The 72089-nt window shown below is 38.4% G+C and overlaps 1 protein-coding gene and 1 pseudogene across 1 annotated transcript; both read right to left on the bottom strand.

Moving 5' to 3' along the window:
* Positions 1-24913: 24913 nt before the first annotated feature.
* On the bottom strand, positions 24914-26091 carry LOC145106062 (DEAD-box ATP-dependent RNA helicase 7-like). Its single transcript, XM_079043112.1, has 5 exons — positions 26013-26091; positions 25836-25921; positions 25289-25518; positions 25113-25209; positions 24914-25036 (listed from the first exon to the last, which is right to left on the bottom strand). The coding sequence occupies exons 1-5, from the start codon at positions 26089-26091 to the stop codon at positions 24914-24916; spliced, it is 615 nt and encodes a 204-aa protein (XP_078899238.1).
* Positions 26092-26751: 660 nt separating this feature from the next.
* On the bottom strand, positions 26752-57315 carry LOC145106061 (putative E3 ubiquitin-protein ligase BAH1-like; annotated as a pseudogene).
* Positions 57316-72089: the final 14774 nt, after the last annotated feature.

Genomic DNA, 72089 nt, shown 5'->3' with positions numbered 1-72089 from the left:
TACAGTTGAGGATTCCTTGTTTAGAGACTACTAATTAGGAATTAGGAGTTCCTAGTACTACCTATTGCATACTTATAATTGGATATTATTTGTATTTAATTGATATTCACATCTCTCATAGATATCTTCCCTATTTGATGTCTTATGTAGGTTTGCTGGAGAGCGATAAAAGACACGAAATTATGGACGACAACTCCCCCACCCGAGGAGCAGCTAGTACCTGACACTGCTGACCCTGAGGACACTTCCTCCTCAGCGGTCCCATCGATGCTCACACCCATGGTTTCCGAGGAGGAGGACGAGGCTGAAAGAGCTATTGGTTCAGACCCCTATGAACCGACTGAGGAGGACTACAATCCAATGGAGACTTAGCACGTCAACTCAGACTATGAGCCAGAGGAGAAGGAGGATACTGCTACTTATGTGGAGATTTCACTACCACAAGCACCTCCGCAGAGATCCTATTGATCATGTATTACTGGACTTCGAGTCAAGACCACCCCAAGGAACACTACACAGATCCCCCTAGAAAAAGGTCTGCATCTCCACCAGCATCCCCACCACCAGTAAAGAAGTCATGCAAGGACTATCCATTGATGCCACATATCAGGATGTGGCCGCAGGAGGCAGACATCGAGATTCGTTTCGAGGTAGGAGAGTATTCTACAACACCAAACCCCATCCTAGAGACCCAAGTTAAGTAGGATATATCGTTCTTGGTACCTCAAACTGCTCAAGACTCCGACTACATATGAGCCTTGGACTCTGAGCTCTTTATGTTGCGGATGTCACTGAGTCAACTGACTGATCTGGTAGATTATCTGGAGGAGGAACAAGAAATTGCTGAGATGTAGGACATACTAGTATAAGAACAGTTATAGGAAGTTCGTGATGAGGTGCAGTTTTAGCAGCAGGTGATAGAGGAGGTTGTGAGTCACACTGATAGGTTAGAGAAGCAGGTTGAGAGGGCTGAGGCGATGATCTCTTTTTCAGACACTTGGGTCGATTTTGTGTATAGACAGTTGGTGCAGCTAATTGCACTGTTGATTGTATGTTTTGGGTTGTAGGTTTACCTAGCCTGATGCGCTAGGATGGACACACATATTTTTAGGCTAGTGTACTCGGAAAAGCTAGAAAGTTATAATGTACGTGCTCTTTTGTAAACTATTAAGCTTTTCCTACACCAACCATATCTTTTGGTGGTTTACTTGTAAAAACAATATGATGCATGTAAAATACTAAGGTCGTATGAAATATGTATTTCTGTGCTATTACTCTATTCCTTGACTAACACTAACAATAACTCAGTATGTTATAACCACTCCCTTAAAGGCAACACACATACAAAAGAAAAAAACTAACTCTCGTATCGATACTAACTTTAGGATCATGAAATGGAACCACTAAGAATCGCCCGATCTAACCCTGGACCTCGTCTAGACTAAGATGCTCATTCTTCTCAAAGCAACCCCCCTGCAGATTCATCAGCCATAGAGGCCTTGGTAGCACATCGAATTGTTGATGCTATGGAACCTTTCGAAGTAAACCGTAACCCAGGATCTGGACTAGGAGTAGGAGGTGAAAGATCACAAGGGGAAAACCGAGGTCTTCCAACGGCTTGTACGTATAAGGAATTTTTGAACTACAAGCCTAGGATGTTTTATGGAAATGAGGGAGTTACAGGACTCACACGGTGGATTGAAAAAATTGAATCTGTTTTTGAGATCAGTCTTTGCGCTGAGGAGAGTAAAGTAAAGTTTGATGCTTGTACCTTTATGGACGCGACATTGTCTTAGTGGAATGGCCACACCAAGACTCTGGGAATCGCCAATGCAAAGTATCTGTCTTGGGGAGAGCTCAGTCAAATGATGATCGATGAGTATTGCCCACTAGAAGAAATGCAGAAGTTGGAGCAAGAATTGTGGAACCTCACCATGACTGACACATATATCATATCCTACACCAACCGATTTAACGACTTGGAAACCCTCTGTCCCATTTTTGTGATCCCTGAGCACAAAATGATTGAAAGGTACATTTGGGAATTATTTCAACCCATATAGGGATTGGTCACAGCCTCTCAACAGACCACATAACAGTGCCAATAGGTTTGCTTTCAGCTTAACCCGTTAGGAGATCATGCGTGACACTTTGGTTCAGAGAGTGGACATCTCGAAATATTGAGACAAGAAGCAAAAGTCTGGAAATGGATTGAAGGGAAAATCCAAGAAATCCCGATCAAGAGACATGAGACTGTCAAGGTATATGCTGTGACTCTAGCTCCATCCCTGGTAGCAGCCCCCACACCTTAAGGAAAGTATGTAAGTAAACACCCGAAGTGCAACCTATGCCAATTATATCACTCTGTAAACTGCATGATTTGCAGTGTGTGCAATAGAAGGGGCATATTCTCAAGTATTGTAGACAGCTATCAGCAATGCGTGTAGCAGCAACAAACCCAAGGATTGCTACCATGATTGAGAATCAAGGTTGCTATGAATATGGGATAACCGAAAACATTAAGAGAGATTGTCTAAGGTTACGAAATGGTGGAGGGAATGCCAGAGGAAGGGCATTCATGGTTGGCGCCAGGGATGTCATGCAAGACCGAACTGTTGTGATGGGTATGTTTCCTGTTAATGGTTTATTCACAACAATACTTTTTGATTATGGTGCTGAGAAAAGATTTATCACACCTACATTTAAACAACTTTTAAGCAATAAGTTTAAAAAATTAGATGAACCTTACATAGTAGAAATGGCTAACAGATAATCCGATATTACACATAAAATTTTAGAAAACTGCCTTCTAACCTTAAACGACCACACATTTCCTGTTAACCTCATTCCTATGAACATCGAGAGTTTTGATGTCATTATTGACATAGATTGGTTAGCACCGCACCGATCCGAAAATCTATGCTACGAGAAAGCGGTACAACTATCCTTACCTAACGGAGAATCTCTAGTTATCTACGGGGATAGGCCCAACAGAAGCTTTCAGATTATTTCCTGCATAAAAGCGAAAACGTACCTTCACAAGAAGTACTATGCTTTCTTAGCTCACATCGTGGAAAAAAGGAGCGAGAGGAAAGAAATCAAACATATACCCCAAGTATGTGATTTCCCTGATCTATTTCCTAAAGATTTACCAGGATTACCGCCAATTCGTGAAGTAGAGTTCCAAATTGACCTAATTCCAAGGGCATCTGTAGTAGCAAAATCTCCCTATAGATTAGCCCCCTCGGAAATTCAATAACTATCCGGACAACTCCAATAACTTATCAATAAGGGTTTCATAAGACCAAGTTTCTCACCTTGGGGATCCCCGATGCCATTTGTCAAGAAAAAGGACGGAAAGTTCAGGATGTAGATCGACTATAGGGAACTAAACAAGCTAACGATCAAGAATAGATATCCGCTTCCAAGGATTGACGATGTATTTGAACAGTTGCAAGGATCCATCTTCTACTCAAAGATTGATTTATGGTCAAGATACCATCAACTTCAGGTACAAGAGGAAGACATTCCAAAGACAACGTTCAGAACTCGCTATGGCTACTACGAGTTTCTAGTTATACCTTCGAACTAACCAACGCCCCAGCAATCTTCATGGACCTGATGAACCATGTTTGTAAATCCTACCTAGACAAATTTATGATCATATTTATCGAAGGCATATTGATATACTCACGAACATAAGAAGAACACAACCAACACCTATGAGTCATCCTAGAGTTGCTAAGAAAAGAGAAATTGTACACCAAATTCTTAGAGTATGTGTTTTGGATCAGAGAAGTACATTTATGTCACACCCCCAAACCAGACGGCGGAAACGTCCGGGGGTGGATGACTTTATTTGTAGTATCACAAAACATGCATTATAGTAATCAAAGTACAAACAACCATTGCATTAATATGTATAAGTTTTTACATGTGTTCAATCACTGTATATTGACACCAAAATAGTATAGCAAAAGACAGAAGAGATGACTCAAACAGCTTTGTCTTCTCAAAAGCTCGGGGAGTACTTGTCTACTGATTCCCTGAGAATACATGTAATTTGAAAAGAGAGTATTTAAAATAAAGTTGAGTGAGTGAATAAGTATTTATTTTTGAAAGTATGTTTTCTTTTCTTTGAATATGTAAACTGTTCCAGAAAATCCTATATTTTCTGCTGTATATGAAAAGTAGTTTCAATCTCGTAAAACTATTCTATTTGTAAACCAGTGTTCTGTATTTGTATTCCTTTGTAAAACCTGTAAAAGTGAGTGTGCCTGGTTCCACGAGATGTTATTGTAAACTGTAATGTAATACTGTAAATTGTATCATTGTAAACTAGTACTTTGAAAATGTACTCATGTTTAGTTAATTATGATGGGTTTCGAGCAATACATCATTCCTATGGTGTACATGCAAACCCTAATAGCTTTTGGATCTAGTTTGTCTAATGAACATGCAATTGAATATCCAAAGCTATAAACCCTAGATCTATCATATAAGAATTGAAATAAGGGTTTAGTAATTACCTTTGATTGTTATATAGTAATAACAATCAATTCCTTGCTTTGATTGGCTTCAGAAAGCTTAGTGCCTCAAGTGTTGCACCTCTAATGGAGTCACAAACACCACCAAGCAATTGGATGAAGGAGAGAAGAGAGGGGAGGCACCAAAAACGGCTGGAAACCCTAAAGGAACACTTGTCCACGTTTTTGGGGCATAGGGGTCCTTTATATACATGTAGGCTATTAGGGTTTGCAACTAGGAAACCCTAATCTGACTGCTTAGGCCCTAAGCAACCCATGGACTCCTTTAACATATCCCTTGGACGAATTCCTTATGGGCTTCCCATAGAATTCGTCCAACCTATATATTATTAGGTGATCCATAGCCCAATTGTAATTATCTTATAATTACAACTCCAGTCCCCTAAGTTTAATTAATCTCTTTTAGTCACAAAACTAATTCTTTATTAATTCTTGACTAATATTAATTAAACAATATGATTTCTCCTTTAATATATTATTCTCATAATATATTAATAAATCATAATTAAACCTTTCTCTCCTTAGTTCATCCTACATATTGCTATGGTGAAGGCAACCCAAAAGGACCATGCTCATAATCAGGTCAAGTACATACCAAAATAGTTATGGACTTAGACACTAATCCAACAGTCTCCCACTTGGATAAGTCTAATAACTATTTTGCATAACTTCAGAACCTGATCAGCAATCGTAGCTTTCAAAAACCGCTGTCAACTCTGATCTTATCAGATACGCGTGTCCTTTAGATAAGGGATCATATATTCCTCCATTCTACACGATATCGTATAGACATGAGACATGGATTTAAATCATTCTTTCTGTCTATGTATTGTTTCCGGACATCTGATTTATGACGACTGACAACAGACTACAATTGAACACATCAACTTAGTCCCGACTTGGCCAAGCACTTAGGGTGTCAGCACTAAATCATCGAGGGGCCCACATATATTGCTTTTATCCCACTTTGGGTAAAAGGAATGGATAAACTTCGACTTAAATGCTTGCTTGCACCTACTAATCGAATCACACACAACAATAAGTTTTATAACACCAAGTTACTGGTGCGTTTACTTATCATCAATGTGCAACCGACCAGCAAATAACAACTCACACGTCTCGGTTTCAAGAATATACAATGTTATCGTCTCACTGATCACCCGTGATAAATCCATGAAGTGATCCAAGTGAGCGTGGGTTTAATCCAATACTTTAATCTTATCAAAGCACTCATGAACTCTGTAGCAAACTAGTGCTATGTCTAAACACTTTAGACAATCTGCAGACAGATTCATGACAGTCTTCCTTCATACCTACTTCCAACGTATGACCGACTGTGGAGGTTTGAATAACCCAGTTATTCTGGAAGTCAAAACATGCAAAGTGAAACGCAATAATAATATTAATCCTATATGGCCCCAAAACTTTTGAGCGTAAATAAAAACACTTTTATTTAAACACCATATTGATTACTCATTATTCATTGCTTACTGTTTCAGAAAATCAACTTATTACTCAAATTATAACCACAATTGTCCCATGCTCCAAGCATGCACACTTTGGTTTCCTATGGTTCATACTTTGTGAAATAGATCAATTGAAAACTTTTCCAATGAAACTCATTTCACAATCCCCAATCCTTATTATTAGTATAAGAATACCAAATTCTTGCCACTTTTAGAATATGTCAGATTCTAACATTTTATGTAATGATTCTTTCGTAATGTCATAGCACAAAAGTCACCAAGACCCGGCTAATGAAATTACAAGGTATTCCATCGAAAATTGTTACAAGACAATTCCATAGACGTGAAGTTTCACATTCAAAGTACATTCCTTTGAACATCCTTCTCGCATAAAAGTTTCTAATCTAGACATATTTCTTAATATCCAACTCCCATTAATGGAAACATTTCCATATTTGCCATATGACAACTCATTCTTAATAGAATCTTATCTATTCATAATAATGTCAATATAGTCCATCCAATACTATACTTCCAACTACTCACAAGCGACAAATCCTCAGTGAACCTCAGATCGTCCTTTGATAGTTGTTTAATTATTTTAGTCAAAACCGTTTCTAGTCCCTTTTTTTCTCTTAATGCCCTAGGCATTTTGAAAATTTTAGAATGGTCAAATATTATAGCATATGCAATCGATCCTATACCCGAAGCGTATTGGACACGATGCATAATGTCTCATATAAAGACGTGATACTTTATCATCCTTCTGCCATAATATTTTATGTGCCATGTTCCCACTATTCGAACTATGAAGAGGGATGCCGTAATCATAAACGAATATTGAGAATGCACTATGTATCCTTGACTAAATTTATTAACATTTCTCGATCTAAGCTTTAGAATTTTGAAAGGAAGTATAATATTCTCTCCCTTAATTATAGCAAAACAACTTTTCAACCCTTGCAACTTTGCAAAGTGAATCTTTGTTTTCTATAATTAATATTGCTAACTTACAATACTAACCATAATAATCATGCTCCCACTAACATGATGATTATTTTCTTACCAGCATAACACTTATGCTCCCACTAGCTTTGACATGTATTCAGAAAGCAATTGAACTTCCAGAAAACAATGCTTATTGAATTCCTTAAGTTCATATTTCTAATACCTAATGCTTTGATAAGCCTTTATCTAAGATTTTTTAAGCTCATACATCTTTGCCTTAGATAGCTCACATGTGTGTCTAAACAATTCAGAATTTATGTTACTAAGTCCCAAATGTTCAGACCAATTGCCAAATCTCACAATTCGAACTATGAAAAGGGATGCCGTAATCATAATCGAATTTGAGAATACAATTTTCACAATTGCTATCTTCTTAAAATCTCTCTTAGTGAAAGCATTTCCTCACAATCATTTTCATGAAGGAAGGGAACCTTATGTCACTTAGACTTTATGGTGTATGTGTTCCTATCCATGTGAATTCGTCAAAACGAAAGTTTGCGACAAATCCAAAAATATATGGACTGAATTTGCTCAATCTTGATTTCTTGCCTCATGGTAACACGAGTGCCCACCATGTCTTCCAAGTGGTTTTGCAACTCATCCTTACTTATCAATGTACTTTCCATTGATCAAGGTGCTTTGTCTTTATGCATTCAAATGAGAACTCATAGAACTCACATACATATTTAGCTTAATTGGAATGGCACAGAAACAAAATAATGTCAACACGATAGGTTATAAACCTCAAGTCGTGCGCTAGTGATAATTAACTAGGTTTACTCTTGATTTGTTCTTGAAACTTTTCAAGACCATTAAGACTCCCACTGACTCCTTGACATATAAGATTCTCTTGTCAAGAAACATTTCTTGACAAACAAATATTCAAGAGTTAGTGTAGCCTTTTTTTCAAGTTTAACACTTCACACAATTGGTCTTGGTTGGTCTTTGTCTTATCCAAGACATCACAACTTACCAATTTCAAATGTGCAAGAATAAGAAAACTTTTCCAAATTCCACATTTGACGAGTGTTATAAACCTACTTAAGACTTGTCACTCAAGTCATAATCTTGGAGTATGACTCTTAAGACTTGATATTGGAACGAAGTATGATTGACTTATTGATTTAACTATTTCCATAATTCTCGATTCCTCTTCTTAGACATGCAAATGCACTAAGACTCACTTAGAGGACCAATTGAGAAATAGTTCTTAATCATTAAGACTTATCATAAAACACAATAAAAGGTACTCTCCCTTCTTCTTAGAATAGAGAAACTTTTATCTTTCTGCCTACTTGATTCTTCTTATTCGTTCTGCTATTGATTGAAACTCTTTCGATCAACTCAGAATTATACTTAATCTTATAAGTATAACCATATTTACTAAACTTTAGTAAATCATGACGAATATCTTTATCACTCTTGTGGTGGACTTGATCAACGCACAACCTAGTGTACTCGATCTCCTAGTCCTTCTCTTGACACTTTGCCAAAGAATTAGTCTAATTTCCAAATATGAAGTTTCTCATTCATCACGCAACCAAGTTGTATGATTCCAAGTTTCTGTCTAATTGAAACTTGGGCGATGAGAATCTTCCCTTATTTGGAAAATTCTCGACATTTCCACAAATAACATAATTAAGAATCAAATCCATTATTGCTAATAATAGAAACAATTAAACATCAATTTTTCATACACACCATTGCAAGGATAAATAAGTAAGACAAAATCAAAATTTATTTTATTGCGGAAAAATTTGTCCTTACAATGTAATTCAACTGAAAAACTATGCTATTACATATTTCTTATCAATCTATCCTAACTCTAGAGTAGCAGCTCAAAAATCTGATCTTCGAATCCATGCGATCGAAATCCATTTCTTCATGATCGGATTCAACACGCTTCTTCCTTAAGCTTCCTCTCTTTTCTTCGATCCTGCAAAAACATCAAAATGTAATCTTATCACATCATGTGTCAAGAATAAAAAAATAGGAACTTACAGAGTTAGTTAGTGGATTTTACCTGAAGTAGAGCCATACGTCTTGACTCTCCCATCTCTTAGATCTCTCAGGTAAACAGGGCAGCTTCGTCTCCAATGCCCCTTCTCTTGGCAGTAGAAGAAAATGGACTCTTTTGGAATGGCACAAGGAACTATCTCAGAATTTACCTTTTCTGGATTTCCAATGTCACCATTTTCAATGTCCATCGAAGTTTGGGAGTTTGATTCACCAGACAAATTTGCTTGATTAGCATGCCAAATCATTGCTGATTCAGCAGCTATAAGCAAATAGGTCAAATCAATGAGGGTCACGTCATGGATCATCATATAGTACTCTCTAACGAACTCACTATATGATTCAGGAAGCGACTGAAGAACCCAGTCAACAGCCAACTCACCTGAAATCTCGACACCCAACATCCTTAACCTGTCAATGTGTGACTTTATCTCCAAGACGTGTGCACGCACAGGTTGCCCATTTTCGTGTTTACTTGCTAATAGGGCTTGAGTGAGCTTGAAATTTTCAAGCCTTTGAACGTGTGGGTTAGGGAGAATAATTGGAGGAGGTGGAGGAAGTGAAGCATGACTCTCATTTCCTTGATCGTATCGTGGAACGTCATCTTCATTTGGAAAGCTTGTTCCAAGGGACTTGGGAAGACCATTGTAAGATTTAGACATCTACAAAACGGGAGAAAATACAAGTTAGTTGATAAGAATCCTTGATGTAACACCCAAATGAAACATCAAGTCTAAAATCCAACACAACATTCTACAACCTAGAAGAGGGATGCCGTAATCTAGTTGCAGAATATTTGAAGGTAGGTAAATGACGATTTACCAATTTCCACCATGAAAAACGAAAAAGAAGTTTAAGTTTTAAATGAATTGAAACTCCTAGATCTTTTGAGATTCATTGAACTTTTCAATGGCATGTTTAATCTCGATTATGCCCTTCAAATTTGCGACCGGGATGCCGAGGATCACAAACAAGGTGTGAATAACCATACGAATCTACGTGATGCACTCAATGATACTATCACCTAATCAATGTGCCGGTTAACCACACACGCTCCATTGATATATGATAAACATCGAGCCACCCTTCACAACCAATGTCAACCCCAAATTAGTGTGCCGATTAACCACGCACCCTCCACTAACGTTTGGCAAGGGTGTGAAGTGTAATTCCATGGATTAGCATACAAATTCACATTTTGCCTAAAGTAACTATGATTTGGGAATTTGTGAAAGCATTTAGTTACTTTGTACTTCATTATACTTATAATGGAAGGTTTCGTCCTATCCTACCCGTTCGGCTAACGACCCTCCATCAGTCAAGAGTGCGCTGGGTAAGAGTGGATACCCATTCAATCGCCATTTTATAGCCAATTTCCTTAAACACCCCTTATAGACCAGTTTCGTGAATGAGGCCTACTAACGGTAAGACTGACTGTTTACTCATACACACATATATATATAATATTGGACTTTTAATGTTATATATAGTATAGGGTGTATTTTACACTTTTTAAAATACTAGGTGGTCTAATTTAATAAATTATACTTTTAATTTTAATTAAATGTAAACCAAAACTTTATGTGTTTATAAAATCTACTTTAATTATACACCTTAATTAATAAATAAAACCATAAGGGTGTAATTTGAACTTTTTCAAAATACGAGGGTTTTTAGAATTTAACATTTCAAAATTAAACTTTTAATCAACTTTTAAATTCCAAAACTTGAGGGCAAGTTTTGAAACATTTCAAAACATTAGGGTTTAACTATTTAAATTTCAAAAACAAAACTTTTAAGTTCAAATTTAAACTATAAAACTTAAAGGGAGTAATTTGAAACTATTCAAACTTTGTCAAGAACATTCTAGATCAATAAATGAAATAAGGCAATTATATAGTTTTGACCTAGTCTAATTTCTTGCAAGATAATACACCAAATAATTCAAATAATTAAATTTAATCATATAAGGAAGTAATTATTCAATTAATATGAAATTATCTTTTATTTTGGCAAAGATAATCACCCAATATCATAAAAATCCGATTTCTATCAATAAAAAACGTTTTGGTAATTATCCCATAGCAAAAATAGGCAAGAAACCCGAAAAATCCTCCATCTGACTCTCTGACTCGTCGAGTCAGGCTTGGACTCGTCGAGTTCACTATGGACTCGGCGAGTCACCCAGTTGACTCGACGAGTCAAGTAGAAAACCTCAAAAAAATCGATTTTCAGCCAAAATTCGATCAAATAAGCATCAAATTCACTAACAAACAGCCCTAGTCTCTGATACCACTGATGGGTTTCGAGCAATACATCATTCCTATGGTGTACATGCAAACCCTAATAGCTTTTGGATCTAGTTTGTCTAATGAACATGCAATTGAATATCCAAAGCTATAAACCCTAGATCTATCATATAAGAATTGAAATAAGGGTTTAGTAATTACCTTTGATTGTTATATAGTAATAACAATCAATTCCTTGCTTTGATTGGCTTCAGAAAGCTTAGTGCCTCAAGTGTTGCACCTCTAATGGAGTCACAAACACCACCAAGCAATTGGATGAAGGAGAGAAGAGAGGGGAGGCACCAAAAACGGCTGGAAACCCTAAAGGAACACTTGTCCACGTTTTTGGGGCATAGGGGTCCTTTATATACATGTAGGCTATTAGGGTTTGCAACTAGGAAACCCTAATCTGACTGCTTAGGCCCTAAGCAACCCATGGACTCCTTTAACATATCCCTTGGACGAATTCCTTATGGGCTTCCCATAGAATTCGTCCAACCTATATATTATTAGGTGATCCATAGCCCAATTGTAATTATCTTATAATTACAACTCCAGTCCCCTAAGTTTAATTAATCTCTTTTAGTCACAAAACTAATTCTTTATTAATTCTTGACTAATATTAATTAAACAATATGATTTCTCCTTTAATATATTATTCTCATAATATATTAATAAATCATAATTAAACCTTTCTCTCCTTAGTTCATCCTACATATTGCTATGGTGAAGGCAACCCAAAAGGACCATGCTCATAATCAGGTCAAGTACATACCAAAATAGTTATGGACTTAGACACTAATCCAACAGTCTCCCACTTGGATAAGTCTAATAACTATTTTGCATAACTTCAGAACCTGATCAACAATCGTAGCTTTCAAAAACCGCTGTCAACTCTGATCTTATCAGATACGCGTGTCCTTTAGATAAGGGATCATATATTCCTCCATTCTACACGATATCGTATAGACATGAGACATGGATTTAAATCATTCTTTCTGTCTATGTATTGTTTCCGGACATCTGATTTATGACGACTGACAACAGACTACAATTGAACACATCAACTTAGTCCCGACTTGGCCAAGCCCTTAGGGTGTCAGCACTAAATCATCGAGGGGCCCACATATATTGCTTTTATCCCACTTTGGGTAAAAGGAATGGATAAACTTCGACTTAAATGCTTGCTTGCACCTACTAATCGAATCACACACAACAATAAGTTTTATAACACCAAGTTACTGGTGCGTTTACTTATCATCAATGTGCAACCGACCAGCAAATAACAACTCACACGTCTCGGTTTCAAGAATATACAATGTTATCGTCTCACTGATCACCCGTGATAAATCCATGAAGTGATCCAAGTGAGCGTGCGGGGGTATGAACTCACCTTTAAAGGGTGATTCGATTGATGAATTGATATAGGATGTTTATTTCCACAAGTGAAATCCCATAGCAAAACAAGTCCTATATAGCAATTTATATAGCATATATGCAACCAATTAGCTAATATATTAGATTAATTTGTAAGTATAACTTACAAATAGGAGTGTTAGTAGCTAAATTGGAAGCTGAAATGAGTTCACGGCCAGGAGGGGTGTTCACGGCCCAAGAACATGAAGGGTTCATGGCCCTGTGTTCTTGATGAATGAAGAACACCTGATTATTCTAAGCAAATTCCTAAGAAGATTCAAAGGTTTTCATATGGGTGTTCTTCGCGAAAACTAGTGAAATTAATGGATTTCGGCCTAGTATAAGAAGATTGAAGGATGTTCTTGAAGTGATAACAAGATCAAGAAATGATACCTGTTAGATCTTATGATGAACTAGTGATTATCACTTGAATATGATGAGAAAGGATGAATTTAGCATATCCTTGAGGAGAGAGGTTGTTCTTGGCTGATGATACTTGAGAGAGAAGGGGAGAGTTCACGGCTGGAAGATGAGAAATGAGGAGAAAAATGTATATATATATATATATATATATATATATATATATATATATATATATATATATATATATATATGCGAGGGTTCACGGTCCGAAGGGTTCACAGCTGTGAATCTCGTTTGCGGTGCGAAGGCGGTTGTGGCCGAGAAAGCGTTCACGGTCTGAGGGTTTGCAACCCTCGTTCAGGGCCGAAGCCTGTGCTTGTTCTCGGTTGTGAGGCTACTATCCGAAGGGAAAAGAAAGAAAAAGGATGATGCGAATGTTCTTGGATCCAACTTATTCCCTTCTTAACACCTAAAATTCTTAGAGTTTTTAATAAGTAAAGGTTATTGCACTAACCTTAATAAAAATACAATTAATAAAGAGGACTTTAATTGACCCAAATTTGACTTTGATTGTCTAGGGTTGACTTTACAAGTAGGAAATAATGGGTTGTTACAATTTATTGGACATGTGGTCAGCAACAAGGACCAAAATAAAGGCAATCAAGAATTGGGAAGCACCTACGACGACGATTGAGGTGCGCCAATTCCTAGGATTGGCAGGCTACTATCAGATATTTATCGAAAACTTCTCCAAAATAGCAAAAACCCTTACAACACTAACGTAGAAGGACAAAGAGTTCAAATGGGAAGAAAGAAAGAGTTTGCGTTGCAAAATTGAAACAAATGTTGTGCAGAGCGCCAATTCTTTTACTCCTGAAAGGAACCAAATACTTTTTCGTCTATTGCGACGCCTCATACCAGGGCATGGGATGTGTACTTATACAGAGAGACAAGGTTATCGCATATGCTTCACGCTAACTTAAGGTGTACGATAATAATTACACCACCTATGATTTAGAATCGGGAGCTGTAATTTTCGCCTTAAAAATCTGGCGACATTACTTATATTGCAAAAAGTGTACCATATACACCGACCACAAGAGTCTTCAACATATCTTCAATCAAAAAGAGTTCAATATGAGGAAACGAAGATGGATAGAACCACTGAATGACTACGAGTTAAAAATCAGATATCATCCAGGTAAGGAAAATGTGGTAACTGATTCTCTGAGTAGAAAAGAATGAGTTAAGCCTGGCAGGGTGAAAGCACTCACCTTGAAAGCTCGGTCAAACCTTACTGCCCAAATCCGATAAGCGTAACGAAAGGCCCTTAAGGAAGAGACCAAGGTAGAAGAATGCCTGCGAGGAATGGAGAAGCAATTCGAGTCCAAGGATGATGGAACCCTACATTTCATGGATCGAATCTGGGTGCCAAAGTTCGGCGATATCAGGAGTTTGGTTTTTGATGAAGCTCACAAAACAAGGTATGCAGTCCACCCGATATCTGACAAGATGTACCTTGACTTAAAGAGGAGGTATTGGTGGCCGAACATGAAAGCAGAAATCGCCACCTACGTGAGCAAGTGCTGGACTTGTGCTAAGGTCAAGGCATAATACAAAAAAACCCCAGGTCTAATACAAAAACTAGAAATACCTGAGTGGAAATGGGAACAAATTTCATGGACTTCATCACCAAACTACCCAAGAAACCCAACGTATATGACACAATTTGGGTAGTGATCGACCGTTTGACTAAGTCTGCACATTTTGTGCCAATCAAAGAGATGGATAAAATGAAGAAGCTAGCCAGAACTTACATTAAGGATATAATTCGACTACACGACATACCGACATCCATTATCTTGGATAGAGATAGCCGATTTACATCTCAATTCTTGCAAACAATGTAGCGAGCATTGGGAACACAACTTGATATGAGCGTAGCCTACCATTCGTAAACTGATAGTCAAAGTGAAAGGACTATACAAACACTGGAGGATATGCTCAGAGCATGCGTGATAGAATTTGGAGATGCTTGGGATACTCACCTACCTTTAGTCGAGTTCTCTTATAATAACAACTATCACACCAGCATAAAGGTTGTGTGTGACAAATGAGAAATTCCCGTCATCGATCGTCATTAGAGATTAGCATCGAAAAATGATGATAATCGAGCTTTTCATATTTCAGGAAAAATCTGATCAGTTAGGTTAAAAAACGAGTGACCAAAATGTTACACCACTTTTTATAATGGTTAGTGTATTTGGAAAGTACATGACAAAGTGATCCCAAGGATATAAACTTTGTAAAAATCTAACTCCGATTGGAGAAGTTATGATTTTACAAAAATAAAAATCAACCCTGTTAATAATACTATTAACATCAATATTAATGTCAATATTTGGCTAACGTCACTAAAAGGAAAATCGTAGTACTCCGAGAGATAAGAACTTTAAAAGGAAAAAGGTCAAAAACGGAGTTCATATGAAGAAGATACGATTTACAAAAATATATATAAAATACAGGTTAAAAATAAAAGTTAAAATTTGGCAATGCAACCTTAAGGAAAGTTGTAGTACTAGTAGAGAGCTACACAAATATATAAAGAGGTAAGAAACAAGATTCATATAAGGAAGATATAATTTTTTATAAAAGATTTAGAGGTGCGCCCCATGCTCGACGCGCACGTCTGACACCCAGATTCGTCGAGCTTAGAGAGATGTGGACCATCAGAAATGTGACACATGGCAAACTCCGGATGGAGCCACGAGTCGAGTGCACGTCACACGTGAAAATGTGCCACAGGCACAAACAATATAAATACAGTTGCTCACTTTCTGATATCCTCACCCCAAAACTCTCTCTATATCTCGCAAGCTATTTCAGAAGTCCTCCCAATGGCACGAGCCTTCGGGTGCAGTAGCATGGATGGTTTAGACTAAGCTACTAGAGTAAGTTTACGACCCCATTTTACTATTTTAAAAGTTTTATGGGGGGGGGGGGGGAATACATGCTTATCAAACTGTTTTATCAATATATATATATATATATATATATATATATATATATATATATATATATATATATATATATATATATATATATATATGAATCCTTATATAAAGCACGAAATCTTAGGATAATGTAGCTATAGATACTATACCTACTTGTAAGCTATGATATTATGGCTAAGAGTTATGATATCCGATAGTCTAGGAAGAGATATTACCTAGATGTTATAATGACACATTTTCTAGGATAACACAGTACCTACCTGAAAGTAATGCTGGTCAAATATAAGGATATGCTCTGTACCTAATCGTTACTCTGCCCAAATATTCGGTTTTCAAATTAATCATAATTAGGGTATATATGTATGTATGTATGTATGTATGTATGTATGTATGAATATATATATATATATATATATATATATATATATATATATATATATATATACATATACATACATACATACATACATACATACATACATACATACATATATATATATATATATATATATATATATATATATATATATATATATATATACATACTAGATAATTATGAGATCTAAAAGGTATAATTATCAAATATAAAAGTAAAAAGGTTTATATTGTGATAGTTATAGGAAATTCCAAAGAAAGAAAGATAAAAGATAAAATACCTAAGGTTAATGCATTGGTGAGCTCTTATTATTCATCCTTAGCCTGATTAAATTCGACTACCCCGAACATATAATCGTTAATCTTGCAAGAGCCAGAAAGATATGTATAGAATTATACAGGGTTTGACACCCACCTACGATTCCTAGTTAGAAAGATATGTATAGAATTATAAAAGTAAAAAGGTTTATATTGTGATAGTTATCGTCGATTTTTAGGGCTCATGGTAATACATTACAACCGCCTTAGAGATCTAACTACCAAGAGGGACGCCTTAGAGTGGTAGATAAAATATGTTAGGATTAACAAAATATCCTAAAAGATAATAAGATAGGATCGGTACATATCCTGTAAAGATAGTAAATTAAGATTAGTAAAGTCTCCTAAAAAGATAATAAGTTACGATTAGATAATAAGATAGGATTGGTAAATATCGTACAAATATAGTAAATTAGGATTGGGAAAGTATCCTAAAAAGATAGTAAGTGAGGATTGATAAAAATCCAAAAAGATAATAAGATATTGGTAAATATCCTACAAAGATAGTAAGTTAGGATTGGTAAAACATCCTGTAGAGATCATAAAATAGGATTGGTAGGACATCCTAAAAACATAAGAGACAATAAAGCATAGGAAACCAGGAATTTAAGTAAAATGATCATAATCATAGTAAGAATTTCTAAAAAGTTTTCAAAAAGTTGATTATGTTTATCTGAAAACCTGTGAACTCACCAACATCAAGTTGACATTTCCAAAATCGCATGTGTTCCTAGGATGGAGAAAATATAAACGCAAGGAAGGAAATTGGGCTTGAAGATAGTTACATTTTATTTATTCCATGTAATAAACGATATTAGTTTAATGAAAAGATAGTTATGGTTTGTGCTCTGTGATTTGGGTAATCTATATAAATACTATCACCACTTGGCATTTCCGCCGTCGGTCGGGGAAGGTGTGACAGAATGGTATCAGAGCAAGTTGCTATAGCTAATTAGTATTTTTTTAAAAAATATGAATATAGATTTAGACATATACTGCGATTAGGTTTTCCCTCAAACCTATAAATAAAAGTATTATTATTAATTACTAGACTACTTACGGGAGAGGTGACTAGTTTGAACTGCCAATTGGTGCTAGATTTCAGAACAACTATAAGCTTAAATGATCCTGCTCTCTGGCACTTCTCATCTGGCCAATCCCTATTTTGATAGTCTAGAAGTACAAAACAATAATAATCGCCAATCCCAAATAAATATACAAATCAAGAATGCAATATATAAGTCATTTATCTAAGCTAGTTCTATATGTAAAGGTTGAGTCAATCCTAAACGTAGCATGATCACCTATGTTTAGTCTTGTGTGAACCAATACATCAACTGAATTAGGGTTAGATAAATGGTAAAATAGAAACCACACAAACACAAACCAAAAGCATACATAAGTGTATCAAAATATCCCACAAAATAAGTAAAAACAAGTATCAAAATACAACCCAAATGCGTCAACCCTCCCACCTACTCGCTACTCTTATACTCACCCTCATCGTCCTCCGTACGCTCCTCGCTGTCATCATTAGTATCCCTGAGATGTGTTCTTTAAGTGACATCACCATCATGACCATGCTGAGCAGGTGGTGGAACATCAGGACACACTTGAGGAAAAGGTGGATGGTCCATCCCTAGATGTTGCATTACCCTAGCAATTGAAGCCATGATCCAGCGACACTCCTCCTGTGCAGCATCGATATGCTGCATCATATCGCGTAGAGTCGGCTCCGGCAGATCAAGCTCTGCATGCCTAGGTCTCTGATGCCTCACAAAGGTAGGCTCACAGATATGCTCTGGCTCCACTTGTATAATCGGCTCCATGGTATCGTCATCCGAAATCCTCCACTGCCGCCCCACTCCTTGACTCAACACCCACATATTTCCTAGAGCGGCAGTACCCATGTATCAGATAGGAATAAGAACCATCCCGCTAGTGTCAACCTCATAAGATAGGGCCAACCGAGTGACACAATGACCCTCGTAAATCCTGCTCGAAGGCAGGGAACCTAGAGCCATACCAGATAAATAGAGAGCAAGAGCAAATGGAAGATGGAGGCAAACCACAGTCTGAGTGAGGCACCACATATAGAAGAGGTCGCCAGAAGGAAACTTGTCACACTCCTCGTGATGACAAATAGTACAGGCAACCAATCGGTGGATCAACCGATAAATAGGAACTCTCCTTGGCCGTCCTAGAGACATAGGTCCCCATAGCATGACCCCGGACCTGCATGTAGCTATACTCATGTGGTGGCTCGGTAATACAGTTGTCAAGATAAGCATAAAAATGAGGACTCACAGTCTCCTCCACTGTATAAATCCCTAGACGTCTCCCCAGCTCGACCAGGCTGCAAGAGTGGGATACGCCTCCTAGGTGAAAAGTAAAGACTGATCGATCAGCCCGTCTTGTCGATGTATTGTGGAAGAAGACTGTTGAAAATAACTCCCAACAAAGCTCCTTGTAAATCACCTCCCGAACCCCAACAAATATGCTGCCATCCATGGCACACAAAAAGCTCAAGAACGCTATCATCCCGCAAGACATGGGTAAGGAATGTCTCTAGACAAGTTGTCAAACCAGACTCGTCCGCATCCTTCCAGGAAAGAGCCTGAGGAAAGCCGATATTCTTGGACAGAAGAGTGATCAGACGAGAGACGAAAGAACTCCGATCAAACAGATCATCGGGGAACTGTAGGAATGGGTGTGATGGCCAGTTAGGAGGTAACTGACCCGCAACTTGTCGACCTTTTCTTGACATATCTGTAGAAAAATAGACAAAAAACAGTTAGGAATAAGCTAGAGTAGTTAAATGCTGTAAAAGGTGTTGAAATAGACCAAGTGCGCAAAGGTGCGTGCTGCATGCGAGTGCATGCAGTGCATATTCCTCTACGCGACGTGCTCCAAGAAAACGAAGAACAAAAGGTTTGGAAAACTATTGTTTTGTCTAATTTTCAACACAATAACCACGTAGGGATGTTCGAATAAGCTTCTAGAGCACAAATAAGTAGCTCATTTCGCTTAAAACATTGCCAATTTAAGGATTTAGCTAAAAATTCAGAAAAATTTTCAAATTGTAAAAACTCAAAATGAGGAACAATGGATGAAATAAACTCAAAATTAAGTATCTAGGAAGTAAATAGGTAGTATGGTTAGCTAAATTACTCATTTATTTCACAAAATTTAACCAAAATCCATCAATTGATAAAAACCTCCAAAAAGTCCTAAACATGAAATTTAGCCTAAATATTATACTGGATTAAGTAAGAAGGATACCTGAAAGTAGAGGAGTCGAAAGAGATGTAGAAATTGAAGTTTTGGACCAGGCGCGCGATGCATGCAGCGTGTGTGTGGGACCCAATCTAGACAGAATAAAGGGGGGGGGGGAAGGAATATTGGAAAGGTATAGAATGAGGCCAAAAACCAACTTTAATGCTGATATGCTGCAAGTGCACGCGACGCACATCGTATGCTCGATGTGTAACACCTAGTTCCTGGTATGTATTTAATCAAAGATTTATTCACTTTTGTATAGAAACTCGACGGGTTGGAGGCCCCAAAATCGTCGAGTAGGAATGAAATTGGACGCAGGATGTGAAGTCTACTCGACGAGTTGAGAGAACCAACTCAACGAGTAGGACTGGCAGAGTGAAACCCTAATTTTTATGGTTTTGCACCCTATTTAAACACCTTAACCTCGAAAGGTTGGCCTCATTTACAAGCTCCAAGTCCCAAAACCTAAATCTCGAAACCCTAATGCTTTTTCTGAGTTTGTGAGCCATCCTTGAGAGAGTTTTGTGTGGTTGAAGCTTGTGGAAGAAGAAGAAGCTTGAGGATTCAAGAAGAAGCTAGTAGATCTAGAGATACCACTTCATTCTCATCATTTTCTGGTAAGCAAGTCTCAAACTTCCTTAGTGAATTCTTAGATCTCCTTATTATCACTTTATTAAGTTTTTGGTCCAAGAAGCATGATCTTGGGGAAATGGACGTCCCAAGTGAGTATACATTCAGATTTAGAACCATGGAGGGCTTTCATGGCAGAAAGGTGCAAACTTTATGGCCATTGAAGCCCCATGCAAGCTTTAGCATGTCATTTTGGCCTTTTAATCTCCAAAAGGCCATGCATGGATGGAAATTTAGAAGCTTTATGTAATTCTGAAGTATCTAGGGTCCAGATCTCAGTGTGTATGCCTTATTTTGGAGTATTGATGGCTTGTGGACCAAGATCTAGGTCCTAAAGAGTTAGGGTTTGAGCTAAATCCATTAAGTAAGGGTATTAACGGGTAAAGTTGGAAACTTTACCCTTAAAAGGACAATTTCAGTGTATATGTTGAGTATGGAGCGTAGATCTGAAGAATAGAGGCTTAATCCATTAAGATGAAGCAACAGACTGAAGAACTCAGCGAGTTCATAGAGGAACTCGAAGAGTTGGTTCGATTTGTCCTGATTTTGTAAAGGACAGAACTCGGCAAGTCTAAGGTAGGACTGGAGGAGTTGACTCGTTTTATCATGACTGAGAGTAGCATTGAAACTCGGTGAGTCAGGGGAATGACTCGATGAGTTGAGTCTACTGAGGGTCGAATTTGACTTGACTGGACTGGACGTTGACTTTGACTTTGACCAAGGTTAACCCGTGAAGGGGGTTTTGAGTATGGAATGGTATATAAAAGGATATTATGTATAGGGTGTGAGCAGAGTCGGTTGCGGAGTAGAGACGTTTCAGCTATTAACATGACATTAAGGTGATTTTCCTCCTGTAGGAACGAGTCTAATCCACCAATGCGGGCCCGTGTAGAGTATGTGATGATTAGTAGCTAAGTATGGGCAGGGCCCGTATCTTAGCCTTATTTATGATTAGTAGCTAAGTGTGGGTTGGGCCCGTATCATAGTATTATTTGAGTATGAATATGAATTGGTAGATTATGGTTATACTTGTTGTCTGCGTGATACTTGTATGTATGTTTTAGTTAGCAGAGTGTGGGCGGGGGCCTGTATCTTCTGGATAGCGGAGTGTGGGAGAGGCCCGTTGTGACATCCCCATTTTCACAGCCAGAAAAGACCGATTTTGTTTATGATTTATAAAAATCAGAGTACCTCTTTTAGTGAAAATGTTGCGAAATTTGTTCCCAGTAAAACATGATAAATGCGTTATCAAAACATTTCCGAAGAAATGTAATTTTATTCATTTTAAAACATTTGGGATGTCATCGTCAACACAGAAACATAAGCATAAACAGAACTTACATTCATTTACACTAGTGATCTACATCTCTTTAATCTCTCAGTGTAATCTAACTTCGTATCGACACCTGTGATACAAATAAGCTTGAGTGGGTCAGGTTGGGAAACTTGGTGAGTACACAGGGATTTCAATCCCACAATGTTATATCATATATATAATTTAAAACTCACAAAATATACAATTTCACCATATATATATAAGCAACTCTTACCTCACCCCGTTAATCCTTACAACGAGACTATCCATACTCTCGGACCTTAAATTTTACCTGTCACTTAACCCATAGTCTCAGATCTAATTCATGCTCTCGAATCAATAATTGAGCCCATTCCATACTCTCGGATTAGGGACAAGTGTCTATGTGTAAATCCATTATCCCGAATTAACGATGAATGACTATGTCCTATCCATACTCCCGGACTGAGGACGACTGACTATGTCTTAATCCATACTCCCGGACTAAGGACAACTGCCTATGTCTTAATCCATACTCCCGGACTAAGGACAACTGACTATGTCTTAATCCATACTCCCGGATTAATGACAGTTGACTATGTCCAATCCATACTCTCGGACTAGGGACAATGACTATGTCTAATCCATGCTCCCGGATCAATGACATATACTAAAGTTCTATTCTCTGAGTATAACTCACTCGTACTCATAAGAAAATACTACCCAATATTCCTCATAATTAATTTAGGTTTAATCTTTAACCTAAATCATCATATATAATCAGGTATGTTCTTTAACACGTATTTCAGGCAACATCAGTTAACTCGCACATAAACATATAATTAATACTTCAATCAATACTTGTATTAAAATCATGTTCATGAAAGGGACTATGCACTCACACATAAACTCTTTAACAAATATTTAACTCTTTAACATATATTTAATACTTTAATTAATACTTGTATTAAAATCATGTTCATGAAAGGGACTATGCACTCACACATAAACTCTTTAACATATATTAAATACTTTAATTAATACTTGTATTAAAATCATGTTCATGAAAGGGACTATGCACTCACTTGATAAGGTGGTGACTCGGTACTCGGACAACGCTTCGTTTACTTTAAAATAATTTCCTTCGACGAAACCTAGTATTATTACCACTAGATTTTAGTCTACTATTTACCGTGACTAATTATTAGTCTTATCATTATTCACTACTAGAAAAATAGTCTTTTACGACGCGCAATGCGTGTCGTAAAAGGCTCAGACGACGCGCAAATGCGTGTCAAGAAAGGCCCTGTCATAACGAGGGACGACACGCTTTTGCGCGTCGTCTATTTACGACGCGCATTTACGACGCACAATTACGACACGCATTTACGACGCGCGTTTACGATATGTATTGCGTATCAAGGAAGGCCCTGTCATAAATGAAGATGACACGCATTTGCGTGTCGTAACCTTACGACGCACATTTACGACTCGCAATGCGTGTCATTAAAGCCCCTGTCAAGAAAGGTCATGTCATAAATGAAGATGACACACATTTTTGCGTATCATAATTTTATATGTTTAAAAAAATATTATTTATATATTTACTAATTTTCAAATTAAATTTGTATTTAATGTCTCAGAATAGAAAATAAAATATCATATACAAAAAAAATACAATCCATTGCATAAAATTTAATGTCATACAAATAATCGTTACATGGAAAGATAAAACAAATCAATAGAAGTTGTAACAAAAATTTACAAACTAATTAGATACAAGAAATATAAAAAAATATACCCTCAACTGCTTTTCAAAGTCTAATCTCCATGTCAGCTCTTCAACGCACTTCTCCAGTTTGTCCTTAGCTTCTCTAAGAGCTCCAACATCTCTTGCAGCCTGTGACAACATATTATAATTTTTTAATTACTATTTTTTCTTATAATTCAAAGCATTTAGATAAAAGTGTAATATATAATACTTAGATTTTTTACAGAAAATCCATTCACCAGCTTCAACATTCTTAATTCTTTCCTTGCTACCTTTGAGGAAACTCTCTTTACTTGATAACTTTCAGCTGCATTAAGACAAAATACAAATCATTATATTTCTACCTTGTTCTTATTAACCTTTAATTGAATTTCAAAATGAAAATGACAAGATTTTCTTACATTGTCCATTTAACAAGTCTAGGCCTCTCTCATGTAAAATCTTCAAGTGAAAAACGTATCCAGACAAGAAAACATCAACACCTGCTTCATATGGACAATATTTCATTCCATAATCCTTCTCAAGACTAAACACAACATAATCAAAAACATTTGAATTTATGAAAACAAGTAAAGATAATATGCAATCCAGGGAAAACATGAGAATAATGAAAAGGAAAGAGCTAAACTTGGACTTTGACTTCAAACCGACTCCTTTTCAACTTCAATATTCAAGCTTTTCTAGGTGAATTCACTAACTCCTCTTTTGACCTGTACTAAAAATCATTTCTAGTGGTCTTACCAGGCATGTTAACTAATTATAAAACAAATCATATCAATATCTCAACTTTTTAACTAATGACAAAAATAACCTTGTCAATGCAGCGATCCACATCCAGAAGTTAGTAGAAGTAAGAGAGTTGCTTGTACACATCAGCCTCCGAATACTAGTCAACAATTAAATTTTCAGTTTTTGATGAAGGGTAATGACAAAAATAGTGTTTTTGACTTTGAGATAACAGAAGCACGCTAGTTACTAATTTTTTGATCATAGACTGATACAACCCATAATTGATTATTAGAGGCTGAACGATAAAAGTTTGGCTTGGGCCTGTGACTGGTTAAAATATAATTAACTCCCAACATTTCATTATTTCTAATCATATACAATTTTCATAACCTTGAGTTATTATTTATCAAATATATATAAATCTAACGAAGGTGTGTAAACAGGTCTTCCAGCCTCAAGATGCAACGTGACATGGTTTTCCATAGATGATAAGAGTGACATGTGCTTGATTTCAGTATACCCCTGTAAAAAAAACCATAATATAATAAGGAAAAAATATAAAATCAAATTTTAAAATACAAAAAATATAAAGACTCACAATGCTCTTGGCAAGTGCCTTTGCAAGAAGCTCTACTGGTGTTAGGCCGGAATTGTTTAACAACTCTTCAACAGCCGACTTGAAAACAGGGATCACACTGCAAAAAAAACATTTAACAACCATGTTATTTAACAAGTCAAGGTTATAATCATAAAATCACTACCAGTGTATTTTACCTATCAACAACTTGAATTATAGCTTCTGCAGCATCACCACCAACAGCTTTAGCAATATCAGCAGGTTGAGGGGCGTATATGTGTTCAAATTTCACACCTGCCTCCCTCTCTAATTTTGAAATATTTGAATTTCTGGGCTCATAAAGTGTAATTGCAACACCTGAATTTCCCGCCCTTCCTGTCCTCCCAGATCGGTGAATGTAGTCTTCAACATCACGCGGTGGTTCACACTGAAGGGGTAGAATCGTAATTTCAGCAAAAACAAGAAAAAAAAATAAACTGTGATATATAATTGTTTTGAAAGAATGTACCTAGATGATTAACTGAACATCATTAATGTCTAGTCCTCTTGCTGCAACATTCGTGGCCACTAGTGTCATAAACTTGCCAGATCGGAATCCCGCAAGTGTTGCCTATTATATATATATATATATATATATATATATATATATATATATATATATAGAAAATATCATGAAAAGAAGTTTAAAACTTTATACAAAAATAATAAATAGAGTAGAATGATTTTGATTTAAATGTATCTCACGAAAAGACTGTTGAATGTCTCCATGAAGAGGGCGTGCTCCCTCCAGCACACCAGAAAGTTCAGTGAAAACAATTGTTCTTCCTCCACTGAAAAAAACAAAATCGAAAATTAAAGATGAGAATTTACAAAATTAGCCACAAAAACTAGCAAAGTCCTGAAATTCAATTTTCAACTAACCTGCTATGATGGCGAATGATGTCAGGAATGAACTGCGACCTAGTTGACCAAGAGCAAGGCATGATGATGTGTGTGACATTTTCACGATCATGGCTTTTGTCAAGACAAATGTGAGTTTAATCAAATTTGTTCATTACTTAAACACCAAAACCATTGAATAGCATTTTGTCCACACGTGATCTGTGAAATCCAATATCTGAGAAGGAAATCATTCTCTAATTACAATCAACCCCTCAAGTTTTGACTAAGAGCAAAAAGTTTCCCAGATTTTGTAACAATTACCAAACAGTCCCTAGACTCTTACCAGACGAGTTTCATAGCCAAATGATCTGCAATAGAGTGAGAAGAAATTGGCCGACTCCCCATAACGACCCTTCTTTGTTTGAAGAAGCTACACCATGAAAGATGCCATGAGTTTAAAGAATCAGAAAGTGATTTTAAAAAGTTAAAAAAAAATTATGTACCTTTATAGGATCATTATACTGTGGAAAACAGGTGAGTCTTGAACATGATCTACAACTGGTCCAAGGAAAAATACATATGAGAAAATAAAGAAAAGAAAGGGATTAAATTAAACAAGAAATAATATTTTTTTATACCCCTCAGGTGATAGCCCTCTGGCTGTAATGTAAGGCCTAATGGCCCTTATGGACCAAGCATTTTGCATGAGTACATGGACTAATATGAAAAGGAGTTATTCAAACCATTTATTGCATTGACATAATTACCCTCGGCCACATCAATGCTGAGTAAGTCTTTCCTCCCATTCTTTTCTAAGCCTGTAAATGCCACCTTAATGCTCAGTAAGATTCGTTTAAAATGAAAATATGTCAAGAATTTATTGCAATAAAACACACTGCTTGTTTACCTTCGTTTTAGAAGTAATTCTGGTTCAGTTATGCGTCCTGCATTACCAAATACTTCATCTTTGGGCTTGTAGATTTCACCCCTTCAAACATCAAAACAGATCCCGATGAACAAGCACACATCGTGCAAAAGATATGTCCACGGCTCAACGCGTATGGATGAAAAACAGTAGTTGAGGATCATGAGTAAAAGCGTTTTACAATTTATGTAATCTTAAGCTATGAACTTTTCATAATTTCGATATATAGTCAGTCATACCAAGCAAACAACACAAGTTAGACTGTATTCCAGAACTACATAATCTGGAAGCACCAATTTCAATACAAGTTTTGAAATTATAACACTGAGATCACAAGAGAAATAACTACAAAGCTCATAGCAGATCATTTCATTTGATTCACTGAAATTCATATAAAAAGCCACCAGTTCAATCAACCATGGTGATTATAAGATCTCCAAGTGTTCAGCCTGCAGCTTAGACCTGAAGTTCACACCACTTACAGAGTTGTGCACCTAAAAAACAAACATAAATCATAATCGCAACACATCAATCCAAAAAGAAAAGAAAAATCTGCAATCTAAAGAAAGAATAGGATATTTGCTTACTTTGTCGTATTTCTTAAGAATTTTCCTAAGAGCTATAGCATTCATGATAACATATTTGATTAGCATCTGCCCTTCCAGTACAAGTGCTTGTTGATCATTTTTGAAACATTGAAACAAGTGTAGTAACTATCTCGGCATACCAATTTTGCAATGAAGCTGGACAAGATGTCTGACTCTAGAGCTAATACACCCCATTATATCAGAATCTTCTTTCATTATCTCGCTGAAGAACATTCGATCACACCTTACGTTCATAAACAAATCATGAATAAAAACATCACAATCGTATACAATACATAAGACACATATTCATGATCTGTTCTTAAAATTTACATGATGTCAAAATTGGTAGTTTATAAGAGTTTGCAAGTGTAAAGAGCAGGATTACTAATTATAAACAATACAAACAAATGCATTAAGAATCGTAAAATCAGACTTTGATGCTAAGGATGGAACTTCCCAGTTCCCACCACCAACAATAAGAAGTACTCTCATCCAATCCAGTTATAGTGTCCCGTGACAATCTGATCCTAACCGACTAGTCAAATCTCCAATACTTTTCGAGTCAAAAAAGTTTGTCCTGTGAAAAAAGTGAGGTTACAAATGATGTTGATATATTATAATGATGTTTTTGTCCAGAAAGCGACATATAACCTTCTGATCAGATTACTAATAAAAATGGATTTATTGGGAAAATTGAACCTAGATACCAAGTCTTGTAGTTCAATCATCTTGTGCTCGAGTCATTTTGTTGCATATAGATAGACAAGGTAGCCAAAAGTGGTCTCATCGGGGTGAACACCTAACAGAGACATTATGTCGAGCACCTTGTGTGCATCAGTAACCGATTCTTGTTCAAGGAAACAACCCTACAAAATTGTGTTATAAGCAGACAAATTAAGTTTGTGATATATCAACCAATAGATCTGATAGTACATAAAAATATCTAAAATGAAAAAAAAACATGTTTATATACCTTCCCTGTACCGTCCATGGCGACTATAAGGGTGTAAGTTCGTTTAGAAGGAGAGGAGAGACGTATGTGAGAATTGATATTTTGGATGGGTGATTGAGTTGTGAAGAGTGAAGTGGAGTCGAGCTTCGAAGAGCGGTAAAGCCCGGAGAAAAGAGGCGGAGTAGCAGCGGGGAATTTAGGACTGGAGAGTTGGGATGCTGGTGTAAGAGAAATTGAAATTATCGCCAAAGTAAACCCTAATTCAGAGCTTGGAGTCCATAAAAATGGTGATAGCTGGTAGCAAGTGGTGAATGGGGGGACGGATGAGTATTGAATATGATCTAGGGTTCATTGTTGTTTGTAGTTGATACCATGGTTGCAGAGCGCAAAAAATCTAAAAGGGAGAAAGATTCACAACTGCACAATGCTAATAGGGTTTCTTCGATAGAGGATTTTACATCAGAAGGAGGAGATGCATCACTTTGATAACATCAACATCAAAAAGATGGAGGCGCGATAGGGTTTCTTCGATAGAGGATTTTACATCAGAAGGGAGAGGATCGGAAAACAAGCGGGGTTTTGAATTTTTTGGGATTTCATTTCCCACCTTGTATTAAAGGATGGAGGCGTGTTTCACCCAAAAAAAATATAAAACAACATTCTTACACGACACCCGTTTAACATAGGTGCCCTCCGTGTTTGTAATTTTTTTTTCTGTTGGACGCCAATTTCAGGGCACGCAAAAATGCGCGTCCACTACCCTTCATATTTTTAAAAACTGACATTATTTTTAGGACACACAAAAAAAGCGTATCGTAAATCAGTGTGTGTCATTGTTCGCGCGTCATTAAATGGCTGTTTTCTAGTAGTGATTATTATATAAGCGTTTAAACAATACTTTCCAACCACTATGTACAGACAGGGGCCAGACATAAAACACCGGAGGGCAGGACCATTTTGGCATATAGCACTTCTGAAATCCAACAACCCTATGCGGCCCTTTAAACCAGATTCCCCGTACCGTGAGTAGTTAAAAAGATATTAGAACGACACTTATATAAGTCATAATAATAGCTCAAATATTGATTATAAGTTCATAATAACAATACTAATTTTAAATATAAGCTATATTAAAATAGGTAAGCATAACTTACTTACAAGGGGGTTTTAGCTAGGAGTCGGGCTCTGCAGGGGCAGAACTTCGTCGCTGAATATTTCTAAGAAAGATTCGTGCAACGCTTCAGCGCTCACCTTACTATACTAAAACTACAGAAAGAGAAGTCGAATCACGAGAGACCGAAATTCTCGGGGGATAAGAAGTGAAAGACTCTTGAATCAAGAGAATGGGGCAAGAAATATGAGAGCCCAAGCCTCTTATTTATAGTAATTGAATTTACAAAAACTACCCTCCATAATTACTTAATGACCTTATAGTTATATAAACGACTAAACACCCTTTCATAATACTATTTTAAATAGATTTAACGATATTTGTACTAAAATAATGTCGAAAGTACTCAACACTAGTCTTATAATAACCACATCGTCGATACCTTTCTAAGCATATATACATTTGTATATATATGTGTACATATATATGATTTATACTTTATTTTAATACGTAAATATGCTATTATAATTCGTAACTTGTTCATACGAACTCCATTTTTGACGTTCTTTATATCCACGCGTTGGTATTTACAAGTACTACAACTTTCATTTAGACGCCGTCAGCTAATTCTCATTCTATCTCAGATTTACAAAACTATATCGAATTTATCGCGCTCGAAGAGTAGGGACCAAGTTTCGTCCATATCTTTAACATAAGAGCTCTACTCTCGACATTCTTTATATCCACGCGTAGGTAAAAACAAGATCTAAAACTTTCATTTAGACTCCGTCGGCTAATTCTCGACCGATCTTAAATTTAACAGTTGGAGGAGATTATACTGTTAAATGTCCGCGTAAAATTCATAACTTCTACATACCGTCTCCGTTTTCGTCTGTATTTTTACCGTTGAGTTTCTATTAATGAGATCTTCAACTCTCATTTAGGTCACGTAGGCCAAAAACAGCTCGAACTAAAATTCGAGTTTGGGGCGTGCACTGCTACGCCAAATCTTAGAAAATTCATAACTTCCTCATACGAAGTCAGATTTGGGCGTTCTTTTTTTTATGTTCTCTTTTTAACGTATACTACAAATTTTGTTTAGATCACTAAAGCTAAAAAGTCTTCTACCACAAATTCACTATTTACGTCTCCCGGTGCCGTGCCGGTTTTGCCGTAAAACTTCGACGGGCGATAACTTCTTCGTTATAACCCGGATTTCGGCGTTCTTTATATGTACGGAACCCTTGTAACATATACTACAACTTGGTTAAGATTAATCCTTTCAAATAATCTTCCATCAAAAACTCATTTTTGATGTTCATCGTCTTTATATTGACTAGCCCGGATCTGCGGTCGTTACACCCGTACCTCCTAGCCAGCGGAGTGTGGGCGGGGGCCCGTATCTCCTAGTTAGTAGAGTGTGGGTGAGGCTCGTATCTCTAAGATAGCTGAGTGTGGGCGAGGCCCGTATCTCATAGTTAGCCGAGTGTGGGTGGGGGCCCGTATCTCCTTGAGTGTGGGCGAGGCCCGTGTCTCTTACCTGCATGTTATATGATATGTGTATCGTATGTGGTAGTTTGGGGAGACTCACTAAGCTTCGTGCTTACAATTTTCAGTTTTAGTTTCAGGTACTTCCGGTAGCAAGGGGAAGAGCTCGGGATGACTGCAGTGCACACACCATTTGTTTATCCTGGGATGTTTTTACTTAGATATATTGATATGAGTTTTGATGAGATACTCTGATTTGATACTATGACTTATGTTTTTGGATGAAATGATTTTGATAATTATGGTTATTTTAATAAATAAAAACGAAATTTTTAGTCGTGATTTTTGGGATGTTACACGACGCGCATGTTCAAAATTTCCAAAAATTGACACTTTTCATCGCAAAAACTTTTGATACCCTGGATATTAAAAACCTTTAGAAGTTTTAACTATTTAGAAGACTAAGGGCAAGGAAAAGAGATTTCGTTGGAATAATAAGAAAATTTCCATTCTTAAGATGAGTTGCTAGGGAAGCAATATTAGCATACCATAATAAAGAAGCTCCATGAGAGTTGCTAGGAAAGAAACAATAGCATGTCATAATAAGGGAGAAAAACGACAATGAAAGGAAAGGTACATATGATACAAGTAAAGTCTTTAGGTTAAATAGCGATAAGAAGACAAGTTTCTAGGAAAGCAACTATAATACTCTATAAATGGGAAAAGTAGTATTGTCCCAATAAATGAAGGATATAATAACAACCCCATTCGTTAAGCATAGGAACATTGAGTAACCGTCTTGATGTCATTTCAGGATCACAACCCTTCAATGTTAACCTTGATTGATCCGACCACCATTCAAACCATGATTCATCGTCAAGTATTCGATGTGTTAGGGAATCTTAGAGCTAGTAAAGACGAGGGAAGCAATAAGGAAGGTTCTCAAATGACAAAAACCTATATGGATTTATTAACAACATGTCGAAATCTTTTTATGCAAAAATTGGAGTAGATAATTTGATCCACTAGATAAAAGAGATATAGATCAAGTGTACTAGTGAACATAGAGTTATGTTTGCAGCATGCACGTTTATGGGAAGAGCTCTCATCTGTTGGAGTATCCAGGTCAAGGCTATAGGCATATACGCAGCCTATGGAACCCCATATGAAGATTTAATGAAGCAAATGATAAAGGAATTCCATTCTGGAAAAGACGTGGCACCAGTAGAGCAAGAATTCGGTCATCTTAGCACCAAGGAATCATGCCTGGCCTTCTGTAATGTAGGCTTTGAGTACCAAGTCACTATATGCCCCGAATTAGTCAACTCGGAGATCCAAAAGATCAATGCATATCTCCAAGGGTTAGCTCCCCATTTCAGGATCGTGGTGCAAGCATACCAGCTGTAACATCGTAATTTTTACTCAAATATTTTTTAAAACACCTTTTTTAAAGAATACGTTTGCCGAAGACTTGGTTATTTGAAAACATTTTTAAATCACCAAATTACCTTAAAATCCATTCAAAATTTCAAACCATTTACAACATAACCAAAGTAAATATTTAATTTGATAAAATATCTAACGTGTCCAAAATGGTATCACTATAAAAAGCTAATTACCCATTATGATACCCAGTCTCACCAAGCCATGCGCCTAAACTACCTGCACCGATCACAAAGGCATATAACAAGAAACAAGTGTTAGCAAATGATTCGTAAGCCGATAAGTTGTGGACAACCAAAGGAAAAACATAGAATCCTCTAATGGGTAATCCAAGCAAATTATGATAATATAAAAACAAAATAGCTAACAACATTCAACTATATATATCATAATTCATTTCAACCATCTACATTACATCGTTTTACCATATCATTCTAATTTCAATTTCATAAGTTATAGTTATCAACTTGATTCAACCATTTTTTACATATAATTTACTTCACCGTTTATTGTACGTAATTTCTTTCAACTGATTATCATACACAAGTTTAATTCAAGCGATTATAGTTATCAACATAAATCAATCGATTATTACATATAATTCAATTCACCGTGTATTATATCTAATTCCTTTCAATCAATTATCATAAGTTCAATTCAGCGATTATAGTTATCAACATAAATCGATCGATTATTACATATAATTTAGTTCACTGTGTATTATATGTAATTCCTTTCAATTAATTATCATATATAAGTTCAATTCACCGATTATAGTTATGGGAAATCTCTAGAAAAGTCCTAAAACTTTACCCTAATTTATGAAAAAGTCCCAAACTAAATTTTGTTCACGAAAAAGCATGAATTACCGGTAAAAATGGCGATTTGACCCTTTTTTCCGGTTTACCGGTTTTATTACTTACCTGTTTCACTAAAGTCCCATTATTTTACCCTAATTTGCAAATAAGTCCCAAAATAAAATTTACTGATGATTTGGCCCTTTTCTCTATGTAACATACATTTTACCGGTTTCATTGCTGACCCGGACGCCTAGTCATTAAATGAGATGATGAGATGGATATGTTGAGTTATATAATGCTATGTTTAGCATAAAACTTGATATCCTGATTTATTGTATATCTTTTTGGAATATAAAATGCATCCAACGAATACTACAATAATTACATAAACTAACAACAACTGCGTTATTTTTTACGTTTATAAAAAATATCAAATTGTCTATCTAATCTTATATAACCCAATATATCCATCTCATCAGACATCAACTTATTTTCTGCCATTTTTTCTTGGAAACACACATTTTATTGGTTTCATTGCTGACGTAGATACATAGTCATAAATGAGTCGATGAGATGGGTATCAAATTTTACAGTAAATGTGACATTATATAACCCATCATATTCATCTTATCAGCTAATTTAATGACTAGGTGTCTAAATCAGCAATGAAACCGATAAAATGTATGTTACATGAAGAAAAGGGCCAAATCATAAGTAAATTTTATTCTGGGACTTATTCGCAAATTAGGGTAAAATAATGGGACTTTAGTGAAACATGTAAGTAATAAAACCGGTAAACTGGAAAAAATGGGTTAAATCGCCATTTTTACCGGTAATTCATGCTTTTCGTAAACAAATTTTAGTTTGTGACTTTTTCGTAAATTAGGGTAAAATTTTAGGACTTTTCTGGAGATTTCCCTATAGTTATCAACATAAATCAACTGATTATTACATATAATTCAATTCACCATTTATTATATGTAATTCGTTTCAATCGATTATCATATACATGTTCAATTCAACCAGTTATTGTATATAAACACCGTTCAACTGATTATCTATTTTGGGGTTTCTTTGTGACAACATACCCAACAACTTATCACCGTTCACTACTCGTGTTCTTGGCCAATTTAGTGCTCTAAGTGGCTCATGACTTCCACCCAAGTTCACCAACCCCAAGACTTCCACTTTCACTACTCCGACCTGCAAAGTACAAGTACTTCACAATGTCGTTGAGGATCGGTACAAACGGTGTCAATTCTACCGATACACCTCCCGATTCCCACGTGATGCTTGATCTGGCCACACCATAAATGTAACATCCCAAAAATACAGATAAAAATTTTGTTTTTAAATTCATTCAAAACACACGATACTCGTATCAAAATAGTTAAAAGTGTATCATAAAAACATGTTATCAGAGTATAAATTGCCAAAATCTCAAAATTAAATGCGGAAAACAGAGGGTGAGGTGGTGCGATCAGGTTAGGCCCTTCTCCTTCGAACTGGAAGTACCTGAAACACAAACTGAAAACTGTAGGCACAAAGCTTATTGAGTTTCCCCAAAATATCACACACTATACAAATATACAAACAAACATATTTGGGTGCTTGCAATCCCCTTCGGTCTATTTCAACCGGATACAATCAAGCATATATGGGTGCTTGCAATCCCCCCGCGGTCTATTTCATCTGGATACTGTCAAGCATATCTGGGTGCTTGCAAACCCCTTCAGTCTGTTTCAGCTGGATATCGTGTCTATTTCCAGCCTACCACTACCATATAACATCATAACAAAGAATGATAGTGTCATCAACAAAACACAGGCATAACTGACAGTTGTCACGAAGTCAACCATCATACTACAACATAAACTAGTGGGCCGACATTGGTACCTTCGACCCACAGATACAGTGAAGGAAACTCACCTCAGACTGAAGGTATCAAATCATACTCAGTGGCTGACTCACGAAATCTTCTCCCTAAGGCACCAATATAAAACCCTAATTAGAAATTAGGCCAATATTCTAACCTGCCACACCCCAAAACCGGAAAGGCGGAAACGTTCTGGGGCGGAGGACGTCATGTACAGTATCACAACACAGAAATATAGTAAATAAGCAAACAACATCATCCATTGCATTAATAGTGTATTTTAATACAAGTGTGTTCTGTACAGTTTATAAGACACCAAAAATATGAATCAAAATAAAAGATGAGTCTTGAAAAGTGTTCCATCTTCTCAAAAGTTGGCCTCGGTACCTGTCTACTGATGACCTGAGAATACAAGTTATTTTGAAAGAGTTTATCAGCATTAAAGCTGGTGAGTTCATAAGCATTTTAGTGTCATCGATTTCATGAAAAGTTTGTAAGTGTTTGAGTGTGTAAGTTTGTAAAAATGTTTGTAGTAATTGTTAGTAACTCCTTGAAAATCCTATATTTTCTATTTAAAAGTAGTCTTCTACCAAGACATCAGGTATTGCATGTTTGTTCATTGTAAAAGTGAGTATTTCTCCCAAATGAGACTATCATTTAATAAAATATAGTTCTTGTATTACTGTTTATGTGAGAAGCTCACAAAGTAGATGTAATGGGAAAATAACGAAGTACTGTAGTATTATACTATAGTGACTACTGCTGTACTAACTACCTTAAACCAATTGTTAATTAAGGTATAATGTGATATAGTTATAACCATACTTGATCGACCTTAGTAAAACACGACGCTCGAAGACGTCGAGATGGTATGACATTCATCACCCGAAGACCTGCAGGTCCCACTGTAGCTAGCAGCAAGGTGTAGGACGGTTAGTCCAGTATAGATCTATACACGAATTCACGCTCTTCTTTCAGAAGACTCTGGTTATAAGTCGAGCCATGACAGAGATGCCATGTGCCGAAGTAGTGCCTCACATTTAAGTTATAGTGGGTATGTATTGCTTATACTAGTGTAGTGTATGTTCTCTCCTGATTCTCATCATAGTGTGTTCTTTAGTATAGTGTTTAGTGTGTGTGAATAGTATGTATTAGTGTATGTTCTCTCTTTCTAGTGTGTAGTATGTTCAGTTATATAGTGTAGTGTATGTATTGTTTACAGTATGTATTGACTCATGTATGAACTGACTCTTTGTATGATTCATAATATTAGAAATAGTGAGTAGTATACTCCTAAACTATACCTATTATAGTTTACTAGTAATGTTATATAAGTGACTTAGTGTATACACCTTTGCTACCCAAAGGTTTGGAACTGAAGTAAAATCTTTATATCTACACATATATACATGATATATAACTAAGGATCAAACGACAGTCGGACAAACAACAGGGTACTCTAAGTCCACAACCAAACAAGGAACAGGAAATAAAGTGAGTTATCAGTCCTAAGTCCTTCAAACCTTACTTATATAACTATATATGCATTAGACATGATTTGACAATATATAAGTTTAAAGAGTTGAAAGTAAAGATTTGAAAATCAAGGATAAGTTTTTATAAACAGTTTAACATGTAAAAGAGTTTGATAACCAATTTGAAGTAGTTTTGTTGACAAAGCAGTTAAAAGTATAGAAAATCCATTTGTTTGCAAGTTATAAATTCACATGTGATTGATATTATAACTAGTTTGATTCAACTTGTATTCCCCCCATAAAAGCATTGAAAAACATTTAAAAGGTTGATTAAGGGGTATGAACTCACCTGAAGCGAGTGGTTTGGATGAATGGATGGTATAGGATGCTAAGTGTCAAGTGAAGACTTGAACACACACACGTATCCTATTTAACATATAATGACACATATATGTATCCAATTAGTGTTTATTCAACTAATCAGGTAAAGAATAACACCTTAAGGACTAAGAAATCCTTAAATGGTAGTGTTATAATCACTTAGGATTGCATAAGAGGGTTGTAAAGCCACTTAAGAGAGTTTTCGGTCCAAGTGGTATGTTTCTTGGAGTTTTTGGTTCTTGTGGTTTTCGGTCCATATGGTTTTTGGTCCATATGGTTTTCGGTCCAAAGAGGCTTTCGGTCCAAATGGTTGGCCGAAAACTCATGATGTTTGGTGATTTTTAAGGGCTTTCCACAGTCAATGAAGTGTTCTAGACTCAATACTAAGTATTTGGAAAGGCTTAAAGTCATTTTGCACCCTTCATAAGGGTTTTCGGTCTAAGGAGATGCACTAGACCGAAAACACCTTTTGTTCTTGGATAATGACGATTTCAAGGCCCTAAATCAAGAGCTTCAACTAGATAACAAGTATAGGGAAGTAATACTTACGATTTAGAGGCTAATAGAGTTGATTTTGGACCAAAACACTAGTGTGTGTTCTTGGTGTTCTTGGTGTTCTTGAAGATCAAACCCAAAAGATGAAGGTAATGGATGAAATCGAAGGGTGTTACTAGTTAGGAAGATCTAATAACAAATAAAGGGGAAAGAAACACTTACATTTTCGAGAATTTGCAAGAAGATCTTATGATACTTGAGAGAGTTTTCGAGTTCTAGACTTGTAAAGAGAAAGAATGATCAAAATGATCATGAAATATATATGTAAGATGGGGTTTTCGGTCACCTTGACCGAAAACTCTAAGGTCTTGACCGAAAACTCCTTTTTGAGGAGGTTTTCGGTTTGCTTCATGACTAGAACTTCAACCAATTCATCCTAACACTGATTCCTTTGATGTACTAAGTTTAGAATACTCAAACAGACTCCAAATAGTGCTAAAAGATTGCAAAAATGAGTCTAACCTTGATTGAATTGATTACTATATAAGATTAAAAATTTCGGGTTGTCACATAACCTAAGGGTCCAAATCCTAATTCTTATCTTGATAACAAAAAGGGTTGCTTAACCCTTTCCTCATTGGGACTGCCCTACCAAGGCCCAAATCCAACAAGTCCAAAAAGGCATTCTAAGCTCAACTACAAGGCCCTTATGGCCCAATATGGCCCAAGAGCACCCAAAGTGGCCTAAAGTCTAAAAATGTCCTGTTACAACAGGTGGGCCTGAGGCCCAACCTAAACAAGTCAAATGCCCAACAAAACTCGAGCCCAAAAGTTTGATAAGCCCACAGATTGCGTACGCGCGGCGTACATGGCTCGTACGCCTAACATACACCGATGATCTGGAATCGGGGCACTAGCCCAGTATGCGCAGCGTACTCTAGAATACGCCCGGCGTGCTGGTCAATAAGCCCATAATTGCTCCCATGTCTTAATCCATTAATCTTTAACTTCCAAAACTTAGATCCAAGATCATAAAAGTGTCTTAAGCGATAAAGTTGTAAAATTTATGCTCTTGCATGCCTTATTGGGACCCAAACCATGAATTAAGCCTTCTATCTCTCTTAAGTGGTCACCAACTCATGCATCGTTGAGTCTTAATCTTCAAGATGCGGTTTTTATGACTTCATGCACTCCTAAAAGTCCAAAAGGACAACTAAAATGGCCTGGAGTAACCCTATACTCCAAAAGACCAAGTTGTAGGACCAAAAGATGCTAAAATCTTCCCTAAACCTAGATCTAAGCATACAATGAACAAGTTTTAGACTTTATACCTTCAATAAGCTAGAAATGATGCACAAACTCCGGATCTATAAGCTCCTTCTTCTCCTTTGCTTCTCCTCAAGCTTGCTTCTTCTTTATAACCACAAAAGAATACCCAAAAACTCTATGTAAGCTCAAAATGCACTCAAGATGGCTAGGGTTTCGAGATTAGCACTAAAAGGAAATGGAGGCTGAAAGGGAGATGCACTTGAAGGACTTAAGGATTCTAAATAGGATGAAAAACCTAAAAATCAGGGTTTGCCCCTGGCTTGAGTATGCGCAGATTACGTCGATATTACCCCGATAACGCGCATCCAAGGAGTACGCCGTGCGTACCTAGTGTACGCCCAACGTACTCACGAACCGTCCACTTCTTTTTAAATTGAATAAGTAGATTAGTTTCATACCCAGTGAATCGGGCGCTACAATTCTCCCCCACTTGAATTAGACTCCATCCTTGAAATCTGCTGCCGGAAATAACTCTGAGTAATGCTCCCTCATCTCATCCTCCGGCTCCCACGTCCATTCTGAACCTTTGCGGTGCTGCCAGTGCACCTCTACCAACTCAACAACCTTGTTCCTCATGGGTTTCGTCGTCCTGTCGAGGATCGCTACTAGTCTCTCAATGTAGTTTAGGCGGTCATCCACCTGAATATCTTCCAATGGAACCACTGCAGAATCATCAATCAAACACTTCCGAAACTGAGAGACGTGAAAAGTGCTATGAATCTGGCTGAGTTTCTTCGGAAGATCCAACCGATACGCTACGCTGCCCACCCTGGCTACAACCCTGAAAGGACCGATATACCTGGGGCCCAGCTTGCCCCGCTTCCTGAATTGGATGACACCTTTCCAAGTTGACACCTTCAGGAGAACCATATCCCCAACCTGAAACTCTGGGTCTGATCGGTGCTTGTCGGAATAGCTCTTCTTCCGACTCTGAGATGTCTGAAGTCTACTCCAAACCTGCTAAATCAACTCGGTGGTCTTGAGTACCACCTCGGTACTCCCCATGACTCGCTGAACGACCTCACCCCAACATATCGGGGTCCTGTATTTCCTCCCATAGAGCATCTCAAAAGGGGGTCGATCGATGCTGGCGTGGTTACTATTGTTATACGAAAATTTCACTAACGAAAGATACGTATCCCAACTATCGCCGAAATCTAGAACACATGCCCGAAACATATCTTCCAATGTATGGATGGTTCGCTCGCTCTGACCATCCGTCTGCGGGTGAAAGGCCGTGCTGAAATGCAGATGAGTACCTAGCTCCTCAAGGAACCTCTTCCAAAACCTAGAAGTAAACCGGACATCCCTATCTGAAACCACCGAAACCGGTACCCCATGCCGTGCCACAATCTCCCTAATATAAATTTCAACCAACTTCTTCGCAGAGATACTCTCCTGAATCGGAATGAAGTGCACGCTCTTGGTCAATCGATCCATGATGACCCAAATGGAATCCACTCCGCGTGCTGTTCAAGGCAACTTCGTAATGAAATCCATGGTAATCTCTTCCCATTTCCAAATAAGAATGTCTAACGGTTGCATCTTCATATGAGGCCACTGATGTTCGGCCTTGACTTTCCTGCAAGTCAAGTCCCTTTCTACATACCAAGCTACGTCCCGCTTCATACAGGGCCACCAGTAATTAGGACGTAGATCTCTATACATCTTCTTCGCATTGGGGTGAATGGCAAATCTTGATTTATGTGCCTCCTCTATCAGAACCTGACTCGCACCACCCCAATAAGGGACCCACACCCTCCGATGGAGAGTTAATAAACCCCGACTATCATAATCTAAGGAAGCCGCCTGACCTACTATGCGCTCACTCTTTTGGTGTTCTTCCTTCATAGCCTCGACCTGAGCCTCTCGAATCTGCTCCAAGAGTGGAGTAATCACTGTTATAGTCATACATATATCCTTGATCGAAGCTGCGGCCGCCTTGCAGCTGAGAGCATCGGCCACCACATTGGCCTTCCCCGGATGGTAAAGGATCTCGCAATCATGACCCTTTACCACATCCAACCATCGAAGATGCCTGATATTCTGATTCGGCTGGTCCATCAAGTACCCCAGGCTCTTGTGATCCATGTAGATAGTCCAGCGGACCCTATAGAGGTAATGTCGCCCAATCTTGAGGGCAAAAACCACGGTCCCCATTTCCAAATCACGTGTCAGATAATTTGCCTCATGAGGCTTCAGCTGCCTCGAAGCGTATGCAATAACGTGACCCCTCTGCATCAGAACTGCACCCAAACCCGTGATTGACACATCAGAATAAACCAAGAAATCCTCAACCCTCCGGTAGGGCCAGAATCAGTGCCTCGCACAATCTCTGTCTCAGGGTCTCATACGCCACTTGCTGCTCAGGCCCCCAACCAAAAGTGGCAGTCTTCTTCGTTAGCTGAGTTAGAGGAACCGCTATCTTGGAGAAATCCTGAATGAATCTCTGGTAATAACCTGCCAACCCAAGGAAAATCCTAATCTCAGATGGAGACCTCGGAACCTACCACCTCATCACGACCTCGACCTTGGCCTGATCGACCAGAATACCATTCTGGTTGACAAGGTGCCCCAGAAACTATACCTCGCGCAACCAGAACTCACACTTGGAGAACTTTACATACAGTCTCTCCCTCCTCAGGGTCTCCAATACCTCCCTCAGGTGATGCTCATCCGGCTCATGGGTCTTGGAATAGTCCAGGATGTTGTCGATGAATATAATAATAGACTGGTCCAACATCGGTCGGCACACGTGGTGCATGAGATCCATGAACGCGGATAGAGCATTAGTAAGCCCAAAGGGAATCACCACAAACTCATAATGACCATAAAGAGTCTGGAAGGCCGTCTTCTTCACATCGTCCTCTCTGACCCTCATCTGATGATAACCCGAACGAAGATCGATCTTGGAAAACAAAGATTCACCCTAAAGCTAGTCAAACAAATCATCAATCCTCGGGAGTGGATAACGGTTCTTCACCGTTAGCTTATTCAGCACCCGGTAGTCAATACACATCCGATGCGACCCATCCTTCTTCTTCACAAATAGGATTGGCGCTCCCCATGGCGAACTACTCTGTCGAATGAACCCTTTGCCTAACAACTCGTGCAGCTGTGTAGACAACTCCTGCATCTCTGGAGGAGCTCACTGATATAGTGCTTTGGCTATCGGAGCCGCACCAGGAACCAAGTCAATCCAGAACTCCACTTACCTCTCCAGAGGCACTCCACGAAAATCCTCCAGGAACAAATCCGGCTACTCCTGGACACTGGACACATCATCTACGGTTGCCTGACCCTTCTCCCGGGTATCTATAACATAGGCGACGAAACCAGAACAACCCTGATGAAGATAGCGCCTGGCCCTAGCTGCTAAACATAGAATCGGCCCGCGCTGAGCGCCCTCTCCCTAGACCACCAACTCTCCCTTACTTGGGGTCCGAACACGCATCGTTTGATGCTCTCAATCAATCAACGCCGTATTGGGGGTCAGCTAATCCATCCCCACTATAACCTTGTTCCTGCGCAAAGGAATATGAACCAAATCAATCGGATAATGCTCGCTGAACATCTCTAGAACACAATCACGATGAACCCTCGATACCCGGACAAATCGATCATCCGTAATCTCAACCTCTAATGGATGATCCAGCTCTCCCGGAGCTCCGACAAACCTCTTGCTGAGCGCAAGAGACACAAAAGATCGGGTAGCCCCCAAATCAAATAATAGCTGACCTCCTCCCATAAATCTCGGGATCGCTCCCTCAAACATCCTGGAGCGAACCTCAACTTCGACCCCTCGGGGCAGATGCTCTTCATCTGCTTACACTCAATGTCAGCTATCTAACGCCTGGCTGTAATGGGTTCGTTCACCCCAAAGAAATCTGAGGCCCCACACCCCATGAAAACCTTGAAGTAGAGAGTGCGGACCCCAGACTGGATAGTGGCCAGATCGGCCCTGAAAATCGGAAGACGATCCTCTATTAGATCGATGATACCATCCTTGATCGACCTGGACATCACCGGGGTTGCATCAAGGATGCCTCAAGTAACCTTATATGCAATGAACTTGTATATCCTCTCATCATTCGATTCTTTGCTCGTGCTCGAACCAGATCCTGAACCTCCTGCTCCATGACGTGTCACCACCATACTGAAACATAACCACGTAAAAAATTCACACTCCCGAGTTCCCTAGATTCATCGTGGTCTTCCTGGTTTCGGGTATAAATCCTGTGCTTCCAGTAGTACGGGCCCAATACTACATTCCACACCTATTTATACTCTCCTCAAGGACTACCCCTACTCCTCTAAGTTGCTATTCCCAACTAGCACATTCCTCAAAGTATAAGGCTTGCTACACACTAAAGCATATCTCAGGGATTTCCTAGGAATCCCTTCCTCACCCTTATCTGCTATCAGCTGCAGAAGGAACTTCCACTAATACCACCTAACTACCACATGAACACAATTACATAGTACTAGTACTGGATAATTCTTCGAATGACAAGTCCCACACTACAATGGTTGGACTGAAACAAGAGCTGCACAATAGTGTTAAACCTATCCTTCTAAAATTATCCAATAACAATAATATGTAACCTAACACATTCATCCACAAGTTAGTTAGTACCAACATAATTCCATAAAGCACAAAGCATCAGGCAATTCAACTCATAACATAACCTATACAGGCCATTCTATCAAGTAACTGATATGATACTAGCATGTGAATCTATAAGCTGATACAAATAGGCACATAAAGGCATCTCTCCTAACATTTTGTCATGCAATTCTGAGCAGATCCTTAACCCATAATCTAGCATGCAATTCTCATATTATAGCATAAAACATATAACATGTATGGGTAATTTGGGAAGACTTACTTGAGCTCGGCTGATTGCACACATCACACCCTTTCTCTTTTATTAAAATCCTTTGATTAAAATGTTTCTTTTTATGGAAAATCTACCAAACCCTCGATTTGAGTCCAGGCACACCCGCGAGTATGCTCGAATCCCTCATACCAAGGCTCTGATACCAACTTGTAACATCGTAAACAGACATATAAAAAATTTGTTTTTAAATTCATTCAAAACACACAATACTCGTATCAAACCAGTCAAAAGTGCATCATAGCAACATGTTACTAGAGTACAAATTACCAAAATCTCGAAATGCGGAAAATAGAGGGTGATGCGGTGCGATCAGGCTGGGTGCTTCCTCTTTGAACTGGAAGTACCTGAAACATAAACTAAAAACTGTAAGCACAAAGCTTAGTGAGTTTCCCCAAAATACCCCACACCATACAAACATACATCCAAGCATATCTGGGTGCTTGCAATCCCCTTTGGTCTATTTCAACCGGATTTAGTCAAGCATATCTGGGTGCTTGCAATCCCCATTCGGTCTATTTCAACCGGATACTGCCAATCATATATGGGTGCTTGCAAACCCCTTCGGTCAATTTCAACCAGATATCGGGTCTATTTCACCCCTACCACAACCATATAACATCATAACAAAGAATCACCGTGTCATCAAGCAAACACAGGCATAACTGAAAGTTGTCACGGAGTTAACCATCATACTACAACATAAACTAGTGGGTCGGAATAGGTACATTCGATCCACAGATACAGTGAAGGAGACTCACCTTAGACTGAAGGTATCAAATCACACTCAACGACTAACTCGCGAAATCCTCTCCCTAAGGCACCAATATAAAACCCTAATTAGAAATCAGGCAAATATTCTAACCCGAGGGTCTAAACCCTAATTCTTATCTTGATAGCAGAAAGGGTTGCTTAACCCTAGCCTCATTGGGCCTCCCCTACCAAGGACCCAATCCAGCTAGTCCGAAAAGGCATTCCAAACCTAACTACATGGCCCTTATGGCCTAATATGGCCCAAGAGCACTCAAAGCAGCCTAAAGCCCAAAAAATGTCCTATAACAACAGGTGGGCCTGAGGACTAACCTAAACAAGTCAAAAGCCCAACAAAACTCGATCCCAAAAGTCTCATAAGCCCATAGATTGTGTACGCACGACATACATGGCTTGTACGCCCGACGTACACTAATGATCCGGAACCGGGGCACTGGCCCAGTAAGTGCTGCGTACTCTAGAGTACGCCCGATGTACTGGTCAGTCAGCTCATAATTGCTCCCATGTCTTATTCCATTATGATTTAGCTTCTAAAACTTAGATCCAAGCTCATAAAAGTGTCTTAAGCCATAAAGTTGCAAACATTATGCTCTTGCATGCCTTATTGGGACCCAAACGATGAATTAATCCTTCTATCTCTCTTAAGTGGTCACCAACTCATGAATGGTTGAGTCTTAACATTTAAGATGTGATTTTTATGACTTCATGCACTCCCAAAAGTCCAAAAGGACAGCTCAAATGGCCTGGAGTAACCCCATACTCCAAAAGACCAAGTTATGGGACTAAAAGATGCTAACATCTTCCCTAAACCTAGATATAAGCTTAGAATGAACAAGTTTCAGACTTTATACCTTCAATAAGCTAGAAATGATGCACAAACTCTAGATCTACAAGCTCTTTATTCTCATTTTCTTCTCCTCACGCTTCTTTCTTCTTCAAAACCACAAAAGAATACCCAAAAACTCTATGTAAGCTCAAAATGCACTCAATATGGCTAGGGTTTCGAGATTAGCACTAAAAGGCAATGGGGGATGAAAGGGTGATGCACTTAAAGTACTTAAGGATCTTAAATAGGGTGCAAAGCCTAAAAATTAGGATTTTCCCCTAGCTTGACTACGCCCAACGTACGCGTGGGTATGCCCAGCTTATGCCGGGATCACCCCGACAACACGCATGCAAGGAGTACATCGTACATACCTAGTGTACACCCAACGTTCTCATGAACCCTCCACTTCTTTTTAAATTGAATAAGTAGATTAGTTTCATACTTGGCGACTTGGGAGCAACAATAAAGCCAACACCACTCCAGTTCTTGTACACCGGGGTGCACACGAACCACGTGTCACACAACCGTCTAGAAAGATAGTGTAACTAGCAACCGATATGGCTTAAGCTATTTCAACCGATTAGACATGCAAGGTTCTACCCATATTATCCTCATACCCCACAAAAACAATCATATATCAACATAAGAATGCTAGATAATCCTCAAATTCAATCAATATAGCATGTAACAAAAAACGCATACCATTAAACAAGCATAACATATTACTATTGATTTATTAGGAATAATCACCGCATGCAAATTCAATTAGCACACGACTATCATAGGATCATATCCACAAATACCAAGGCATAAGCATACCCAATGGGCAGCAAAAGGTTTTACCAAACAAACATAAGCAGTATTAGCATAATCCTAGTTTGCATCAATAATCCACTTTTGAGATGTAGTTTTCGGTTATGCACTATAGTTAAGAAAATTATCGACTCACTGATGCAAATATTCCTTTTACTTCAAGTCGTGGACCTTCTTGAAGGGGCCACGCTTTCACCAAGAAGAAGAATCGACCATCATATGTTTCAATTTTGTGCCCGTTGTGAAGGTCAAAAACCTTGCCTTCGGTTTCCCTCCCGAGTCGCATTCTTCTCTCACCACTCCCTCTCTCTCATTACCTGTCGACCAAGAAACAACCCAAAAACTAGGGTCGAACGAGCCTATTAATTTCCATCTGGTAGCCCAAAATAACCCACCAAAACAAATCGACCTCACCCTCCTATCCCGACCTCCCCTCTCTTCCTTCGATCGAGTGTCTTGCTCGATGGCATCTTGTGTTCGAATTTTTTTTCCTCTGATATGCGGCACAACCCCATGAGAACCGATGATCGATCCTCTTTTTATGTGTGCATATGGGACCTTAAGAGAAACGAATGAACCTTCGGCCTTCATTCCCGTCGATTCGAGGGCATGAGGGGTTTCTATTTGGTTTTTCAGCTATCGTCCCTCCTTTATTTCTCTTTGCACCTAGTAAACCCCAACCCTATATAATTAACAAATTAAGTTTCATTTAAAGACAATTTAGCCCCCCCCCATTCCATTTTATTCATTTAAATGAATTATATTTACCCTAATAGTTCCATAATCAATTTAATTGGATTATACTTCTCTTAATTATTGATTAATTAATATTAAATAAGATATTTTTTTAGTTTATCCCGTTTTAATATCATTAAACTAAAATCATTTGTGCAAAATAATTATCCAAGAAACAGAGACTAACGTTGCTAACGGAAGAAAAATTGGGTCGTTACAATTCTTCTTCCTTAAAATGATTTCGTTCTCGGAATCTCTAGTCTGCTGAAGCATCATATTTTGAATCACACCTATGAGTTATGCTCCATACTTGGTCATTATTCACACTTCGTATGTCAGTGTTGTAAACTTACTCAACCACTTGACTACTCTCTTTAACCAGATGCGATTTTCATACTTTTAGTGACTTCTCATAGAAAGCACATCTAGTAGCATCACAACCTGAAAATTTTTATTTTTGTAAGGTCAAACACATCAACTTAAGGTCAAACTTATAGGTTTCTAGACCGAGTATACGTAAGGGTTGCACGTTAGGAAGTGAACCACATAAGAACCAAGAGACTAGAAAAACATTCGAGCCATAAAACCTCAACAAGTTAGGTTCACGGCCGTGAAACCCTCTTAGGCCATGAACCATCCTTATATATATAAAGTATACCTCATGTTTGATTCATTTCTCACCTCTTGGCCATGATCCTCTCAAATCTCTCTCAAGTATCACCCACAAGAACTTCATCTTTCACTCTTTTTCATCCCTTTTTGTTACCATCTTCTTGGAATACATCAAAGGGCCTTCAAACACTCACCAAACAACAAGATCTTCAAGTGTTCATTACCATTTCTGGGCTGTGAACCCTCCCAAGGCCGTGAATCCTTCATGTGGGTCGTGAACCCTTCATGTTGGGCCGTGAACACTCATGTGTTCTTGGGCCGTGAACACCCCTTAGGGCCTTGAACTCCATTTCAGCCTTCCAAATTGCTTCTTGCACTCCTTTGGTGAGTTATTCTTGCATCCTAGGTTGTTTTCCAATCGTCTTTGTAGTTAGATTCACTAATTTCATGCCTATATGTATCATTATATGTCATTTAGGACTCGTTTGTGCTTCGGGACTTCATTCGTGGAACTTATCATCCTAATTCGAGTCTTCAGTTGAATCACCCACATAAGGTGAGTTCATACCCCTATAATATACCTTTTAAATGATTTTAAATGCTTTGAGGGGGGGGGGGGATACAAGTATAACACAAGAAATCTTGTGTTTTAAAATATTAATTGCTTATTATGTCTTTGCATTAATGAACTGAATTTAGAACATGAAATTTTGAATAGAACATAGAAATAAACTTATAAACTTTAATAAGTTTAATTTGAGGAACAAAAGGATCTTTTTATAAACTTATCTGTTATTCAATAAAAAGGGTTTTCCACATTATTACTTGTAAAGTCGTTAATCTAGCTTGTGAGATACGTCTTCTAGTACTTATATAAGTACCAGTGAAAGTCTACCATTACGGCCAGAGTCTCATGGATGGAGAGTGTGAATTTGTGTATAGATCTATACGGGATTGACAATCCCGCACCTCGCTGTTAGCTACGGTCGGACCGGCAGGTCTGCGGGTGATAAATGTTATATTCTTTTTGACGTCTACAATACTTCGTGTTTAACCGGTCCAATTAGTATGGTCATAAAACTCACAAATAGATAAAAACGATATATTTACATAGTAATATACTTTTCATGATCGATCTCAAGGGATATTAACTATGTGATTACTCAGTATATACTTTTGGGTTGGATAAAACTGAAGTACGATAGACAGTTGAATGTATGCTTTCCGCCTGATTTCATGTTCCTTGTTTGGTTGTGGCCTTGGGGCAGATTCACCCATTCAACCCTCTGTTCGATCTCGGTTATATATAACTCATATGTATTAAGTGATCATAGGAGGGTAGTATCATCGTATAAGGATTCCAGAACAACCAAGTCTTCAGATAGTCTAACTTATCAACAAAACTAGATAACATTACAGTAAGTACAATATTTGTACTTATGCTTTTCAAACTTGGAACAACTTAGACAACCAGTCAGTTTTATAGAAAATATAGGATTTTCTATGGTAAACATCGTTCTTTTAAGGTAATTAGTTTCGATAAAACTTTCTGAAAACAATAACACTTATTACCGAAAACAATGTTTCACAATTGAGTTAGTGAAACTAGAAACTTATCTATAAAAGGTTTAATACTTCTTATTAAACTAGTATAACATAAAGGACCTTAAATGGTTAATTCTATAATACCTTAGTTTATACATTAGGGTTATATATAATTAATATCCGATAGGCAGTGGAATGGGTGACTTCCGCCTTATTTCCTGTTCCTTGTTTGGTTGTGGGCTTAGGGCAGATTCACACATTTAACTGTCCGTTCGATATTAGATTATATATAACTAGTACAAACTAAGTGATTAAAGAAGGAACTATTGTGGTTACCATTTTACTAAAGGGAATATATGATTTTCTTAAGGAATGTTTTCTTCAAATATAATAGAACTATTACAGTTAACTCCATAAGTACCAAATGAATACGCCAGGGTTATATACAATGAAGACTTAACAAACAAAGGGATGTGTGGCTTCTGCCTCATTTCCTGTTCCTTGTTTGGTTGTCGGCTTAGGGCAGATTCACACAATTGATTGTCTGTTTACTCTGGATTGTATATAACTTGTATCCATTTAGTACTCACAGAAGGAATTGCAGAGTCATTTTTACTTATCATTTTATCACATCAGAAAATATAGGAATTTCTAGAGGAACAGACGAACTTTTCTAAAGAACTTAGAGTATACTTTTTATAACTAAAATACTTATGAACTCACCAGCTTAAATGCTGATATACTCTTTCAAAATAACTTGTATTCTCAGGAAAGTAGTTGACAGGTACGCGCATAGGGATTCAGAAGATGGAGCATAGTAGCTTCATGTCTTTGTTTTGTTATTTTATTTTTGGAGTCAATCTTCTGTGAATCGAATACATTGTAAACACTTAAATATTAATGCAATGGTTTTTGTTACTTTGATTACTATGATGCATGTGTTGTGATACTGAGCATGACGTCCTCCGCCACCGAACGTTTCCGCCGTTCCGGTTTGGGGGTGTGACAGATTGGTATCAGAGCATTGTTTATAGTGAATAATTATATCAAACTAGAAAAGATATAAAACAATAAATACAATGGGGCCGAAGTGCTCTGACTAAAAGTATATTATTAAAGTATAACAATATCTTTATAAAAGTATACATACATCCATATATATATATATATATATATATATATATATATATATATATATATATATATATATATATATATATATATATATATATATATATACATATATGTATATATATATATATATATATATATATATATATATATATATATATATATATATATATATATATATACTAGAACAAGTATCACAAGAACAACAAAACAAAAGTATTTAAAGGTTGGACACTGCGGTCAAACCTGGATAGTTATGTAGTCATATCTGGGATCAATATAGCCTGATCAACTATATTTATTTGAGATATGACCAACATGTGATTGGGAGTGATGTGGTGTTGCAACAGACTTAAAACTTACTTAACCCTATACGCAAAGGATTTCTAGATCAGAACATAAAGTTAAAATACTATAGGAGTATTTTATGATACTATAAGATAACAACAAGTTTAAAACTTACCAAGTTCGTACCATTAAAATACTATAGGTGTATTTTAGGATATAAATAACTTATGTAAAAAATTTAAAAGACCCTTCTGGTAGGTCTATAATTTCGGAGTGTATACTCCCAAGATTTTATATAATTGAGATTTTATAGACTTAGAATTTGTGATTTCTGCTCTACTTCCTGTTCCTTGTTTGGTTGTGGTTTCAGAGTAGGATCACTTAGTCGAAGGTATATTTAATCTTAAATTATATAGAACTTGTATACACTGTGTAATTATAGGAGGACCCGGTAAGGATCACCCCATAAATTTTCACTTAATCTCATAGATTCTTTAGACACTTCCATTCTGGCACGACAAACCTAGATAGATGTAACCGCTCCATCATAGCAGTCAGCAGAGAAGTCAAGGAGGAACAAGAAGAGGTACATGAGGAGTGTTCCAAGGAGGAATCAGCCGAAGAAACCAAACGTCCTATGCGTCACACTAATAAATAATAACCTAAAATGACTTAGTGAGCTAGTGAATACACTACTCACATTATGTGTTAGGATTATTTCTTTTCATACAGCTGGTAACAGTTATATTTTATATAGACTCCCATTATGAATTGTTTTATATAGACTCCCATTATGAATTATTTCTTTTCATTCGAGGATAGCCACTTTTGATTCATAAAGTTTATTTTATATAGACTCCCATTATGAATTGTTTTTCAGAACCCTATGAAAGTCAGAACCGAATACACTCAGAACTAGGATAACTTATTTATGCAGCATTCGACTTATAACCCCTACTATAGACTTATCACAATTTCATCTTTGTATTCATTTTTAGAAAAAAGATGCCTCGCGGTAGACCGGTAAGGCACGTAGTCAATAACACAACAGAGAATCCACCACCACAACATGACCCTGCTGCTCTCCTAGCAGCGATAACAGCCGCAGTAACAACTGCTATTAATCAAATCTGCACAAGTGGTACCAGTTGATATGGTAGCGGTACCCACCTATCTGACCCCGGAGTTACCGACAGACACCCACAGGAGTGTTCGTACAAGGACTTCATGAACTGTAAAACCAAATCCTTTAATGGAAATGGGGGAGTCATTGCTCTAATACCATGGTTCGAGAAAATAGATTCGGTCTTCGAAATCTGTCTGTGTCTAGAAGGGAGCAAAGTGATGTTTGTTGCCTGCACCTTCTCCGACAGAGCCCTAACATGGTGGAATGGCCATGTTAAGTCACTCACCCAATCAGTGGCTAACTCTATGGGTTGGGAGAACCTGAGAGAGATGATGTTGGAAGAATATTGCCCGAGAGGCGAAGTTCAAAAGCTGGAGCAAGAGCTATGCGAGCATACTATGGTCGGCTCAGACATAGTGTCCTACACTAACATGTTTAGTGACCTGGTAGCACTGTTCCCTGGGATGGTTACCCCGGAGAGTAAAAAGATTGAAAGGTACATGTGGGGCTTATCTACCCCGATTCAGGGGGATGTACTGTCTTCTAATCCAACCACCTTCGATAGCGTTAAACGCCTGGCCCAGCGACTCATTGACTATGGAGTCCGCCATGGCGTGGTGGTCCCCGTTACAGAGCCAGCGAAGGAAGGGGACTATAAACGAAAGTCGGGGAACAAGAGGAAGGAACGAACAACACAGGAACCCCCGCAGTAACAACCAGTGGTTACTGTACACGCCGCCACAACACCTGCCACACCAGCACCTGTCAGTCGATATGCTGGAACTCTCCCCAAGTGTGGTAAGTGTAACTACCACCACACCAGAGTATGCTGGGAAATGTAGTGCATGAATTGCTGTAGGAAGGGGCACACTGCTCGTTTCTACAAGGCGCCGGCACAACCAATCTCCCAAGTCCCTGGAGTAGAAGTAAACCAGGCCTGCTATGGCTGTGGTGAGACTGGGCACTACAAAAGGGACTGCCCAATAGCGAAGAACTCGGGCGGGGAAGGGAAAATACTGATGATCACCGCGGGAGAGACTGCCCCGGAACCACCACCGAACAGCGGTAAGTCTTCTAGATAAAATTACTTTAATGATTTAAAATTTTATTAAAAATTGGGGAAATTTAAAAGTAGTTATAATTTATTTACTCGAACAAGTCACAACATTCGTAAGAGAACTAAAGATTCGTGCAGGTGAGAAATGATGGCTTAGTATGTACATCAGGGTTATGTATAACTAAGATTTTGCAGGCTTAGAGTGAGCGATTCCGCCTCATTTTCTGTTCCTTGTCTGGCGGTGGATTTAGGGCATAGTCACTCAGTCGACCGTATTATTCATCTTAATTATACATAACTTGTATATGCCAGGTGATCATAGAGGTACCAAGGAGGATCATAATATAAAGTATCGACACTAGTTATGAAAGCACTTTCACTGTGGGTACTCGCTTATCGCGGTACGATATGTGGCAGTACTAATATCAAAGAGAAAACTGAAAGCACTAGAAAGCCTACACAGAATACATTGTCTAGCACACTCGTGATACATCATCGTATAACAAGCGTTTCTTTCAAATCGGCCTAAGATTTGTTTGTATAAAGAGTCAGTCATCATCATTCGTCGTGGATTGGCGTGGTCCTCACCATACCAAGTTCATGTGTTTCGAAAACCCACCGCCTTAAACGACCGATTAACGAAACCCTCGTCAATCGTAACTGTGACAACCCGAAAATTTCTACCTTGTAAGTCAATCCAATCAACCAAAAGTCAGACTACTTTCTATTGCCTTTTAGCCTTGTTAAGGGTCATTATAATGAGTTCTAAGCCCAATACACTTTTGGATTGGATGTTGAGAAGTGTTAGCTTAGTGATAGAGGAATGAAATTGAACCATAAAACCCATCAAAGGGTGTTCACGACCATGAACCCTCCCATATATATACTTTTCCTTCATTTATTCCTCACTTCTTCTTCTCTTGGCCGTAAACAACCCCTTTCTCTCTCAAGTATCATCCATAAACACTTCAATCTTTCACTCTTAAAATACCCCTTTCATTAGATACTCCATAGAAGCTTGTTAGGACCTTCAAACACTCACCAAAACACCTAGATCTTCAAGTGTTCTTCTAGTGTTCTTCACCTTTTGAGCCGTGAGCCACTCATCAAGTTGGGCCGTGAACCAACTTAGGTCGTAAACCACTCATCAAGTTGGTCCGTGAACCAACTTGGGCCGTGAACCACTCATCAAGTTGGGTCGTGAACTCCATTGGGCCGTGAACCATCCTTCCTATGGGCCATGAACACCCAATCAACCTCCTATCTTGTTTCCAACACTTCTTTGGTGAGTTATCCTTACATACTAGGTTGTTTCCCAATCACCTTTGTAGTTAGATTTGCTAATTACATGCCTATATGTATCAATATATGTCATTTAGGACTCATTTGTGTCCCGAGACTTCATTCGTGGAACTTCTCATCCTTACGCGAATCTTCAATTGAATCACCCACATAAAGTGAGTTCATACGCCTATAATCAATATTTTAAATGTTTTAAATGCTTTTAAGGGGGGAGATACAAGTTGAACACAATGATAGTTGTGTAAATGTTATTTGTGATAAACATCATTTTAAAGAATTGCTTATGCTTTTATAAGTGATCAAATCATTTCAAAAACTCTTTTAAGTTATGTAACCAGAGTCTCCTGGAGGGAGAGCATGAGTTTATGTATAGATCTATACGGGATTGACACCCCACACCTTGCTGCTAGCTACAGTTGGACTTACAGGCCTACGGGTGACAAATGTCACATCAGTTTCGACGCCAGAAGGTCGTCATGTTAAACACTTGTCGATTAGTATGGTTACAACCACATCACATAATTTTAAACCTTAATTAACAAACTGGTTTTAAGGTAGTCAGTACTTCGATAGTTATTTTATACAATACTACTGTATAATTTCATTTTCCCATTACATTCATATAGTGATATTCTCACATAAAAGATAATCCAAACTATTTTCTAGTAAAGATAGTTATAAACTAGGGAAACTTACATAATTACAAACGACAAACATAACAGTCGACTCTTAGTACATTCAGTTAGAAGGGGGCCTATAATTCTAACTTTATGATTCCTTGATGGATGTATCAAGAATATATATTAATCGGATCCGAAAGGCAGTAGGATGTGTGCTTTCCGCTTCATTTCCTGTTCCTTGTTTGGTTGTGGGCTTAGAGCAGATTCACCCAATCTACTATCTATTCGATCTTAGCTAGCTATATATATATATATATATATATATATATATATATATATATATATATATATATATTATGTATACACCAAGTAATCATAGGGAATAACAGGTATGGGTCAGGTCATAGCATACAAATTCAGTAAACCGTTTTCTAGTACAAAACATACTTTTCAAATAGAACATTTGGTAGACAAAAGTAGAAACTTATCCGTAAAAGGGTTTAATCCATTTTATTAAACCAATATAACTTAAAGGACCTTTAGTGGTTAATTCTATAATACCTTAGTTTATACATCAGAGTTATATATAATTAATATTCGATAGGTAGTTGGATGTGTGCTTTCCGCCTCATTTCCTGTTCCTTGTTTGGTTGTGGGCTTAGGGCAGATTCACACAATTAACTATCTGTTCGATATTAGATAATATATAACTAGTATAAACTAAGTGAATATAGAAGGAACTATTGTGGTTACCATTTTTACTAAAGGAAATAAGGGTTTTTCTTAAAGAATGTTTTCATCAAATATAAAGGAACTATTACAGTTAACTCCGTAAGTAGCAAATAACTACACCGAGGTTATATACAATGAAGATCTAATTGTGAGAACAAGATCGATGTGCAGGGACAAGGTTTGAAAACTCAAACCTTGAATGAATGCTTACGATCAATGTCTGCTTACTAATAGATGTACAAGTCAAGGCTGGAAAGACCAGTCAAGTCTTAGATAAAATGTTCAACAAACAATCAGGCCATTAAATGAAGAACAATAGTAAATGATCAAGGTAAAGCTAATAAATGAAGAGCAAGAAGAATGTTTTGAATATAGTTGGAGTAAATACTAAAAAGTGAGTAAAAGATCCGTAGTTGACTTGTATTGAATGATCCTATTTATTGGAGTGAAAGTTACAGCGAATTAACCCAAGAGTTTACATAAGACCGGACAAAAGCCATAAGTCTGACATTCTGATTGTCCTAATACAACTTTAGACTAAGTCCTATGAAACGTAACATCAAATACAAGACAAAAGTAATAAATGCACAAAGGACAAAAGGACTTCATTCCGGACAAGTATTATTCCCGACATGAAAGTTGGATCCGGATCAGCGTGCATTCCGGACATGAGGATCAGCTCCAGAATGCCTTCATTCTTCTTTCCTTCTTAATTGGTCCGGACAGGTTCCAGACAACACTTCACTACGGAATTCACCCATTTCGCAATAAGGAGTTAGGATTGCTAGAGGTTCACTTTCAGGTTCCAACAATCTCCCCCTAAGTGAACTTAGCAATTCAATAGGTTTAGTTCATTTGTTCCTTGATGAAGGTGTAGGCTCTAAACAACCATTCTCGCACCGCAATGTACCATGCTAGTTGACTTACAAACTTTGCCTTGACCTGTTCTGGAGCATCAGAGTTGGATGCCCGGGATATGAACTTCTTCAGAGCTTTAGTCGGTACTAGGTGTTTATCAAGGACTCAGAAGAAGTCCTTCTTGTTTGTTCTTCTGGTGGTGTAGACAAACCCTAGAACCGGTTCTTCAATCGGACTATCTGCAAGAATTTCAGCTTCCGGAAGAACGAAGTCGATCTTGGCAACGAATTGTTCGGTTCCGTAGAGGTGTGCAAGTTCGTAGTCACATCGGCAGAACTCAGCAACATAATGTTTAAGAAAGCTAAGAGTTGCGTGGTAAGAACCCATACTGATGTCATCCTTTTTATTTTCTCTGAAGTAAGCCGCTAGGGTGAGGATGTCGTTCGGATTCATTGAAGGAAAATCCGCATCAGTAACGGTCCGGGGAGTTGGCTTGTTCCGGAGGAGATGGAAACGGAATAGAGGACAATTCAGCTCAAATTTACCAAAATCTTTCTTCCGAAGCTTTGAACTTTGGTGATCCTCTTCCTTGTCCAAACTTCCTTGAAGGGTTGAGCATTCTTTTCATAGAAGGTTTTGAGCCTTTCTCGCTCTGTCCGGATGATCACTTCCGGATTATCGGCTGGGTGAAGCGGAGCAAACTTCGTGTAGAATTTGCTGTAAGGAGAGAAAGGAAGATCCAGCTGATCAGTGTCATTTGTGGGAAGGTCATTGTAAAGGGTTGGGATGATTTCCTATGCTTGAAGAATGCCTTCACGGAAAAGAGGAGAGATGCCACGCATCGGATCAGGGTTGTCTTTTAAAGCTTGAATCCGGATGCTGTCCTCTAATGCCTTATGAATTTCCTCCTGGAAGGCTTGTTGTTCGGAAGTCATTGGTTTCTTCCCTTTGTCTCTTTGAAGCGCATCAATGACCATCTTCATGTTTTCATCAATCGTGAATTCCGGAATGGGAGTTAGGAGTGGTTCTTCCGGAATCTCATCAGGGGTCCGGAGGGGAGAGCCCTGGTCGATTGTAGCTATTTTTGGTTCCGGAATGGGAGGCTGAACTGAAGGAGTGGCTCGGAAGGCTTGAGCGGTCAATGTTGATTTTGCCTTGGCCATTTTAACAACCATTTGAAAGGCGTCCGGAAGGGAGGATGGCCATGAGACTACATACCAAATCCTCTTTTGTTCTTCAGTCGGTTCCTTCAGAATGGAAAACTTTGGATCTTGAAGACCAAGAACTCCTTTGGTAGCTTCATCCGGAACATATACTTCTTCATCTTCGCTTTCTTATCCTTCAGTGTTTCCTAGGATTCCGGAGACGATTTGAACGTATTCATCTTCGGAATCCTCATCCTGGAGTGTGAATTTAGTGGCTGATTTCCATCTTCTGCTTGGGCCTTCTTCCCCTCTTGCATCGGGGAATCTTGGAACCGGTGCAAGCTGTAAAACCTCTTTCAGATCGTCAAATTTTGAGAAGACTTTCTGAAGGCCGGAGGTGGGTTGAAGAGTGAGAGCATCGTAAGCGTCAGCAGCGGGGGCCTGATCCGAAAGATGCTTGAAGGTGCTGCTGAGGATGGCAATCATCTCATCAAACTTCCTGTTTGGAACATCAACAATGTTCCAAGTTGAGCGGAGAAGTTTGATGAGGACTTGTTGAATAATGAGGTTCATCTCATCCTTCTTCCGGATCTCCTTCTCCAACCGCTGAATTTGTTTTTCATGACGAACATGGGTCTGCTTGATTAGGTCGTTGGTGGCAGACACCAGATCATCATGGACCTTGAAAATTAAGGAGATGGTGTTGAGATAATTTTCCACCAAAGCGTCGTACTTGGAGTCAATCTGCTCAATTGTGTGCTTGAGCTGGATGGAGATCAGCTGATCAAGATGGGCTTCTCTTTCGGCAACTGATGGTCCGGACTGTTGGGACAGAGACTGGAGAATGACATCAAGTTTGGAATCAAGTCCGGAGACTTTTTGATCCAATTTGGAGTTTAGCTCTGTTACGGATGTCTCCACGGAAGCCACTTTTTGCATGGTGTTAGAGACAGTGGTTCGGATCTCTAGAAGAGCAAAGGGGTCAACGTAGTCACCAGCTGAGGATTCCGAATCAAAATCAGAGTGTTGCGGAGGAGGTTGGTGTACGTTCTGATTTGAAGAGGGACCCGGTGTGGTTGCATCATTATCTTGTTGTTGTTTTGAGTTGGAACCGCCATCCGGAGTGGTAGAGGAGGAGGATCCGAAGTCATAAGCAGACTTGGATACGGATGCCTTGGAGTGGTAGTGAATTGAAGTCATGAGATATGTATCTGGAATGGTTTTTGCCTCTTCTTCCAGCATGATTTCTTCAGAAATTTCTTCTTCCGGATCTGTGTGGAAAATACTTTGATGAGTGGTGATCGGGGGCAGTTCCGAGGTGAGTTCATTGATAGCATCAGCGTCAGTGGGAGGAACATAGGGCAGATTGCTTTGGATGGCCCTGTTCCTCATGGAAATAAGCATGGAATTCACCTCAGCTCTGGTGAGATCCGGACGTTTAGATGCAGCTCTGTTCACAAAATCTTCCCATAGGGGATCATTAATACTTGGTCGTCCTGTACGCCGCCTTCCGAGTATCAGACCAGTTGAGGCTTCCGACGGAGGAGGGACTACTCCAGCTCCGGACAGCTTGGGGTCCGGAACAGTGGTTCCGGAGAGTGTGCATGTAGAAGAGACAATGGGATCATCAAAAGTGACGTGTGTGTTTGTTCCAGGGGGCTGCAAGGAACTATGTTCAACACCGACATCACCCTTTTGGGAGGGTGAGGGTGGATTATGTGGTGACTCCCCATGAGTGTGTGCATGCGTTTTTGAAACATCGAGGTGTGCCTCGGATGAGTGGGTAGGAGGGGTGTGCGGACGGCCAGAATCAGCCGGAATGTCATGGGTGCCCTCCTAATGAGAGGGGGCACTCACTTTGGTTTTCTTTTTGGCCTTAGGCTTGGTAGGAGAAGCCTTTTGTTTGGCTGGTTTCTTGATTTTGGGTCCGGACGTAGTTGGATTGGCCTCTTCCGAGATGGGCGCAACAGAGACAGGGGTAGGTTGTGTTGGGTCGAACACAACCGAAGTCTCTAAATGATGTTTCAAATAAGGGGACTCGAAAGGAATTAGAGCCAACATGTGGTCCGGAAGTCGTCTGACCGGACCAAAAGAAGATTGGTCCGGAATCCTATAAGATTTTACAAGTTTAAATGAGACACATACCTCCGGAGGAATGGTGTTAACTGGAAGCAGTTCCGAAAGCTCTTTGAAGACTTGTTCGATAGTGAGAGCCCATAACCTAGGGCTTGAAATTTCATTCGGCTTCCTCTTGGTAGCAAACTTGCAGAAGTCTTGCCACAAGACCTCCGGAAGATCAACAGCAGTCTCGCGTCCGGAGTAGATGCTGAATACGACATTGAGCCAGTCCTTGCTTAAGGTGTCCGTTCCTCCATGCTTTGCGGACAGTCCTCTGAGGATGAAATGCATCAAGACAGTCCATAGTCTGGACACTGCTGTTTTCTTGAAATCTTTTGCTCTGTAGTCTTGAAAATATCCAATGTAGTTCAGAAACGTCTGAAACTCTTCAGACGTTGGCTCAACAATTTTGAAACCCCTGGGGTTAGCCTTAACACCAATCGCCTTGAGAAAGGTCGATTTGTAGATTGGAACTGTTCTGTCACCAAGGATTTGGATCATTAGAGCACCATTGTCAAGTTGAATGCTGGTGAAGGCTCGATGAAGGTGATGAATGGGAAGTGGCGGTTCAGGGATTTTAGTGAGGGAAATGGAGATTGGGTGGTGTGCAATGAAATCGATCATAACTCGTATCGATTCATCGTAATCCAGTGGGTTGAGAGAAAAGAGTTGTGTAGTGTCTTTCAAGAATGGTTCTGGATTGGCGGAGGAAGAGGAACCCTTAGAGCCTTTGGATGATTTCTTTCTAGCAATCGACTTCTTTGGAGTTGGGGCAGTTTGAGTGTGTTCTGGAGAGGACGCCATTGTTGCAGGTTATGAGTTCTTGAAGAACACGAAGAACAGTGAGAGAATTTAGGAGATTTGAGGGTTTAGAGAGCGTAAACAGGTAAAAGGAGTTTTGAAGGGGTATTTATATGTAAGGTAAATGGGTCGGGTCAAAAAAAAAAGAATAAGGATCCCAGAACAAATGGGTCGCATTTAATGTTTGGGAACGAGATTTGACAGGTGAGGTGAAAAGGCAAGGTAATATGGGGCTAAAAATGGAGAATTTCAACCGTCAATTCGATGTCTAGTTTGGGGGGCGTGCAATCGTGTCACACAAATCGAGGAGGATCGGATAAGGATCTTCCTGAAAAGTAACCGTTGAGAAAACCGTTTCGCCTTATTACCTTTTGGTATTCCAGATGAGTTGTTCCGGACAGTGTATTATCCGGAGTGTAAGAGTTGTGTTCCGGAGCATACTTGTTTGAGAAGGGGTCCGGAGCAAATTTTGAAATTCCGAAGCAATTTGAAAATTCCGGTGCACTTTTTGAAATTCCGGAGCACATTTGAGATTTCCGGAGCACATTTGAAATTTCGGAGCACATTTGAAAATTCTGGAGTACATTTGAAAATTCCGGAGCACTTTTTAAATTCTGGGGAACATTTGAAAAATTCTGGAGCACATTTGAAAAATTCCGGAACACATTTGAAAAATTCCGGAGCACATTTGAAAATTCCGGAGCACTTTTTAAATTCCAGAGTACTTTTTGAAGTTCCGGAGCGCATAATGTGACACATTTTCCGAAGAGGAATTCTGGAGTTCGATTCATCAAGACAAGGTGGATTATAAATAGCAGACAAACAAGGTGAACTGTACAGATTAACAAACTCAAGTGAAGGTCATAGATAAATATAAGTAAAATGATCCTATTTATTCAGAGAGAAAGTAGTTCCGAAGAAGAAGATCAGAACTATTTTTCTTTCAAAATATGTCTACCAGAGAGAACAAGTCTCTTGAAAGAGCTGAGGATCAGGTATCATCATACCCATCTTGTTCAGAAAACCGTTAAATTTGGTTTCGTCTAATGCCTTGGTAAAGACATCAGCAATCTCATCGTCAGATGGAACAAAAATGAGTTCAATGTTACCATTTAAAACATGATCTTTTATGAAAAGTTATCGTATGTCAATGTGATTAGTCATGGACTGAATTGGATTGTGAGAAATCGCAATAGCACTTTGAGAATCACAATAGATAGGAATGCGTTGAAAACGGTAACCATAATCCAAGAGTTGAGATTTCATCCACAGAACTTGAGATGTACAGCTGGCAGCAGCAATGTATTCAGCTTCAGCTGTAGAGAGTGCAATGCAGTTCTGTTTCTTGGACGACCAACTGACCAATCGACCACCTAAGAATTGACAACCACCTGAAGTGATTTTCTTGTCGAGTTAAATACCACCATAGTTTGAATTTGAGTAGGCTTGAAGAAGGAAGCTCTCATTTGCTGGATACCACAGTCCGAGACATTTTGTTTCTTTAAGATATCGAAAGATTTGTTTCACAGCCAAAAGATGAGACATATTTGGATTGACTTGAAATCTGGCACATAGACATGTTGAGAAGATGATATCCGGATGACTTGCTGTGAGATAGAGTAAAGATCCAATCATTCCGCGATATTTCTTTTCATCAACAGGAACACCGGAAGGGTCGGCAAAAATTTTGTGTCTGAAGCCCATTGGTACCTTGGCAGAGGCATAGGTGTCCATAGAGTATTTCTTGAGGAGTTCCGAAATGTACTTTTCTTGGTGAATGAAGATTCCTCTGTTAGTCTGTTTGACTTGGAGGCCAAGAAAGATGCCTAACTCCCGATTCATGCTCATTTGGAATTGATTGACCATAAGTTTAGCAAAATCAGCAACCTTGGATGAATTCGTAGATCCAAAAATGATGTCGTCCACATAAATTTGTACCAACATTAGATGCTTTCCATTTGATCTTCGGAATAAAGTGGGATCTAAAATTCCTCTTTGAAGACCTGAGCGTTTGAGAAAATCAATGAGGGTCTCGTACCATGCCCGAGGAGCTTGCTTGAGTCCGTAGACAGCCTTCCGGAGTTTATAACAATAATTCAGAAAGGATAGATTGATGAATCCGGGGGCTGTTGAAGGTACACTTCAGTGTCAAGTTCACCGTTAGGAAATGCACTCTTAACATCCATTTGGTAAACTTTGAAGCCTTTATGAGCTGCATAAGCAAGAAAGATTCTGATGGCTTCAAGACGAGCAACAGGAGCAAAAGTTTCGTCGTAGTCGAGCCCTTCTATTTGAGTAAAACCTTTAGCCACCAGTCTTGCCTTATTTCGAATGATTACTCATGCATCATCAAGCTTGTTTCGGAATACCCATCTTGTACCGACAATGGGATGATTCTGGGGAGGAGGCACGAGAGTCCAAACTTCATTTCGGTCAAATGCTGCCAGTTCGTCTTGCATGACTGTAATCCAGTCAGCATGCTCCAATGCTTCCTTGATGGATTTGGGTTCAACCATGGATATGAATGCTGAGAAGTGACATTCATTTTGAATATTTGTAGCAGACCGAGTCTGTACACCAGCATTGGGGTTACCGATTACTTGGTTCGGAGGATGATCCTTCGTCCAAACATGTAATCGTGGGAGTTCTTGTGAAACCGACGAACCGATATCAACAGTGGAATTGATTTGCTCCCCCTGAATGGTTTGAATGTTGGGATGATGCTCCACCTGAACTTCTGAACCAGAGAGGTTGATATCATCATCAGAAGGGAACTCAAAGAATTGTTCATTTTCATCATTGTTGAGCAGATTGGAGTCATCGAACTCAGCAGCTGCATCTTAGAAGCCATTCACATTTGATTCAAGAGAGGGATTAGCATTATTCTCCCCCTCAACCTGAGAAGGTTGAAACGGAGTAGAATCAAATGGAGAGAGACTTGGGATCGGACTGGAGACATTACGAGAGAGTGGAACTTCCGAAGATGGGATTGGAAGGAGAGGAGGTCTTGATCGAGATTCTAAATCAAGAGCGGTTTCGGAAGGACCAAACAGAGTTTCAAAGTCAACTTCAAGAATCGTCTGAGGGTTCGGACATCCTGGCGGAGGAGCATCGGACTCCATAATGTGAGTAGGGCCAGAATTCCGAACGAAGTTGTCATCGAAGGTAATGTCGAAGCTTTTTTCCAGAACACGAGTTCTCCGGTTAAGAACTCTATAAGCTTTCGATTTTGAAGAGTACCCAAGGAAAATGGCTTAATCAGCTTTGGGTTGAAACTTGGTTAGCTGATCACGGTTTTTCTTGATGAAGCACCTACATCCGAAGACATGTAGAAACGAGATAGTTGGCTTCCGACCATTCATTGCTTCGTACGGTGTCATGTTGAGACGTCGATTGATGATACTCCGATTTTGAGTGCAGCAAGCAGTAGCTACGGCTTCAGCCCAGAGGTAGAGTGGTAGATTTGCGAAATTCAGCATGGATCGAGTAGCTTCAAAGAGAGTTCTATTGCGTCTTTCGACTACACCGTTCTGTTGTGGAGTATAAGGAGCGGAGAAGTTGTGGTCGATTCCTTTGTCTGTGAGAAAGTTATCAATGGTGGAATTAGTGAATTCCGAACCATTATCACTCCGGATTCTCCTAACTGGGAGTTTTGTAAGAACTTCTATTCCTTTGATGAAATTTATGAGCAAGGCTGTTTCAGATTTCAGCCTTAGGAAGAAGACCCAAGTGAACCTTGTAAAATCATCAACAATCACAAGAATGTATTTCTTATGATGAAGACTTTCTACAATGTATGGTCCACAAAGATCAATGTGTAGAAGCTCCAGTGGTTTAGAAATGGACTTTTCGATGATAACAAGATGACCCTTCTTTGATTGCTTACCACACTCACAAGCAGCACACAAATGATCATTTTCGAATTTGAGAAGAGGTAAACCTCTTACCATTTCGCCGGATACAAGATCATTCATATACCGAAAGTTTAGATGAGCGAGCCTTTGGTGCCATAACCAACTTACGTCAGGAACAGCTTTGGAGAGAAGGCAGAGTTGCGGTTTGCCAATAATCATGTTGATGTCGAGCGGGTACATGTTCTTGTTACGAAGCGACTTGATTAAACACCCTTTGCGGTCTTCGGTCATTACATAGCTGTACTTTTTGCAAAATTCAACATGTCGATTTGAGTCAGTGAGCTGAGCAACACTTATCGAATTATGTTTTAGGTCAGCAACATAGGCCACGTGTGAAATAGAGAAGTTTCCGTTGGTGAGAGCTCCATAACCACGAATTTGAGAGTTGGAGTTGTTGCCATACGTCACGTAACCAACATTTGGAGAAAGCTTTAAATCTCGCAGAAAATCTTTCTGCCCCGTCATGTGCATGGAGCAAGCACTATCAATATACCATATTGTTTCTTGCTCCGAAGCACAAAGTGCCTGCAAAATTAGCGAGTGATGGAGTTTTTAGGCTCCGAATTAGACTTTGGGACATAGGCATGGGCTTTGGACTTTAATTGTGACTTAGGAACAACTTTGTGTTTCTGGGTGATATTTCTGGAATTCCTTGGAAACAGACAGAATGGTAATGTCTTTTCATCTATCCAGTAGTCATATTCGATGACTTGAATGTTCCGAATTGCTTTCTTCGGATTTTGGACTTCCGGAGGGTTGGTATTGTTGGTTTCCTCCTGAATTGTGGTTTCAACAAGGGGAGTTTTGACTTTCCACACACAATTTTTCATCGAAGATTTTAAGGATGTTTCTTTTCATTTGAGGATTTTCTTGATGACATATTGGTTTTTGAAAGATTTGGTTTAAAAATTGTGGCATCAGATTTTGCAATAAGGAAAGATGATGCATTCCGAGATTCTATTGGAGTATTTCGGACGGATTTGGTCGCTACATGAGTTTGAGACTGAGATGAGCTAACGACTTTCTTAGATTCTACTTGAACAAGAGGTTCGGAAGGTCTTTTGAGAATCTTAGTGGGAACAAAGGAGTTTTGACTATGAGTGGAGACATGAGAAATTCGGGATGAACTTGATTTAGAGTTAGCAAGAAACCTGGAATTTTGTCTAGTCTTAACTTCCTTTTTATGAGCATTTCGAGCTTCTACTTTGGGATCTACAATATCTTTCCTATTCAGCATTAGTTTTCTCTTAGGATGAAATGAGGATTTTGAGGTTTGTCCTACGTATGGATTCTTAAACTCAGGAGTAATGGGAACCAATCTAGTTTTTGAGATAATTAAGGAATCCGATTCACAAGAATCAGAGGACACACAACTTGATACTTCAACTTTATCATCTAAGGATGCCCATACAACCTCAGAGGCAGTGGGTTCAGTTGTCACAGGATCAATTTCTTCAATCACACAATTGTTCACGTGATTACTTTTCGGAACATAGTCTACACAATTTGTAAGACACTGATGAAAATCCGTGGTCCGATTCAGGTCCAGGTTTGTCAGAGGCGGAAAAGGCATGGAATCAGGAGATGTGACAACAATTGGTTTGAACTCAGGAATTAAGGACTCAAAATGGTCTGAAGTCTCCGGAAGGGGTGACAAGGGAGAAACATGGGTGTCCTAATGCTTGATGTTTGGAACCTCTCCCATAAATGTCAGATGTTGTAATTCCTTCAAGGGACTGACAACTGGTTTCGGAAACTCGCTTCCTAGACCGGGTGCTTTAGACCATGGATGACGAAAATTATGTGTCATCCGAATGTTCGCTTCAAGCATGTCAACGGAGTTATGCAGAACATCTATTTTTGCATTGAGACGTTTGTTATCAGCAATTAAAACATTACGTTCAGAATAAGTGATTTCACATTTATCTTTCAAAATGATACATTCATCGTTTGACATTACAAGCTCATGCTCTAGAGACTCGATTTTCAATTTTTTATCCTCAAAACGTAACCTAAGACGATTTAGTTCACAATCCTTCTTCTCAATGGCTTCTATGGCAGACTCATAGGCTTTATAAATGGTGTTTATATTTGTTTGGATTTGGGTCAGATAAGGTTCACAAAGAGATAAATCAAAATTATTATCAGAGATCATAGATTTTACTTGCTGAACGATGCTTCGGCTGGGTGGATCGTTGGTGGCCATGTAGCAGTGGTGTGGTTCAGTGATATCATCATCATCTTCGGACCCAGAAGACCAGTATCATTCATCACATTCAACTATTTTTCTTGCCATCAAACACATGTTTCTTCCAGTTACCATGTCATCATCATCTCTGGATGACCAATATCCATCAACATCTCTAGAAACCGTTGTAACAAATGCTTTCTCACTTTCAGCCATTTCTTGTGCTCTTCGGACATAGTAGGCTGAATCCTTGACTTTTGGTTTTTGGGGAGCATCAGCCAGGCAATCTTTGGCAAAATGATTTGCATGTCCACACTTATGACACACAATCTTTGTTTTGTCCGATTTGGAAATCTGAGACTGTTCCGGAGCAGTGTTTGGTTTAGTGATGTTTGGTTTATATGCTGGAGGATTTTCGAAAGTTGGTTTAGGTTCCGGAGCAGAGTGACGATGAGGATTGTTATTGTCCCACCCCAAAACCGGAACGGCGGAATCGTTCGGGGGTGGAGGACGTCATGTACAGTATCACAACAATGCATAATAGTAAACAAGCAACAACATCATCTATTGCATTAATAATATAATTTCATACAAGTGTGTTCTGTGAAGTTTATAAGACATCAAAAATGTAAATCAAAATATGAGATGAGTCTTGAACGTATTCCATCTTCTCAAAAGCCTGGCATCGGTACCTGTCTACTGATGACCTGAGAATACAAGTTATTTTGAAAGAGTTTATCAGCTTTAAAGCTGGTGAGTTCATAAGCATTTAGTGTCATTGTTTGTATGAAAATGTCTTTAAGTACTTGATGTATAAGTTTGTAAATGTTTGTAAATGTTTGTATCTCCTAGAAAATCCTATATTTTCTACTAAAAGTAGCCTTTTACCAAGGCATCAAATGAAATGTATGTTTGTTTCTTGTAAGAGTGTATATTTTCCCAAGTGTGACTATCCTTAACCAAAAATATAGTTTTACATTACCTTTTATGTGAAAAGATCACAATGTGAATGCAATGGGGAAATAATAAAGTACTGTAGTGTTGTATTATAGTAACTACTGCTGTACTTTCTACCTTAAACCAATTGATATTTAAGGTATGATGTGACCTGGTTGTACCATACTATCGACCAATAACACGACAATGAAAGACGTCGGAAGAAATGACATTTGGCACCCGTAGACTTGCAAGTCCCACTGTAGCTAATAGAAGGTTGTAGGATAGTCAATCCAGTATAGCTCTATACGCAAATTCATGCTCTCCCTCTAGGAGATTCTGGCTACAAATCGAGCCATGACAGGTGATGCCATGCCCCGAACGACGGTCCACATTTATGTTATTGTATACTTGTATATGAAATGTATGTACTAGCTGTATTGTATGTTCTCTCTGTCTAGTATATTCTGTTTGTTTCTCATCATAGTATGTTCTATCTGTATTTTATTGTTTGTTTCTCATCATAGTACTCTCTATCTGTATGTTATTGACTCATGTATGAACTGGCTCTTTGTATGTTTCATTGTTCTTTTAATAGTATTAGTAACTTCCTAAACTATACCTATTATAGTTTACTAGTAATGTTGTTTGTATGAATGAACATGATTGTATACCCTTACTACCCAAATGTATTGAACTGAATGAAGGAACTTTTATATCTATATACATATACCTAATATATAACTAAGATTCAAACGACCTTCGGACAAACAACCAATACCCTAAGTCAACAACCAAACAAGGAACAGGAAGTAAGGTGAGCTATCAGTCCTAAGTCCTTTCAATCCTATTTATATAACTATATCTATATAGATACACATTTGACAAAATATAAGTTTAAAAGAGTTTAATAAAAGTATTTAGCATGTAAAAGTGTTTGTAAAACGATTTGAAGTAGTTTGTTTGATAACACAGTTTGAAAAGTAAGAAATCCACTTGTTTGGTAGTTATTAATCACATGTGATTGATATAATAACTATAATAATTCAACTTGTATTCCCCCCATGAAAGCATTTAAAATCATTTAAAAGGTTGATTAAGGGGTATGAACTCACCTGTAGTGAGTGGTTTGGATGAAAGTGTTGGATAACGTGCTAGTTGTCAAGTGAAGACTTGAACACACACACTAGTCCTATTTAACATATAAAGACACATATATGTATCTAATTAGTGATTATAACACTAATTAAGCAAGTAAAGACACCCTAAAACATGGAAAACACTTTGGTTCAAGTGCTGGGAGTACCATAGGGTTGCATCTAAGGGTTGTAGGGCTTTGCTTTTGAGTTTATGGTCCAAGAGCAAACTCTCCATGAGTTTACGGCCTAGGGATTGCGGCCCTAATGGGTTTACGGCCATAGACCCATGGTAACTTCTATCATTTTGATGTTCAAGGTCCTTAGTTCAAGTTGGAAGGGTTCTAGACCAAGTTTTAAGCCTTATGAAGGAGTGGTGGCACATATGCACCACTAACTAGTGTTTACGGCCCAAGGTGTTTTCCTTGGCCGTAAACACCACTTGCTCTTGGTTCTTTTGATGTTTAAGGTCTTATACTCTTCTTGGAAGTATTCTAGACTTGTTTCCAAGGCTTTGGAAGAGATTAAGGCTCATTTGCCCCTTTAATTAGGGTTTACGGCCCAAGGTGATTGCCTTGGCCATAAACACCATATGATCTTGTGTTCTTGATGTTTTCTAGGTGTAAACCAACTGATTCAAGCATATAATAAGCTAAGACAAGTGTACTTACAATATGGAAGCTTGAATGGGTGTTTAAGGCTCAAGAACACTAGTGTGTGTTCTTGGTGTTCTTGGTGAAATGAAGAACACTTGAAGATCTATCAAAATGAAGAGATTTCATGGATGAAATCATGAACAATCACTAGATATGGATGTATATAAACTAATCAAGGAAAGAATCACTTACAAAGTTGAAGATCTTAAGGAAGAATCGGATGATACTTGAGAGAGAATGACTTCTAGGCTTGAAAATGGTAAAAAGGACTAAAATGGCTAAGTGTCATATTTATACCTTAGAGTTTACGGACGTAAACTCCATGTTATGGCCGTAAACTCCAAACTCTTGGAGTTTTGAGACTTAAATGTTGCACAAATAACTCTAGAGTATAACTCCTATAATTACCTCTTGAAGATACTAGGCTTAGAACACTCAAACAGACTCAAAACAGTGCTATAAGTTAACAGAAATGAGTCTGACTTCTATTGCAGTGAATGGTTGTACAAGATAGAAATTTCGAGTTGTCACAGTTATGGTGAGGAGCATTGAATCAGTTTTGGTATGGTTTGTAAGAGGAGTTTAATGGACGTTTGTACTTCATTGAGAGTAGGGCGAACTCCTATTGAAAAAGGAGTTCAGAATTCATGGCTTCAAATTCATCAACCGTTAAGGTTTGTGTGGGTAAGGTAGGTGCGGATGTTTGAACCAGTGGAACAATGGGTGTGAAGGGATCCAAGGTAGATGAGTTCAGAATGGTTGGTTCAAAGGAACTGACAAGGGCAAGAGGACCTCCGGAGAGTTCCCTTATGTTTTGAGCAACATTTGACTCATATCCTTGAAGTTCATCAAAAAGTTGATAGAGCTTTAACTTTTTCAAGGAACCATTGCTTTGTAGACTAGATTTCACATTTCCCCATCTTTTCCCGAGACTATTGATAAACTTGAGATTGTACTCCAAAGGAGTTCGAACAATCCCATGAGCAGTCATGTTGTTGACAACGATTCGGTAACGACTGGAAGCAGATGCCACATATTCACATGGAGTGGTAGTGAAGGTGTTGAAGTCGTTGACAACTGAGGTGAGGCGCTTGTCCTTCATGTTTTCTGAACCTTCAATTAGGTCCTGAAGAGTGTCCTATATCTCTTTGGCAGATTTGCACAGCTTGATATGCTCGAAGAGTGAAGGAGGAACACCAAACACCATTTCAGAGAAAGCAACTTGATCAGCGTGCAGCTTCTCGATATCATCAGCAGTTAGAGGAGCTGGGCGAGTTTCATCTTCACGCATGAGCTGAGCAGCTGCATCTCTTACAATTGTTCTTACAGGAACATGTGGACCTCCAGTGACGGATCTCCATATTTCTTCACCTTTATCTTTGGCAATTAGAAATCTTTCCATTCTAACTTTCCAGTGATCATATTCTTCCACAACTAGTAATGGCGCACGTGTAGGGCCACCCACACTATTTGCGATTTGCATTGAAATCATTTGTTGAGGATTAGAAGCAGCCATTGAAGTTAAGATATCTTTAAGCTAAAGTAATATATAGAAGAACTTTTATCCTTGACACAGAAATGGTTGAAACACCAAGGTAATTTCAAACCAACTATAATCTGATCTTTATGGATTCAAAGGATAACCACTCAATCTCTGATACCAATTGTGAGAAAAAGATCGATGCGCAGGGACAAGGTTTGAAAACTCAAACCTTGAATGAATGCTTAAGATCAATGTCTGCTTACTAATAGATGTACAAGTCAAGGCTAGAAAGACCAGTCAAGTCTTAGATAAAATGTTCAACAAACAATCAAGCCATTAATGGAAGAACAATAGTAAATGATCAAGGTAAAGCTAATAAATAAAGAGCAAGAAGAATGTTTTGGATATACTTGGAGTAAATACTAAAAAGTGAGTAAAAGATCCGTAGTTGACTTGTATTGAATGCTCCTATTTATAGGAGTGAAAGTTACAGCGACTTAACCCAAGAGTTTACATAAGACCGGACAAAAGACATAAGTCTGACATTCTGATTGTCCTAATACAACTTTAGACTAAGTCCTATGAAACGTAACATCAAATACAAGACAAAAGTAATAAATGCACAAAGGACAAAAGGACTTCATTCCGGACAAGTATTATTCCGGACATGAAAGTTGGATCCGGATCAGCATGCATTCCGGACATGAGGATCACCTCCGGAATGACTTCATTCTTCTTTCCTTCTTAATTGGTCCGGACAGGTTCCAGACAACACTTCACTACGGAATTCACCCATTTCAGAATAAGGAGTTAGGATTGCTAGAGGTTCACTTTCAGGTTCCAACACTAATAAACAATGGAATGTGTGTTTTCCGCCTCATTTCCTGTTCCTTGTTTGGTTGTGGGCTTAGGGCAGATTCACACAATCGATTGTCTGTTTGATCTGGATTGTATATAACTTGTATCCATTTAGTACTCATAGAAGAAATTGTAGAGTCATTTTTACTTATCTTTCATCATATCAGAAGATATATGATCTTCTGGAGGAACATGCGAACTTTTCTAAAAGAACTTTCAACTTACATTACATCACTAAAATACTTATGAACTCACCATCTTAAATGCTGATCTACTCTTTCAAAATAACTTGTATTCTCAGGAAACTAGTAGACAGGTACGCACACTGGGATTCAAAAGATGGAGCATAGTAGCTTCATGTCTTGTTTTGTTATTTACTTTTGGAGTCTATCTTATGTGAACCACATACTTTGTAAAAACATGAATATTAATTCAATGGTTGGTTGTTACTATGATTACTATGATGCATGTGTTGTGATACTAAACATGACGTCCTCCGCGCCCGAACGTTTCCGCCATTCCGGTTTGGGGGTGTGACAGTAACGACAGCCTGACCTAGACCTTAGAATTTTCTCTTGTCTTCTAAACCCTGAAGTACTCATAAGAGGAGTACTATGACCTCCGAAACCTTGCCGATGTATACTCAGCAGACCTTTCCGAACTACCACACGTCCAACCGATCAAGTTCAAGTACAGAGGCTA

Source organism: Lactuca virosa, chromosome 4 (genome assembly GCF_052849685.1).
Source record: "Lactuca virosa cultivar CGN04683 chromosome 4, Lactuca_virosa_CGN04683_v6, whole genome shotgun sequence".
Lineage (NCBI taxonomy): Eukaryota > Viridiplantae > Streptophyta > Magnoliopsida > Asterales > Asteraceae > Lactuca > Lactuca virosa.
Note: the sequence above shows the minus strand (reverse complement) of the source record. Positions and strands in the feature narration are given on the sequence as shown.

Bases quoted from the DNA above. Each gene is read 5' to 3' on its own strand.
- LOC145106062 (XM_079043112.1), bottom strand. From the start codon at position 26,091: ATGTCACACACATCATCATGCCTTGCTCTTGGTCAACTAGGTCGCAGT. The intron at 25,922-26,012 runs GTTAGTTGAAAA...TGTTTTTTTCAG, and splicing joins ATCATTCGCCATCATAGCAG to TGGAGGAAGAACAATTGTTT. The intron at 25,037-25,112 runs GTGAGTCTTTAT...TTTTTTTTACAG, and splicing joins AGGCACTTGCCAAGAGCATT to GGGTATACTGAAATCAAGCA.